The sequence below is a fragment of the Phocoena phocoena genome, chromosome 4, assembly GCF_963924675.1.
Source record: "Phocoena phocoena chromosome 4, mPhoPho1.1, whole genome shotgun sequence".
NCBI lineage: Eukaryota > Metazoa > Chordata > Mammalia > Artiodactyla > Phocoenidae > Phocoena > Phocoena phocoena.
In genome coordinates this window covers 30,866,491-30,938,579 of record NC_089222.1, presented here as the reverse complement: position 1 = coordinate 30,938,579, position 72,089 = coordinate 30,866,491, and the positions used below count along the sequence as shown (strand labels likewise).

Below are 72,089 nucleotides of genomic sequence, written 5' to 3'. Positions count from 1 at the left end.
TTCATCTTGTGTCTCTTTCAAATAATAAACGGAGTGCTGGGAGGCATCTGTGGTTATTGCTGCTCTCGCCAACAGGTAAGAACCTGTGTAAAAATGCACCATAGTTTTCATCCTAGAGAAAAAAGCCAACATCAAACCCTGCTCCAACTACCAGTGTTTATTCCATTTTTGTGGCATAGCATTTACAGCATTCAGTTTTGCACTCAATAGTAAGCTTCCTTGAGTGTCACAGTCACTGGGTTATCTTGGTTTTTTGTAGCTGGCCCTGTGAATATAAAACAATGTCACCCATAGACAGAGTGCCCCTTCAGGATCTAACCCACTGCCCCTGCTCTGGTTGCAGAGACACAAAAGAAGTGTCCTTTCATTGCTTGCTCTCACATTCCCAACTAGTATACACGAGTAACAGCCATCATCCATTGCCCTTAGCATTGTGCTAAACCCCTATTCCAGAAAAGCCTATCATGCAGAGATTGAGCAACATTTCTAAGATCACCTAGTAAGGAAGTAACAGCCTTCAAACCCTGGGTCATTTTGTGCCACAGCTCCTTCTCTTAACCTGTACGCAGCACTTGCTCTTCTGTTGGGTTTTCTACAGTTCCTTCCTAATAAGGAGTCACAATGATGCCCAAACAGCTAAGCCTAGAGAATCACTAGTAGCCTTTGAATAGCAGCTCATTAAAAGCCTTTCACTGTGAAAGAAAACCAGGAAGCACTTGTTTCCTGGGGATATGATTTTGAGGAGAAATACGCATTTGTTAGTAAGGAAAGGTTTTGTTTCTATATTTTCCTAAAAAACATATATTACTGAATTGATGGAAGTCCAGCTTTGGTCCAATTTTTTTTTTAATGTCTTATTCTGTAAAGCAGGATTAGATAAAGAAAAACTTACTTAATTTGTATTTTCCTAAGCATTCACTTCTCTGGTTCAAGGTCTCCTAACTTTCTTTGAAAATAAGACAAAACCTAATGAAAACGAAAAGCCCATTGCTACCGTGAAAAATTTTGCTGAACATAGATGGAAACTTTCTACGATTTTTGAGGGGAAGTTAAAATAAAATTCTAGATTTCCTTATCAGGCAAATAAAGCAAAACTAATAATTGCCTTGGGAGCCTGCCAAATTTCCAAGAAAACAGCGGAGTGGAAAGCCTTCAATTTGGAGTCGTTTCCAGGCAATATGGTTGCGGCGGGGGAGGCAAAGAATGCTCTTGGGATTACTATAAAATAACCTATCTTTAGCCTTGAATTTCCTACAAGGCAGAGTTTAAATGAGGTGAGAACCCACTGCACTTCAGCGCTGGTGCATCTGGGGGACAGGCATAAGTGTCAACGACCAAAATTGCAGTAGTGGTTTGGCAGAATGACGCTCTCCTCTAAGTGGGGGGAACCGAGTCTCACTGGGTTTCCCATCTGAGTCACTGTAGGGAGGCTTCTTCCCAGACACTGCAGGTCAGATCTGTTAAGTTTGTTTGTAAGACAAAAGGCAGTTTCAAAGAGCAAGGTTTTTAATGTAGATGAGTCAAATCTGTAACTCTGTAGCATTTAATTCAAAAGTTGCCTGCCTTGAGCCCCCATCAGTGTGACACTCCCAAGGCATTATCTCTTAAATCCCTGAGATTAAAAACCCACCCCAAGCACATTCAAAGCCAGCCAAGCATCGTAAACTGCAGTTTCCATGGCCTCTTTCTGCAGCTTTTACTGGGGAAGGACAACAGTCTGGTTTGTTTAGGAACCATTCTGTGAGCATTGTCAAAGCTCTCAGTATTGTTGACCCAACCTCTGCTGAAGCTGAGATCAGTCTGCTTTACGTTTGCTTAAAACAGGAATTTAAAGCACTGAAATGTCATCATTGTTTAGCCTGATCAGAACCTGATGCTTATTTCATTTTCTTTACAGCAATATGATTGCTAGAAGAACCACCCCAAGATAAAACTACAATCTTCCTCAATGTCACTGTAATTTATATAATTTACTTGTAATAATTTGTAAAACTTTGTACTAGTGTGTCATACAGCACATGTTCTTCTTTTATAAGTGTGTGTAAAGACTGGCATCTTCACGGGATGTCAGTGTTTGAACTTAGCAAAGAAATTCTTTTTTTTTTAGGAATAAGAAAATAAACCACACTCTGGAGGTAATTTACAAACGGAGTGACAGTTCTCAGCCTACCTGAGATAAACTCTGGCCGAGGTCATGTTTTTTCAGAAACATTACAAGGATAAATATCACATTCTGATTACTACTGTAAATATTTATATGTGCATGTGTTTATGAAATGAAAGATTTCTAGTTGCTTTTTTTTAAGACCGTTAAGGAGAAAATCCAACAACCTGAAAAGATGTATTTTTTCACTGTTTATATGGTGTTTCCCATTTGCATGCCTGCAAATATCTAACAAGGGGCCTTTTGAATTGATTCGTGTTATAAAAGAGACAGATACTTACCTGGCGTGGGAGGACAGGTTGAGAATGCGCGAAGCCAAATGAATGAGTCAAAATACACATGCAGCGAGTTGTTGCAAGGACTACCAGATCCTGAATTTTCCTAACACGTGGAAAGCTTTTCGTCCTTCAAAGACAAGACTGAGGATCATGGATTTAAAAAGAGAAAGGCCTGGATAATTGTACAAGAAGAAAGATGGGGAACGGAATAAAGCAGTTGATTAGCATCATGGGAACATGGGGGAGGAAGGGCGGGAGGACCATGAGGAAATACCACCACCACCCCAAATTTGCTTGTTTAAATACAACAAATAAAGTATTCACTACCATTTTGTTGTTTAGTTTCATCACCCTTTGCTTCAAGTTCCTCCTTTTTCCTTCCTATTTTTTTTTTTTTTTCCCCAGTCTGCAGGTTGTACGGTCTCCATTGCTAGGGGCTTTGTGTCTTCTGGTTTCTTTATCCCACTTTCTCTTCTTCATCTTCTCCCTCCTCTTCCACCTTCCTCTGCTATCCTTGCATTTGGGCCATCATCCTAGTTAGGCAACCTTCCTTTCCACTGGGTGCTCCAGACATCCAACTCCTGAGGAATGTAACAGACATTTTCTCTCGATATCTTACATCTGTTGTATCGTTAGGCTCTCTCCAGTGACAGGATCCCCTGACCTATTGGGAATTGTCTTCAGAAATTGTCAGCTTTTGGTGTTTATTGGCCTATGCAACAGACAAGCTAGTGAATAAAGAAGCTTCACTGGCTGTTAGACAGCAGAACTCCTCCTAAGAGCCAGGTCTCCTGCCTCTGTCTTTCTGGCAGTCTGGTGAAGCTTATGGACTCCTTTGAGGAATACTGTTTAAAATGCATAAAACAAAGGCGTAGGATGACAAAGTAAACCCAGATATCTGACTACTTTATCAAAATATTTTTAAAAATTTTAAGATAGTTGTCTTGATAGGCAGCTCCATCACACCAACATCTGTAGACTGGAAAACAATGATCACGTGTGATCTAGCAGTGGGCTAAGGAGGGGGGAGTCTAAGACCTACTGTACTTTTGAAATATGATTCCAATTGAATGATATTTTGAGATACGTGCAACAATTTTAATGTGATACTGAAAAGGTGTGTAATTTTGTATTGTTGTTCAAAGGACAATCAGTGCTGCTGATACTGCTGTGATTTGTTGCCTGCAGTCACAATAAAGGAAATACTACATTTTCATTAGACGTTAATAAAAACAGTGACAATTTTTTTTCCCATCCAAGTTTTAACACCTCCTCCCACCACAGATATCTATCCATGGGCCTCTTAGGCGCTCTTAGACACCGGGTTAAGAACCCGTGCATCCAAAAACGAGGCATAATGATCAGTCATAAGCATTTTCCCCTCCTAAATCTATCCTCAAAGGAAATGGAAATAATGATTATTAACCATGATAGTAATAATAGCAACTCAACTACTGAGTTCTGTGTCAATTACCGTACTTCATTTCTACACACATTATTTCACTGAACTCTCTCAACAGCCCAAGTAGGGGATACTTGTTTCCATTGTACAGAGTCTAAGACCAGAAAGGTTAAGTAGTCTACCCAAGGCCACATCTTTAGCAAGTGATAAAACTATGCTTAAATCCAGGTCAGTCTAACATGAAAACCCACTTCTTTCCTTGGCCCCCTCCACCTCCTCTGCTGCCCCTGCCCAGGTGCTGGAGTCTTGTCTCCTTCAATACTGGAACTCAGACTCTCCGCCCACCAAAGGGGGCTTTGACAGACCCCTGTGACCTCAGTCATCTCCATCAGAGCCCAGATTTGAGTGACTCAACGTTTCCTCTAGTTTGTAAATCCTTTCACAGTAGACATTGCCATTGTCCAGAGGAAATAGCTCGCACAAGTTCCCTTCTACCCTAGTTTATTTCTATTCATAGCTCACACTCTGGGTCTGTAATATTCTAAACCCCTCAATTCAGCTGGAAATTCCCTCAGGGATTGTACTGAAACAGCTTATCATCACCTGGCAACATAAAAACAAAGATTTCTGTAGAAACTGAATCACTTGAATAGCACACATGGCCTCAAGGTTAGATAGTTCCTTCTGAGGATCATTTTACCGTACTTACCAGATTTGCAAATAACCACCTGCATAAAGGAAATCTCTTGAATTGAAATCTAAGGAAATTGATGGAATGGTACCTTCACTACAATCTCTTTTTTGTACGTGTGTGAGATCTCTTTGATTACGTTTCCTCTGACACTTACCCTAGTATGAACGGGTATGGGATTTGGTGCAATTTTTCAGAAAAGCGACAATCTAGAAAGTCTGCCCATCCTTTTTAACCCAATATTTTTACCTTTAGACCTTTTTCCTTTTTTTTTTGCGGTACGCGGGACTCTCACTGCTGTGGCCTCTCCCATTGTGGAGCACAGGCTCCGGACGCGCAGGCTCAGCGGCCATGGCTCACGGGCCCAGCCGCTCCACGGCATGTGGTATCTTCCCGGACTGGGGCACGAACCCACGTCCCCTGCATCGGCAGGCGGACTCCCAACCACTGCGCCACCAGGGAAACCCTAGACCTTTATTTTAAGAGGATCATCAAGGATGTTCGGTTTCCAGGGATAATTTTGGGAGTATTGTTTATACCTAGAAAAATGACAAGAGCTTAAATGTCTGACAACAAGGAACTGGTTTGATAAAATGTAGTCAACACAGTAAAATATTATGCATATTTATATTTATAACATATGCATACACTAAAAAGTAATTTGGATCAGATTCTGGGTGATTTTTGTCTTGATTCATTTTGCTTATCTATACTTGCTGAAGTGTCTCCTATAAACATATACTACTTTGGGGAAGAAAACAAAAAAGAGAAAAGAAAGATTCAGCTCCTAAAATTCAGGGAACAGTCCACAGTCTTTAAAGGACACTTCCCAAGTGTACGAGAAAACCATTGTTGTTGTGGGTGAACAGAGGAATCCTTCCCTGGTAAACACTGGAGAATAATTGTGTCTGCAATTAGGTGGAGGGATGAGCCAGGTGAGATTGGCAGTGACTACAGGCTAAAAATATTATGGGGAAAACCATAATTCCCACTCTGTGTTTGGGAAACATAAGTACATGGTATCTACATCGTCTAGCTACTAAATGAGATGTTTTATAAATATCAAGTACGTATCTGTTTTTTCATTTTAAAAATGAAAGTAATGAAATACTTCTACTTTAAGCATTGGCCTTTTATCAGGACATTTTGTAGCACAGCCCGAATTTTCCTCATTTTACTTTTCTGAGATGAGAGGAGGGTTAACAACAGCGTGGGTTTATAGGACTTGGCTCAGCCTGGTTCGTGAAAATGATCCAACGCGTTTGAACAAGTAGAGGAACTGAGTCACCTACCCAAAAGTAGTACAAATTGTTCCTCCTTCCCTTTTCACATGAAATATTTCTGTGTGTGTGTGTGTGTGTGTGTGTGTGTGTATCTTTGTCAATTTAGATACTTATTTTGATTACTGCAGTTATAGAAGTCTGCTAGGCCTTTCTGGAGCTAGATTTCATGTTAATTCTTGGAACAGATCAAACAGATTCCCTTCCTTTCTCTCTCTCTCTCTCTCTCTCTCTCTCTCTCTGTCTCTCTCTCTCTCACACACAAACACACACACACACACTCACCACATATGTACACACATTTTCCTACTATATAGCAATTAAAAGGAACAGACTACTACAAACGAGACAACATGGGTGAATCCCTCAAATAATGAGAGCAGAACCCATCTACACTGTCTCTACCCCCAATTTTGTCAACACAATTCTGGATGTAATCTTAACTGATGTAGCCACATCCTTACAATAGAGGAAGGGGTGGTGAATCCCTTTATGCAATATCCCACACATTAGGTTTTTATAGGAGTAACACTGTAAGTCCCTAAGAAGGGCTGTTTCAAGATGTCTATATTCACAAGTTGCATCCTGTACGTGGAAGACTGTGTGTTCCAATTGCTAATTCTCACCACAACCTCCTTTGTTACATGTGTACAAATATCACCGATTCGTGTGCAGGGTTCAAGGCCAATGGCAGTGACCTTTCCTGTCTCAGGTGTACATGATGCCTAGAAGGGTTTGAAAGCAAAACCGAGGTCACCATGTTGGGATCTCTCACAATACCTGACTCCACGTCATTTAAGGCGACCCTTTGACTAAAGCAATAATTTAAAAACTACAGTCAGCTCTCCTCATAATCTCTGACACCTATTAAATTTTGAACTTTAACAAAAAAATTTTAATCTTTTATTAAATCCTCCTTTTTTTTACATGCAGTAAAATGCGCACAAAATGTACTTCTCAACGAACTTTTACATATGTTTATACTCATGTAACCACCATCTAGATCAAGATACAGGACATCTCCAGCATCCAGAAAACTCTCTCATGTCGTCTCCCAGGCAATACGTACCTCTCAAGTAGCTACAGTTCTGATTTCCATCAGCATAGATTATTTTTGCCTATTCTTGAACTCAATATAAATTGAAGCATAAAGCATGTTTTTTTGGTGTCTGGTTTTTCTCACTACACATTATGCTGTTGAATGCTGGCTCCTGGCATATCACCAGGACAATCTGTTCATAAGACAAAGCTGAGTGTATTGCCTACTGCCGTCAGGGAGAACACCACCTTGAAAGACCTTTGGTAGTGTGTTTGAGGGGGAAGGAAAAGTTGAATTTGAGATTTTAATTCTGGTTTAAGGTGAGTCTTTTGATGGGAAGGCTTGAATAGGATTAACAAGAATTATGATATCTTTTAGGATTGTTGGGAAGAGTAAGGTGAGAATTTTGAGGTGAGAGGTTCAAAGACTCTTGAGATGGAAACGGTTGATGTTTTCTATTGACGAGATGATAGGTCTTTCAGGAAGTTCCTATAATGAACAATAAAGTTGTTTGCCTGGGCAAGAGTGTCCTGGAATAGTAAAGCTATGCTAACAAAGACTATGGAATAATAAAATCCTAATAAACAGTAAGCCCTGGAGTGGTTTATGGTGTCAGTCCTCAGTATCTAAGCTCAGGGTGGGGAGTAGATGGTTTCAGTTTGCAACATTTTTGAGATTCATCTGTGTCACCTCATGTAGCAGTAGTTTGCTCGTTTCCTTTGCTGTATGGTGTTCCGTTGTTTGAATATACTACAGTTGATTTACCCATAATTCTATTAACAGATATTTGGGTTGTTTCCAGGAAATATGTCGCTATGATCATTCTTGTCCATGTTTTTTTTTTGTGGTGCATATAAGAACTTATTGATGTAGGTTGGTTTGTTTCTGCCTTGTCAAGGAATCAAACTGTCAATGGAGATTCTTTCATTGGGCTTTAGTTAGCATCTCAGGGGGCCCAGAGTTTCCCCTTGGCCCAGTGACACCAAAGCTTGGTTCATCTCTTCCTGCCAGGGGACTGTCAATCACTTACTGGTTCAATATTTCTGGGTTGTACATTGTGTGCCCTGCACTGCACAAGGTGCCGGAGACACAGCTTGGAGCTTCCCAAGTTCCAGCAGACAGAGTTCTTGACTATATTGCTTACTATTGTATCCCCAGCTCCTGAATCAGAGCCTAGCATGCAATAGATGCTCAATGATCAGGGGTCATCAAACTATGGCTCATGGGCCAAATCTGGTCTGCTGCCTGTTTTTGTAAATAGAGTCATGGGGACACAGCCATGCTTATTTGTTTACATATTGTCTATGGTTGCTTTCCTGCTACAATGGCAGAATTGAGTAGTTGTGACAGTGAACACATGACCCACAAGACCTAAGATAGGTCCCTATCTGGCCCTTCACAGAAAGAGTTTGCTGACCTCTAGCCTACTTGCCCATTTGCCTAGCTCAAAGTTGATATTCTATGACAGTGGAAGAGGAGAAAAATGAATATTTTTGTTAGTTTTAAGCTTATTATAAAAATTTTTAAAAAAGAAGTAGAGAGAGAAAAAATGAACCCAATTTGCCTACCATCTAACTAGAGGAATGGATATTAGGGGATGTATTAGTTTCCTAGGGCCACCATAATAACATAGCACAACTGGATAGCTTAGAACAACAGAAATATATTGTCTCACATTTCTGGAGGCCAGAAGTCTGATATCAAGGTGTCAGCAAGACCAAACTCCCTCTGAAGGTTCTGTTCCAGGCCTCTCTTAGCTTCTGGTAGCCTCAGGAATTTCTTGGCTTGTAGAAGGTCATCTTTTCCCCATGCCTCTTCACATCATCTTTCTTCTGTATATGTCTATCTCTGTGTCCAGATTCCCCTTTTTTACAAGGACACCAGTAGTATTGCATTAGGGCTCACCCTAATGACCTCGTTTTAACTTGATTGCTTCTATAAAGACCATATTTCCAAATAGAGTCACATTCTGAGGTGCTGGGTATTACAAATTCAGTGTGTCTTTTTTGAGGGAACACAATTCAACTCAGAACAGAGGAAGAGATAGCAGTCTCTATCTGAAACTTCATCAGCATCTTCTAAACTAAACAGATATCCTATGACATGTCCTTGAAAAAGTCTAGGAAAAAAAAAAGAAAAAAAGCCTGGAAAAGAGTGCATTCAATACAAATCTTCCTGAAAATTCATCACACGCATTTCCTAAGCTCTAAGAATTCTTGTTGTAAAAGCCTCGTTAACTCAAAACTTCCCAAATTATTTAACTATCAGACCCTAGGGTTGCTGCTTTGGAAAGAAAGTGAACAGCAGATGAAAAGGAAAGCACAGAGCTGGAAACATGATAAACTCATTAAAGAACCATAGAGGTTAGAGGTCAGAGGAATCCTTCAATGACAATGGGGAGCTTAGGATGAAAAGAAAAATTTTAGTATAATTAGCTGCTGCCTGTTTAATGGACAGGATCTCTGATATGTACTCTGTTCATTTCTTCTGCTCTTGAATAGGTTTGCAGGGTACCACCTTTGTACATCTTGCTCCAGTTCTATAGGAAAATATTATGTACCCTTTAAGCAATCCAGCTCCCTAGGTTTTGGGGGAGTCCTAACTTCCAATGTCACAATTTTGGAGAAAAAATTTCTATTGTAGCTGCCTTAGTCTCCAAGTGGGGGACCTCTCTGAGTAGGAGAGACAGGAGAATTTCAGAGATATAAATAACCCAATCATAAGATATTTCATCCCTCCATAATTTAGGGTCAAGCCAGTTCTCCCACCAACTCCATTTCTGAGTCCAAATGTGTATATCACGAGGTGGGCTTGTATGTAAGTATGGGCAGTGGTATATGAAACCTACAAAGCCCTGCAAAGGTTGAAAAACAACTTCCATCTGCATTTGCCAATACTTCCCCTTGTGCATGGGTGCAGAGGTACTAGGGGAAAGGACATGCCATGGTTGTATGACAGGCAAAGCTGGAGGCTGGAAAGAGACAGAAATGAAATGACATATTAGTAACTAGTTCCTGCAAAGGCAAGCTCGGTGAATCAGTCTTCAGCGCCCATGGCCAGAGGGTCAGGGAGCCCTTTGAGTCAGGTAAACTGTGAACTACTGGGTGTTTCTTTGGCCCAGGGAAGTGTCACCCTAGAGGCAATGGTGAGTCTCATCTTGTATAATGAGAGAAATATTCATGTCCACATCCTCAGGGCTCCCTATGCAGGAGAGAACATCAGAGTTTGATGGTTTGTGGAGATGTCCCAGATGGGAGAATGGTGCTCAAGTATAGAATGTGTAACACCAAGGGTGAATTCTAATGTAAACAATGCACTTTGGGTGATTATGATGTGTCTTGTAGGTTCATCAGTTGTAACAAATGTACCACTCTGGTGGAGGATGCTGATAATGGAGGAGGCTGTATCTGCATGGGGACAGAGGGTATATGTGAGTCAAACTCTCTGTACTTTCTGTTCAATTTTGCTAAAATTAAACTTAAAACTGCTCTAAAAAAATTGTCTATAAAAAAAAATTGCTGTGCTTTTGAAATTCCCAGTGTCTAGACCACCCCCCAGATCAATTAAATCAGGACATACAGGCTAGCAATCTAGACATCAATAAATTTTTAATACAATCCATGTAATCCCAATGTACAGTCAAGGCTGAGAAATACTGCCCTAGAAAGTGATAATCTCACTTCAGTGGATCTCAGACCTGGATGTCAATTAGAATCACCTGGCACTTAAAAAATATCAATATACAGATATCCAGGCGTCACTCCCTGAAATTGATTCATTTGGTCTAGGATGAGGCCTGGGTACCAGTATTTTTTTAAAAAGCCCTTCAGCGGATTCTAATATGCAGCCCAGGTTGATCTGTAGCAAGAAGGGCAACTTCCTGGAACATATGCTTTAAACTCTCCAGTCCTGTCCCCATGGCAGACATCACCAATCATTCCCAATGAGCCCAGACAGGGCCTTAGAATCCTTCCATACTCAGCTTATCAGGCAATCGCTAATAACTGATCAGAGCTGCCAACGGAATCCCCTTTGGCAGCTCTGCTTAATAGATCTACTCCCTCTCCAAACCACAGATGGCTTTGTTGGCTCTGCCTCCCCCAATTCTGCCCCTATGTCCCCCAATTCTGCCTCTATCTCATCCAATTCTGCCTCTATCTCCATCTCTTGGAAAGTCTGACATTTTCATAGAAGAGGTCTCCAAAGCTGTGACTCCACGACAGCTTTTCAGGCTTTAGAACAATGTTGTACCTTCATGCTGTGCCTATAGTCTTCAAATCTCAAGGACTTTTCTGCAAACATTAACTCATTTGTTTGAAAAGGTCTGGTGCTGTGAAGACTAATGAGATAACATTTACGAAACACTCTGTGTTCCCAAGATGAAAGACAGCATGCTATTCATGTAAAAGGCACATTCAGAGACCACTGAAAACTCTCACAGGAATTGGCAGCCCTCTGTGCTTTGCTGTGAATATCATTTAAGGTCAGGAGAGAGGCCACACCACTGCTCTTTGGAGAAGGCCTAGTGACGTGGGAGACGTAGCAGTAAGAACAGCTTCCTAGAACCCCAGCCTTTGTCGCTTTCTAGTTTTGTTACCTTAAGCAAGTTTCTTAATGTATGTGTCTTCCCTCATACGTCCAGTGGGAGTGATAATGTCTGGCTCAGATAAAGTAAGCGAGAATGCTGGTGTGGACCCTCACGTCAGCTCTTCCAAGGAGCTGGGAGCTGCCTCCAGCTGGTGTTAAAGGGCCACATATGCAGTACATTTGCACATCACAAAGAGGAAATGTACGGGACAGCGTTGATTAAGAATCCAGAAAGGAACCTGAGAAAGGAACCTAACATGAGAATTAGGAGAACTTATGTCTTTTAGAATTTTCCCATGTAGATCTATAATTAAGAACAAGATCTGTGCTGAGTCCAGCTTTGCCCTAGAGGTCATGTTGACCTTTTTAGTAAAAACAAAACCTCTTAACGGATGTATACTAAGTAGCTACTCCACAGAAAGCTAAATAATGGGGATGAAGAGAAAGCTCTCATTTCCCCAGTGCATGAGAAGAAATTCCTGCCTTAAAAAGCAGATAATATGTGAGATGTAAAAATAAATAAGTAAATAAATCTGAAAGTAGGTAAAACATAAATTAAAGAAAAAGCAGATAACATTGTCAATTCTGAGATGCACATTTTTGTTACACATACCTGAAATTGGAGCACATCTTACAAGTGAAGGCATGTCATAGTCTAACAGCATTTCTTTCCTTTCTTAATGGTTCATTGAATAAATGAGGCATCTTTTTTCTTTTTTTTAAAGGAACGTTTATTTATTGGCTGCGTTGGGTCTTTGTTGCTGCTCGCGGGCCTTCTCTAGTTGCAGCGAGCAGGGGCTACTCTTCGTTGCAGTGTACAGACTTCTCTTTGCAGTGGCTTCTCTTGTTGCGGAGCGTCGGCTCTAGGCGCACGGGCTTCAGTAGTTGTGGCACGCAGGCTCAGTAGCTGTGACTCACAGCCTCTAGAGCACAGGCTCAGTAGTGATACATGGGCTTTGTTGCTCCGCGGCATGTGGGACCTTCCCAGACCAGGGCTTGAACCCGTGTCCCCTGTATTAGCAGGCGGATTCTTAACCACTGCACCACCAGGGAAGTCCTCAATGGCATCTTAGATTCAGTGAAATATGACAATAACAATCCCTCAGGGTTGTTAGAGGCTTAAGTGGGGTATCATTGGAAAAGCACCTGCATTTATTATTAACTGTTGCATAGCAGATTACCCCTAAACTTAGCAGCTTAAAGCCATAAACATTTTCTTTCCCTCACGGGGCCAGGAATCCAGGAGCAGGTTAGCTCAGGTTCTTGCTAAGGATGGCTCAAGAGGCTGTAGTTACAGTGTCATCGGGGTCTGCTGTCATCCGAGGCTTGACTGGGGGGAGGAGGATCCACTTTCGAGATCACTCATGTGACTCTCAGCAGGAAGCTTCAGTCCCTTGCAATGTGGCGCTTTCCACGGAGCTGCTTGCTACAAGGCAGCTGGCTCCTCCTAGAATGAGTCATGAGAGAGAGAAAGAGAGAGAGAGAGAGCATGCCCAGGATGGAGGATGGAAGCTGCAGGCTTTTATACCTAATCTCGGAAGTTACATGCCATCTCTTCTGCTGTATTCTATTGGTCACACGGGCCAGCCCTGGTATAAGATAGGAGGGGACAACACAGGTGGCAGGGATCACTGGAGCCATCTTGGAGACTGGCTACCACAACACCCAACACGTGGAGCAATAAAAAGAAAGTAAGGAAAAAATGTTAGATTTTCCCCCTTCTGTAGCACTTTCCTTTTTACCTCATATGAATTTTGTTGGAAGAGATTGAGTCTGCACTTATGTTTGTACCACCATCAAACTCATAGTTTCAGTTTATTCATCGGTATCGCTGGAGTGGCAAATAGAATGAAGGTGAAAGGATGTTGCAAAGAACATTTTGTGTTTGACTATTTGGTGTGGTTGGAAACGAGAATCTTTCTTTCTGGCTTCTGTGAGCAAAATGGAGAATCTTAGGATTTCAGTAATCTCTCTTTTGAAAGAAATGCATCCAAACTCTAGGGGCCAGTCACCCAAGAGAACTTGGCCACCCTAGTTCTTCTGGCCTTTGAAGAGTAGTTGTTTGGCACCAGATGGGAGCTCTACATACAGCAAGAGCTCGCAGGATCTCAGACCTAGGCTCTTCTGATCGGGCACAAGGGGTTAAGCAAATCATCATCATTCAGCATAGTGGAAAGAATAAACAGGTGCGTTATAAAATTCTGGAGCCATCAAATCCAGATTTTCACAGTATTATTGGAAATAGAAGCCTGCTTATTATAAGATGAATTTATGGCATCCCTGGATAGAACCCCGCATATCCTGAGTATATGATTCTCAAAGTGTGGTCCTGACCCAGCATCATTAGCATCACTTGGGAACTGGTGTTTGAAATGCAAATTCTCAGTCCTCACTCCAGATGTAGTAAATCAGCCCACATGGGAGTGGAGCCCAGTGAACCATCTGTGTTTTTTTTTTTTTGCATTTTTATTTATTTATTTTTTTTACATCTTTATTGGGGTATAATTGCTTTACAATGGTGTGTTAGTTTCTGCTTTATAACAAAATGAATCAGCTATACGTATACATATGTTCCCATATCTCTTCCCTCTTGCGTCTCCCTCCCTCTCACCCTCCCTATCCCACCCCTCCAGGTGGTCACAAAGCACGGAGCTGATCTCCCTGTGCTATGCAGCTGCTTCCCACTAGCTAGCTATCTACCTTATGTTTGGTAGTGTATATATGTCCATGCCTCTCTCTCACTTTGTCACAGCTCACCCTTCCCCCTCCCCATATCCTCAAGTCCGTTCTCTAGTAGGTCTGTGTCTTTATTCCTGTCTTACTGAGCCTAGGGGTAAGACCATCTGTGTTTTAATGAACGCTCTAGGTGATTCTGATGCTTATTCAAGCTTGAGAACCACTGCCCTGAAAAGCTTGAGAACCACTGCCCGCTGTAAAACCCTCTTCCTTGGTATAACACATAGTCTTTCTCCAATACCCAACCCCGACCCCCAAACACACACAAAGGCAAAAATAAATTTTAGTATTTGGAGATGCACTTGGGTGATAAAGCTGTAAAGAAAAGTAAAAAAATGATTACTCTAAAGTCAGGATGATGGTTATTTTTAGGGAAGAGGGAAGGAGATGTGGACTGTGCAGGAAGGGGCACACAGAGGACTTCTGGGATGGCTTCTGGGATGGGGGTGTTACCCATCTGAAGGAGTGTGGGAGCACCCATGGATGGGTTTCAGGAAGACACAGTGGAAATATGGTGGCTAGGGATTTGACACACTCACACCTCTATTCCCAGCACAGAGTAGCTATGCAGCTCTCTTCATAAAATTAGAGTCTCGAACAAAGGAAACCTAGTATATGTATATTTGACAAAATATGGGGTATTCTCCAACACCAACAGTTTTGCAATTCTTTGGACACCAATCAGGTGTCAAATAATTAAATTCAATTCTGATACTAAGTCCCTGGAGTTAGTGTCAGATTCTACAGATTTAAGAGTTCAATCCCCCAAGACTGCCCCTATTTGAGATACCAGTTGCAAATCCTGGTCACTCATACTTCTGACCAAATGGCTATAAGTTGCAGGTTCTCACCATCCCCTTCTTAGGCATGATAATTTGCTAGAATGACTCACAGAACTCGGGGAAAGAATTTACTCAGTGTTTGCTAGTTTACTCTTAAGATATAACTCAGGAACAGCCAGATGGGAGAAGTGCTTAGGGCAAGGTCCAGGGGATGGGCACAGCTTCCACTCCGTCTCTGGCTGGACCGCCCTTCCGGTACCTTGATGTGCTCACCAACTGAGATGCTCATCAAATCTTGTTATTCAAGAGTTTTTATAAAGCTTAATGTCCAGCCTTCCTCCTACTTCCTGGAGGTCAATGGGTGGGGCTAAATCTTCTAACCTTTGAATTGCTTCGTCTTTCTGGTGACCAGCTCTATCCCGAGGCTCTCTAGGGGCCTCACCCTAAGTCATTGCATCAGCACAAGCTCAGGTGTGACCAAAAGGGGTTCATTGTGAATAACAAAAACATTCCTATCACTCAGGAAATTCCAAGCGTTTTAGGAGCCCAGAAATCAGGGACAAAGACCAAATATATTTCTTATTATACCACACAGAGGAAAAATCTGAAAGGGGAAATATGTTAAATGTAATAGAGACTCGACTGGCATGACAATCAGTTCAAGGGACTCTGAACTGGCCTCCCCCAAGGCTGTCTATACATTTTGTTCTCTTCCTTTCTTCCGTCTCCTATCTCTGCATCACCTGGCGTGTTGACCTCATTTATTACAGATGACAGTGTGTGGGCAGAATGCATAGTGTCAAATAATCCCTCAATTAAATGATTTATCATCCCAGCTTAGTGATCCCAGAGGAAAGACTCATCTCTCCTAGTGTCCATAAATAAAATCCCAGGGAAGGGCCATATTGCCTTGCTTGGGTCAAAAGACCAACTTGCTGTGGCCCTGGAGTTAGGGTATTTTGACAGTCTGGTGTGGAAGGAAAATAGAAATGGAGTCAATATTGCCAAGAGAACTCTCTAAAATGGAGCCAGGAAGCCATTGAAAAAGTATGACTCGTGCATGTCTCAACCTGTATGGAATTTGACCTTTTGACCATGCACTGTCCTACTCCAGATCCTTATCGGACACTTACTCTAAAATAACTCATGATGGCCTATCTACTTATCGAACCCCTACCCTAAAATTAGTTGTGATTCCTTTAGGACAAATACGTCCTGACTTGCATCAGAGTTGATCACAATCCTCTCTGGGCAACTTTAACCACCTTGTGCTTTATGTCTTTATAAGCCCTTGACTTTTTCTCTTCCCTAGAACACTCTCAGTTTTATTTGAATCTGTGTCTTCTGAATTATAATTCTTAAGACCTCAGATGAGGCTGGTTGTTCTTTTCGGCCTTGATACTGGGCGTGGGTCATGTGTTTACACAAGGGGTGGTTGGGACTACCCAAACCCACCAGAATCCCATGGAATGCTAGAGGGTAGTTCCCCAAGCAGAGAGAAGGGGAATTCCAGGTGGCTAAGACAATCATACATGTTTGCTAGAAGTTTTGATGGAAACCCCACATGGCGGTACTATGTGCCTGGGATAGAGAGAGAGATATAGAAAGTAGACAGCAGGGTGAGGCTTCTCCAAAGGTCAGCTGCAGTTGGAACTCATTGGTCCCTGGAAAAAGACATGTGTGTTCAGTGGAAGGATGCAGAAAACTAGAACAGATGCTGAGGGGTCTGCCTTGACCATCAACCTTGACTCATTTCCATCTCTCATCCAGCCTCTAGGAAAATCCTTGACCATCCCAGCCTGGGAGTATTCTCCAGAGGCAGAGATGCAAAGCTGTGTGGCAGAAAGAGCACTGGACTAGAAGTCAGGACCTTGAGTCCCAGGTTTGCCCCTGACTTGATCAAGTTCACTCCTTTCTCAATAAACACGGCGTTAGACCAGACCATAGTTAAGCAGAATATGGTAAAAAGCAAGGACAGGGCTGGGGCTGGGGAGAAACAGAAGGAAAAACACCTTCAAGGAGTTGGATACATTTACTATCACAAAGTTATTGTACTATAAATCTATAACTTCATTGAAAAGTAAAAAGGATAGAATGGAAATATATTTCATGTTATTTTATCTTAACCCTGTAAAAGGAGAATAATCTTCTCTTGTATCTCTTCATTTCTTTAGTGAAAAAAGTACAAGCTACTTTCCCTTATGGACCAGGATGGAAAATAGCTTTGTGGACTCCTGGAGGGAGTTTTCCTTTAAGAGGATACATATCATTTAAGCCACACCAGACATGTAAGTAAGGGGTGAGTAGCCTAGACTGCCTAGGGAAAGGCAATATAAAGAGACCTTTTAGGGGCTTCCCTGGTGGCGCAGTGGTTGAGAGTCCGCCTGCTGATGCAGGGGACACGGGTTCGTGTCCCGGTCCGGGAGGATCCCACATGCCGCGGAGCGGCTGAGCCCGTGAGGCATGGCCGCTGAACCTGCGCATCCGGAGCCTGTGCTCCGCAACGGGAGAGGCCACAACAGTGAGAGGCCCGCGTACAGCAAAAAAAAAAAAAAGAGACCCTTTATGTTTGGGAAGTTGGGGGGCACCTTGCCCTTTGGCCATCACTAGAGAGAAAGGATGGGAGGGAGTTCTGTGAACAGTAGAGTCCATTCTGATTCAGAGCTTCAGGAACCAGCTCTGGGTATACAGAAACTAAAAAAGCTTAGTTGAAAGGGCAGCCACGTTGGGGGCCCTGGCAAAACGGAGGGCTGAGGGAGGGCACTGTCCTCCGTGAAGAGCCCTTGTGGCTCCTTCAGGGACTGGCATCCTGAGGGCTCCTCAAAGAAAGCATTTTAAGGTGAACCAACTGGTCTTCGACAGTGACACCATGTGGTCGAGAGAAGGAAGGACAGCATTGGACCAATCGCCTTGCCCCTGGGGTTGAGGATGCCTGGTGAACCTGTGTCCAAACTTGAACGACTGGAGAGAGTGTGCACTTCAAAAGGGAGACACTGACGCTCTTGTTCTAGGCCAGGTGGGGCTACAGCGATTTTTTTCAGTATTGATACTTTGAGTTGTTGGAGCAATTCATACTGGTTACATACATTCAAAAACAAAGGTTATAAATAGACTTTACTTACATTTCTGAAAATCTATAACCATGTCAGTTTGACTTTTGCAGGTTTTGCTGGAGCCCTGAGCATCGCACTCCAGGCCACTGAACACAAGCTTTGTTTCGTTTCCTCTTTCATCGCATGATGTGCCAACTTGTTTTCTGAAAAGGGGGAAGAGGGAAGAGTGGAAGGACCCAATTTTTGACTTTCAAACGGGACTCCTCTGGGGTCATTACATTTTCCTTTAAGGTAACTTTAGTGCAAGTGTCTACATTTTTCTATGGAACTGTTTAATGTTTTAAGAATCTCCTGGGAAAGTTATTCATGCTACTCACTACAGGCTTCTAGTTAAGAAATGTTTCATTTGATTTCTAGCTGAACACCACAGTATCGATTTCTCAAAGCATTTATAGATTTATTAGGAATATGACTGTGTAAACTAGTCAAATGGGTATAGACCATGTAGCTTGGAATGTCATACATTCAAACAATAGGGAGCATGTGAGCCCCACCATGTGTCAGGTGGGGCTGGGCATGGAAGTCCCACCATGTTTGGGGGCTTGGAAGGTAGATTGATACAGAGCAAAACATAGGCCCTCCATCAAGGAGCCTGCTTGGCAGGAAGCAAGCACAGGAAGGGCAGAGAGGAGGAAGATCCGAGCCAGTGTCAGTTGCCACCGCTGATATTGAGAGGCATAGATAGACAGATGCTAACAACCAAACATAGAACTAGCCCTTGAAATCAGTCATTCGCACGGGAGACAGTGTTGCTCTGAAGTTAGGTGTGTCAAGTACTGGATTTGAATCTCAGTTCCACCCCTTAGCAGCTGTGTGATCTCGGGCATGTCACTGAGCCCCAAGTGCCTCAGCTTCCTGTGAATCGGAGAGAATACCCACCTCCAGGGAGGTTTTAATCAGAGAATACTGGCAAAGTGTAATGAAGAGTAAAACTGCTCTATAAATTGAGCTTTACTGTAATAATGATAGTGAGTCAAAAATTTGTAGACCAATCAGATCTTCGACGTATTTTCGTTATGTTCAAATCAAGAGTTGATCCATTTAATAAAGAGTTGTGGTTTTAGACCAGATTAGATTCATCGTATTTCTCTAACTCTTTGGATCTCAACCTTGGCTACATATTAGACTCACCTGGGGGGTTTTTAACCTACTGATGCTCAGACTTCAACCCCACAGAGTCTGACGCAGTTGGTCTGGAGTGTGCCTCGGGCTTCAGGATTTTCAGTCATGAACGGATGTGCAGCCAGGGTTGCGACCCGCTGGTCTAACTGAATATGAAGAGTGAGCAGATCTGTCCTTGGGTCACAGGCAACCAGGGAAGTTGCTGATGTCTTTCTCCTTATATATCCACATTCTGAGCTAGGAGTTGTCTTGGAAACAAGCAGTGGGAGAGGGTGCTAAAAAACTGGCACTAAAAATTGACTGAAGTACCAAATAATTCTATCCCCATGAGGCTTTTGTGAGTCCTTTTGGTACCAGGGCACGTTCCTCAGCCAGCAGCTCTGGGATGCGTGGAACAGCTGAAGTTAGAAAGATGGATTCTGGGGGCAGCTCTGCCATAGCCCAGCCAAGAGAGTATGGGCAAGTCAGTATGCCTGTGCCATCTTGGCTTGGTTATCTGTGTGTTTACGAGATGAAAATGTTCTTCTGCAAACCCCACAGAGCTGTTCTTAGGTCACTGAGATGATGTCGAGAAAATACTTTGTAAATCATAAAATACTATGGGAATGAAATCAAATACCCAGTAGAGATTAGACATTGCATTTTATGAGACTGTAAAAAAAATTGTATATTATGGTTTCTGCTGTCCTGAGCTAAGTTTTCCACCACACTGTAGCAAAGTTGTGATAATTGAGACCATTTTACAAAGCAATTCTTTATGCAGGATTTCACAAAAGCAATACTGCAGTGCACTCTATTTTCTATCCTAATCAGTAACTTATCATGATAAACTTTTTGCAAAGCACTGTCTAGGGGGTGGGTCTGCTTGGTAAAATGACTCCTTTTTGTGCAGAAAAATAATTACTGTAATGAGTTTCTGTTATGCAAATATAAAGGGTCCATGCAATTTTACTGAGGATGAAAAGTAATCAGCATTCAAATTAAGGGGTCTAATTTGTTATGTAAATCGAGTGGGTTTTTTGTTTTGTTTTGGTTTTGGGTTTTTAGGGTTTTTTTTAGCAGAATTATTTCCTTCCAGTTTATGGTGACTTTAGAAAACATTTCTTTTGTTAAAGAACAACATGTAACTGACTACATTTTAAAGATCTTATTGGCTTTTTTTCAGCGATTCATGAATCTGGCAGTACCCTATCTAGCAGATAGAAAGGAGCTCCAATTAGTTGTACAGTTCAAGGGGGTTTTATAGACCAATGTGAGCAGGAACAAGGAGGTTACAGTGGGCAAAAGCAGATTGGTTATTGCAAGGCTATTTCCTTACAGAGAGCAAAGGGAAGCCTCAGAGCAGGGCCAGGTACCTTGTGCAGAGCAGGTGAGCAGTGATTGGTTGATGTAGACCTTCCTTTTCTGGGAGAGCCCAGCATAGAAACTTAGCTAAAGTTTTGGTTTGCTGACATGGAAGCAAACTCCATCTTGGGCCCAGTCTGGCTACTTTAACACTTTCCTAAGTCTGATTGGGACTGTCTAGCGTTTGCGTGTTATTGTGTGTTCTTATGGGGTTACGTGTGTTGTGCTGAACAGCTGGATGCAGAGGTGCAGTTTGTTGTTAGGGACCATAGGGGAAACCTGCAGGCTGATCTCCATCTCACGCTGCAGGAAAAAGGTTATATGAAAAAGGCAGCTGCCCATCTGAGGAAAGGTCAAAGATATATTGAGAGGCAGGCTAGAGCACAGACTCCTTCTAGAGTCACATTGCCTTGTTTGAATCCCGGTTTCAATTCTTACCTGCTGTGTGACTTCGGGCAAGTAATTTAACCTCTCTGTGCCTCAGTCTCCTCTTCCATCAAATAGAGATAATAAAAGTACATAAAACTCATTAAATTTTTATGAGAATTAAATGAGTTAATATTGATAAAATGCTTAAAACATCTGGAACATTGTAAGCATCTTATAAGTGCTAACCAAAATATACTTTTTAACCCACTATTATATCATCTGTAATTTATTTTAAGATGCCTCAGTATAGGCAGACTCTATGAGTTAACTTAACTTTAACTGACAGCTTAGTGGTGAGAAATGAACAATGAAATATCCAATTTGAGAGTCCACACTCCAAGGGAGGTTAGAGCAGAGCTTCATCATGTAAATCAGTACCAGGAGGTAAGCTGTTTGATTTAGTGTTAAGAAGAAAAAAATAGCAAATGATGACAACAGCAAACAAGCAACTTATTGAATAATGTGCTTTGTACAATGTCATTTACTTAATGCATTCATTCATTCAAAAAATATTTATTAAGAATCAACTATGTGGCAAGTACAGTGAAAGGCACTGGATATACAACGTTTGTCTAAGATGGATGGGAAGCCTGCACAGTGGGCTCTAAGATGAGACCCGAAGGATGAGATGGTGCCCATGAGCCAGGACAGGTGAGGACGGAGTTCCAGGAAGTAGGAACAGCAAGGACAGGACCTGGGGGCAGGACACACTCTGCAGTTTGGGGCAACTGGAAGGCAGTTTGGGTGGTTGGATAGTGGAAGGCAAGAGGATGGCCAGCAAAGGATGCTCCTCTGGGCACGTTTCACTTGACCTGTCCAAGGCACTGGACCTACTGAACCTTGAAATTATCTCCTCTTGATTTCCATGTTGCGCCTACTCCTTGGTTTTCTCCCAGCTTAGGTGGACTGAATAGTGTCCCCCCTACCACCCCAAATTCATGTTTACCTAGAACCTCAGAATGTGACCTTATTTGGAAATAGGGTATTTGCAGATGTAATTATTTAAGATGGTTAGTTAGATGGGTTAGGATAGGCCCTTATCCAATGATTAATATTCTTATAAGAAGTCGGTGTGAAGACGCACAGAGAGACGAAGGCCATGTGATGACAGAAGCAGGGATTAGAGTGATGCAGCTGAAACCAAGGGTTGCCAACGATTGGCAGCAACCACCAAAGCTGGGAGATCAGCATGGAACAGATTCTGCCTCAGAAACGCCAAAGAACCAAACCTGCTGACACTTTGATTTTGGACCTCCAGTCTCCTGAACTGTAAGACAATACATTTCTGTTGATTTAAGCCACCCAGTGTGTGGTAATTTGTTATGGCGGCCTTAGGAAACTAATATGCATCTCTTCAACTGTACATTCTCAGTCCTCTTCCTGGTTTCCTCTTCCTGGGCATACTCTTGGTGTGATCCAGGGTTTCCATCCTTTGTTGATATGCTCTTCTTACACCCTCTCCCTGGCACCTACTGACGAAAGGCTTTATTCCCCACTCAAGGCAAATAGGAAAGAAGTCTGGGACTTAGCCTGGACACTTTCCTCTATTCCAACTTCCACATTCAATTAGTCACCAAGTCCATGGACATTGCACTTTTATAAAAAAAATTATTTTCAAGAAGAATGAGGAGTAACATTTGCATATGATTTTTAAAAACATAGTATGAATAGCTTGTATCTGTTAATCTCATACCCCTAATTTGTCCCTTCCTCCTTCCGTCTCCCCTTTGGTAACCAGAAGTTTGCTTTCCATCCATTAATACTGTAAATCAACTAAACCTCAATTAAAAAAAATATGGTATGAATAGATAGATATACAGACCAATGGGATAGACTATACATTCAAAAATAAACCCAAATATATATGGAAATTTAGTAAATGATTGAGATAGTCACTAGTGAAAATATTAACTCTTTAAAAAATGGTGTAGGGACAACTGGATAGCCATTTCAAAAATGGTCAAATTAGATCCCTATCTCATGCCACCAGAATAAATTTCAAATGGATCAGTAATGTAAATGTAAAAAAGACAAGGCATAAGTACTAAAAGAAAACATAATTGGGTTTCGAAAGAATGTCTCAAAGCTATAAAACAAGATCCAAAAGCAACAATAGAAAATCTTGATAAGTTTGATTACATAAAAACAAAGGTTGTTTTGTTTTGTTTCATCATAAGCAAAGTCAAAAAGCAAATTACAAATTAGTGGAAAATATTTGCAACTTATATTGTAGAAAAAGGACTGATCTCTTTAATATATAAAGAATGCCTAAAAATAAAAGAGAATAAAATCCAAAACATGATAGAAAAATCATCAAAAACATAAACAGACAATTCACAGAAGGAAAGACATAGATGAATCTCTTAAATTTTTAAATACTTTTTAATTTTTTAATTTAATTTATTTTTTTATACAGCAGGTTCTATTAGTCATCAGTTTTATATACATCAGTGTATACATGTCAATTCCAATCACCCAATTCATCACACCACCACCCCATGCCCATCCGCTTTCCCCCGCTTGGTGTCCATACGTTTGTTCTCTACATCTGTGTCTCAATTTCTGCCCTGCAAGCCGGTTCATGTGTACCATTTTTCTAGGTTCCACATATATGCAATAATATACAATATTTGTTTTTCTCTTTCTGTTACTTCACTCTGTATGACAGTCTCTATGTCCATCCACATCTCAACAAATGACCCAATTTCGTTCCTTTCTATGGCTAATATTCCATTGTATATATGTACCACATCTTTATCCATTCATCTGTCGATGGGCCTTTAGGTTGCTTCCATGACCTGCCTATTGTAAGTAATGTTGTAATGAACATTGGGGTACATGTGTCTTTTTTTTTTTTTTTTTTTTTAAACATCTTTATTGGGGTATAATTGCTTTACAATGGTGTGTTAGTTTCTGCTTTATAACAAAGTGAATCAGCTATACATATACATATGTTCCCATATGTCTTCCCTCTTGCGTCTCCCTCCCTCCCACTCTCCCCATCCCACACTTCCAGGCTGTCACAAAGCACCGAGCTAATATCCCTGTGCCTTGCGGCTGCTTCCCCCCAGCTATCTACCTTACTACGTTTGTTAGTGTGTATATGTCCATGACTCTCTACATGTGTCTTTTTGAATTATGGTTTTCTCTGGGTATAGGCCCAATAGTGGGATTGCTAGATTATATGGTAATTCTATTTTTAGTTTTTTAAGGAAGCTCCGTACTGTTCTCCATAGTGGCTGTGTCAATTTACATTCCCACCAACAGTGCGAGAGGGTTCCCTTTTCTCCACACCCTCTCCAGCATTTGTTGTTTGTAGATTTTCTGATGATGCCCATTCTAACTGGTGTGAGGTGATACCTCACTGTAGTTTTGATTTTCATTTCTCTAATAATTAGTGCTGGCGAGCAGCTTTTCATGTGCTTCTTGGCCATGTGTATGTCTTCTTTGGAGAAATGTCTATTTAGGTCTTCTGCCCATTTTTGGATTGGGTTGTTTGTTTTTTTAATATTGAGCTGTTTATATATTTTGGAGATTAATCCATTGATTCGTTTGCAAATATTTTCTGCCATTCTGACAATTGTCTTTTCATCTTGTTTATGGTTTCCTTTTCTGTGCAAAAGCTTTGAAATTTCGTTAGGTCCCGTTTGTTTATTTATTTTTTTTATTTCCATTACTCTAGGAGGTGGATCAAAAACGATCTTGCTGTGATTTATGTCAAAGAATGTTCTTCCTATGTTTTCCTCTAAAAGTTTTATAGTGTCCGGTCTTACATTTAGGTCTCGAATCCATTTTGAGTTTATTTTTGTGTATGCTGTTAGGGAGTGTTCTAATTTCATTCTTTCACATGTAGCTGTCCAGTTTTCCCAGCACCACTTATTGAAGAGACTGTCTTTTCTCCATTGTATATCCTTACATGCTTTGTCATAGATTAGTTGACCATAGGTGCATGGGTTTATCTCTGGGCTTTCTATCTTGTTCCATTGATTTATGTTTCTATTTTTGTGCCAGTACCATATTGTCTTGATTACAGTAACTTTATATTATAGTCTGAAGTCAGGGCATCTGATTCTTCCAGCTGTTTTTTTCCCTCAAGACTGCTTTGGCTCTTCGGGGTCTTTTGTGTCTCCATACAAATTTTAAGACTTTTTGTTCTAGTTCCGTAAAAAATGCCATTGGTAATTTGATAGGGGTTGCATTGAACCTGTAGATTACTTTGGGTAGTATACTCATTTTCACAATATTGATTCTTCCAATCCAAGAACATGGTATATCTCTCCATCTGTTTGTATCATCTTTAATTTTTTCATCAGTGTCTTATTGTTTTCTGCATACAGGTCTTTTGTTTTCCTAGGTAGGTTTATTCCTAGGTATTTTATTCTTTTTGTTGCAATGGTAAATGGAAGTGTTTCCTTAATTTCTCTTTCAGATTTTTCATCATTAGTGTACAGGAATGTAAGAGATTTCTGTGCATTAATTTTGTATCCTGCAACTTTACCAAATTCATTGATTAGCTCTAGTAGTTTTCTGGTGGCATCTTTAAGATTCTCTATGTATAGTATCATGTCATCTGCAAACAGTGACCGTTTTACTTCTTCTTTTCCAATTTGTACTCCTTTCCTATCTTTTTCTTCTCTGATTGCCGTGGCTAGGATTTCCAAAACTATGTTGAATAATAGTGGTGAGAGTGGACATCCTTGTCTTGCTCCTGATCTTAGAGGAAATGCTTTCAGTTTTTCACCGTTGAGAATGATGTTTGCTGTGGGTTTGTCGTATATGGCTTTTATTATGTTGAGGTAGGTTCCCTCTATGCCCACTTTCTGTAGAGTTTTTATCATAAATTGGTGTCGAATTTTGTCAAAAGCTTTTTCTGCATCTATTGAGATGATCATATGGTTTTTCTCCTTCAGTTTGTTAATATGGTGTATCACATTGATTGATTTGTGTATGTTGAAGAATCCTTGCATCCCTGGGATAAATGTCACTTGATCATGGTGTATGATCCTTTTTTTGTGTTGTTGGATTCTGTTTGCTAGTATTTTTGGGGGGACTTTTGCATCTATATTCATCAGTGATATTGGTCTGTAACTTTCTTTTTTTGTAGTATCTTTGTCTGGTTTTGGTATCAGGGTGATGGTGGCCTCATAGAATGAGTTTGGGAGTGTTCCTTCCTCCACAATTTTTTGAAAGAGTTTGAGAGGGATGGGTGTTCGCTCTTCTCTAAGCGAAGAAGAGAAGAAACCAAAATTACAAAACTACCAAAACTACAGTGAGGTATCACCTCACACCAGTTAGAATGGGCATCATCAGAAAATCTGCAAACAACAAATGCTGGAGAGGGTTTGGAGAAAAGGGAACCCTCTCGCACTGTTGGTGGGAATGTAAATTGATACAGCCACTATGGAGAACAGTACGGAGCTTCCTTAAAAACTAAAAATAGAATTACCATATAATCTAGCAATCCCACTACTGGAAGATTTTTAATCACAGTTCCAATTTCATTACTTGTGATTGGTCTGTTCATATTTTCTATTTCTTCCTGGTTCAGTCTTGGAAGGTCATACCTTCCTAAGAATTTGTCCATTTCTTCCAGGTTGTCCATTTTATTGGCATAGAGTAGCTTGTAGTAGTCTCTTAGGATGCTTTGAATTTCTGCAATGTCTGTTGGCTCTTCTCCTTTTTCATTTCTAATTTTATTGATTTGAGTCCTCTCCCTCTTTTTCTTGATGAGTCTGGCTAATGGTTTATCAATTTTGTTTGTCTTCTCAAAGAACCAGCTTTTAATTGTATTGATCTTTGCTACTGTTTTCTTTGTTTCTATTTCATTTATTTCTGCTCTGATCTTTATGATTTCTTTCCTTCTGCTAACTTTGGGTTTTGTTTGTTCTTCCTTCTCTAGTTCCTTTAGATGTGAGATTAGATCATTTATTTGAGATTTTTCTTGCTTCCTGAGGTAGGCTTGTATAGCTATAAACTTCCCTCTTAGAACTGCTTTTGATGCATCCCATAGGTTTTGGATCATCGTGTTTTCATTGTCATTTGTCTCTAGGTATTTTTGATTTCCTCTTTGATTTCTTCAGTGATCTCTTGGTTATTTAGTAACATATTGTTTAGCCTCCATGTGTTTGTGTTTTTTATGTTTTTTCCCCTGTAATTAATTTCTAATCTCATAGCGTTGTGGTCAGAAAAGATGCTTGATATGATTTCAATTTTCTTAAATTAACTGAGGCTTGATTTGTGACCCAAGATGTGATCTATCCTGGAGAATGTTCCATGCACACTTGAGAAGATAGTGTAATCTGCTGTTTTTGGATGGAATGTCCTATAAATATCAGTTAAATCTATCTGGTCTATTGTGTCATTTAAAGCTTCCGTTTCCTTATTTATTTTCATTTTGGATGATCTGTCCATTGGTGTAAGTGAGGTGATAAAGTCCCCCACTATTACTGTGTTACTGTCGATTTCCTCTTTTAGAGCTGTTAGCAGTTGCCTTATGTATTGAGGTGCTCCTGTGTTGGGTGCATATATATTTATAATTGTTATATCTTCTTTCTGGATTGATCCCTTGATCGTTATGTAGTGTCCTTCCTTGTCTCTTGTAGCATTCTTTATTTTAAAGTCTATTTTATCTGATATGAGTATTGCTACTCCAGCTTTCTTTTGTTTTCCATTTGCATGGAATATATTTTTCCATCCCCATGGAATATCTTTTTCCATCCCCTAACTTTCAGTCTGAATGTGTCCCTAGGTCTGAAGTGGGTCTGTTGCAGACAGCATATATATGGGTCTTCTTTTTGTATCCATTCAGCAAGCCTGTGTCTTTTGGTTGTAGCCTTTAATCCCTTCACGTTTAAGGTAATTATCGACATGTATGTTCCTATTACCATTTCTTAATTATTTTGGGTTTGTTTTTGTAGGTCCTTTTCTTCTCTTGTGTTTCCCACTTAGAGAAGTTCCTTTAGCGTTTGTTGTTGAGCTGGTTTGGTGGTGCTGAATTCTCTTAGCTTTTGCTTGCCTGTAAAGCTTTTGGCTCCTCATCGAATCTGAATGAGATCCTTGCTGGGTAGAGTAATCTTGGTTGTAGGTTCTTCCCTTTCCTCACTTTACGTATATCATGCCACACCCTTCTGGCTTGTAGAGTTTCTGCTGAGAAATCAGTTGTTAATCTTATGCGAGTTCCCTTGTATGTTATTTGTCATTTTTCCCTTGCTGCTTTCAATAATTTTCTTTGTATTTAATTTTTGCCAATTTGATTACTATGTGTCTCAGTGTGTTTCTCCTTAGGTTTATCCTGTATGGGACTCTCTGTGTTTCCTGGACTTGGGTGGCTATTTCCTTCCCCATGTTAGGGAAGCTTTCCAACTATAATCTCTTAATCTCTTCAAATATCTTCTCTGGTGCTTTCTCTCTCTCTTCTCCTTCTGGAACCCCTATAATGCGAGTGTTGTTGTGTTTAATGTTGTCCTAGAGGTCTCTTAGGCTGTCTTCATTTCTTTTCATTCTTTTTTCTTTATTCTGTTTTGCAGCTGTGAATTCCACCATTCTGTCTTCCAGGTCACTTATCCGTTCTTCTGCCTCAGTTATTCTGTTATTGATTCCTTCCAGTGTAGTTTCATTTCAGTTATTGTATTGTTTATCTCTGTTTTTTCTTTAGTTCTTCTAGGTCTTTGTTAAACATTTCTTGCATCTTCTCGGTATTTGCCTCCATTCTTTTTCCGAGGTCCTGGATCATCTTCACTATCATTATTCTGAATTTTTTTTCTGGAAGGTTGCCTATCTCCACTTCATTTAGTTGTTTTTCCGGGATTTTATCTTGTTCCTTCATCTGGTACATAGCCGTCTGCCTTTTCATCTTGTCTATCTTTCTGTGAATGTGGTTTTTGTTCCACAGGCTGCAGGATTGTAGTTCTTCTTGCTTCTGCTGTCTGCCATCTGGTGGATTGGGCTGTCTAAGAGGCTTATGCAAGTTTCCTGATGGGAAGGACTCGTGGTGGGTAGAGCTGGGTGTTGCTCTGGTGGGCAGAGCTCAGTAGAACTTTAATCCACTTGACTGCTGATAGGTGGGGCTGGGTTCCCTCCATGTTGGTTGTTTGGCCTGAGGCAAACCAACACTGGAGCCTACCTGGGCTCTTTGGTGGCACTAATGGTGGACTCTGGGAGGGCTCACGTCAATGAGTACTTCCCAGAACTTCTGCTGCCAGTGCCCTTGTCCCATCAGTGAGCCATGGCCACCGCCCGCCTCTGCAGGCGACCCTCCAACACTAGTAGGTAGGTCTGGTTCAGTCTGCCCTTGGGTCACTGCTCCTTCCCCTGGGTCCCAATGCGCACACTACTTTGTGTGTGCCCTTCAAGAGTGGAGTCTCTGTTTCCCCCAGTTCTGTCGAAGTTCTGCAACCAAATCCCAGTAGCCTTCAAAGTCTGATTCTCTAGCAATTCCTCCTCCCGTTGCTGGACCCCCAGGTTGGGAAGCCTGACGTGAGGCTCAGAACCTTCACTCTAGTGGGTGGGCTTCTGTGGTATAATTGTTCTCCAGTCTGTGAGTCACCCACCGAGCAGTTATGGGATTTGATTTTACTGTGATTGCGCCCCTCCTACCATCTCATTGTGGCTTCTCCTTTGTCTTTGGATGTGGGGTATCTTTTTTGGTGAGTTCCAGTGTCTTCCTGTCGATGATTGTCCTGCAGCTAGTTCTGATTCTGGTGTTCTCGCAAGAGGGAGTGAGAGCACGTCCTTCTACCTCGCCGTCTTGGTTCCAATTCTCCCAATGGCATCAGCAAGATGAGTAGTCTGAAGTAATGTCGCCTGTCTTTAAACAGTCAAGTTAGTTCTGCACGAACCCAGCTGCTGACATGGAGCACAGAGAAAACTCTTAAATTGAAGTATAGTTGATTTAAAATATTGAATTAGTTTCAGGTGTATCATAGATGACTCAAACATATAAAAAGCTGCTGAAATTTACTCATCATAAGATAAATGCAAATTAAAACTATACAGAGATATTATTTCTCACCTGCCGGGTTGATAATAATTCAAAAATTTGGCAATGCACTCTGCCGGCAAGGCTGTGGGGAAACAAGCACTGTCAGACAGTGCGAGTAATAATGCAAAATGGTAAAACCCCTGGTGAAGGGAATTGGGCAATATCTAACAATAATTATGTATTTACCCAGAAAAACCCCTTCTAGGAAACTATCTTGATAGTAAACCTCGACAATTATGAAAGAATGCACGTACAATGTTCTTCATTACAATATTGTCTGTAATAGTAAGATATTGAAAACAATCCAAGCAGCCACTAATAAATCAAACTGTGGTACAGCTACATGATGGAGCCTTATGCAGTCATAACAAAAAAATTTAAAAGATTTCTATAAACTGATATGGAGTGATTTCCAGGATGTATTGTTAAGCGAAAAGAAAATGAGGTGCATATGGTATATTACCATGTAAAAACTAAGGGAACATAAGGATATGAATATATATTTGCTCGTTTTTTCAAAAAGAAAGAAAGAAAGGAACACAGGAAGGATAAAACAGAGACTAAGGAAAATATCTGTTTATGAAGCTGGAGAGGTCAGAGTGGAGGAAGGATGAGAGTAACACTTCTCTGAGTATACTTTTTTATATTGCTCTGACTTTGGAACCAAGTAAAAGTTGTTCATTAAAAAAATGTAATAAAAAGATTTTAAAAAGCAAACCCTAAAATTGACTATAAAAAGAAGCAAATGAACCTCTGTACCAAATTATTATCAAGATTTTTTTTTGCAGTCCCTTTTTACCGCAGAACATGTCTCACTAAGGATTTACAGAAGACTGTGTTCAAAGTTACTTGAATTACTCTGCTCTGTACTAAACACAGTACCTCAATTACACATCCTTGAGGGCCTTATATTCTAAAGAAAAGAAGGATTGCAAAATATTTAAACTCTACCTCATAGATTTATGTTTGGTAGTAATATCAGAATTGTAATTCTAAAGTTGTTTTTTATATATTGTAGAATAAAGCAAAAAAGTAAGTATGCTAATGCTGTTAGGAACTAAGATTTTCAGTGCAGCCACGTAGAATGTTTTTGGTCTTAGAAGATGCCTGTGGAAGTTTTTCCAATGAAGCTTCATGATGTCTGCAACTTTCTTTTAAATGATTGAGAGAGAGGAAAAAAAGAAGTACAGTGATAAACATAAAGCAAAGGGAGCAAACCATAAGCAACTGTGAATCTAGTTGAAGGATAACCAGTGACCTTTGTATAATTCTAATGTCTTCAATTTTTCTAAGTTCAAAATATTTCAAGATAAAAATGTTTAGGATAAGTAATATATCTTATTTGGCATTTTATAAAACACAGTTTGCTATTTAACTCTAATCAGAAACACATCATTTATATCAGTAAAAATAAGCTAGATTTTGCTTCAGTGAGAAGCAGCATCAAAGTATCAAGGGCTTAGAAAATCAAAAGTTTATTTCTTGCTCATGTTCTCTAACCATTACAGTTTACACAGAGGGTCTGTGCAAAAGGAGAATGGGAGTTACTGGGGCTCCCTCACAAATCATGAAATGAACACACACAACTCATTAATCACGTGACCCACCTCACCCCTAAGGGGAGTCAGAGATGGGAGGTAGGGGAATATCTGATGAGTAGTATAAGGGACTCATAACTCGTTCATTATGTTTTATGCCAAAGTAAACACTGACAGACGTAGGACTTAGTCATTAAGAGCACAGATTCTGCAGCGAGATTATCAATCACAGTTCAATCGCTCGCCAGCTAATCTTGGGCAAATTATTTAATCTCTTTTTTGCCTCAGTTTCTTCCAGTATAAAAATTAGGTCTAATAAGAGTAACTGCTTCGGGGAAAGATTAGGTGATTTAATACAGTAAAAGCATTTGAAATAATGACTGGCATACTACCATCATCAACAGCATTCTTATTTTACGGTATGAAATTCAGCATAATGCATTAAAGAAAATTTGTGATGTCCCTCCCGCAAATCAAACAGGAGAAAGATTTGCAATGAAAAGTAAATTTCTCTCACATCTGAGCCTAATCAACCAGTTTTTCTCAACAGATACAATTGTCACCAGCCGTGGCATTTATGAATTTATTGCCTTTTAGACCCAAATCCCCCCTTCATTTCTCTGCTGGTGATAATGACACATCTTTCCTTTTCCAGCTGACACGATGTTAAAGTTGGCCAGTAGGGGACGCTGAAGGGACTGTGGAGGAAAAATGGGATTTAGTGGGCTTCCTGGATTTAGTGGGCTTTCCGTTCTTCTTGCTCCTGTGCTGCTGCGCTGGTGTGTGGGAGACACAACGATGGATCTCACCCCAGCAAGTTCCGTGGGTGCCCCCGCCGGTTCCCCAGGGTCAGCTCAGCGACAAGCCTGTGAAGCAGCTTCCTGGCAGCTTTCCAGTGAGTCCAGTCATGGCCCAGCCAGCTTCCCACAAGTTCCACTGCCATGAGGCAGTTTCCCGTTGAGTTTCATCAGCACCCCCAGCTAGTGATTTCTTTCCCAGCAGCCTCAGCCTACAGTTTCCCCAGTAGAGGAATTTTCAGCTTGTCAGCCTGCCCTGTGACTTATAGTTTGTCAACTGTGGGCCAGCTGCGACCTGAGGCAACCCAGCAAAATACTACACCATCAGAGGGGCTGCCCCCTCTCCAAGGAGGTCTGTGTCCAACCTTGAGGATCTCACTCTTCCAGGTTCTTTCCTTTATTGGGTACCCTTTCTCAGACCTAGTGTATTCTTTTTTATTATTATCATTATTTTTTATTGGAGTATATAGTTGATTTACAATGTTATATTAGTTTCAGGTGTACAACACAGTTGACTCCATATTTTTATAGATTATACTCCATTTAAAGTTATTATGAAATATTGTTTATATTCCCTGTGCTGTACTTTCATCCTTGTATCTTATTTATTTTATACATAGTAGTTTGTACCTCTTAATCCCTTCTCCCTATCTTGCCCCCCGACACTGGTAACCACTAGTTTGTTCTCTATACCTATGAGTCTGTTTATTATTTGTTATATTCATTCGTTTTATTTTTTTAGATGCCACGTGTAAGTGAAATATAAAATATCTGTCTTTCTCTGACTTACTTCCCTAGGCATAATACACTCCAGTCCCATCCACATTGCTGCAAAGAGCAAAATTGCATTCTTTTTTATGACAGTAATATTTCATATATATATATACACATATATATATCTTTATTCATCTGTTGACGGAAACTTAGTTTGCTTCCATAACTTGGCTGTTGTGTATAATACTGCTATGAACATTGGGGTACATACATCTTTTTAAATTAGTGTTTTCATTTTCTTTGGATATATACCCAGGAATGGAATTCCTGGGTCAAATGGTAGTTCTGTTTTTAATATTTTGAGAAATTTCTATACTGCTCTCCATAGTGGCTGCACCACTTTACATTCCCACCAACAGTAAACAAGGGTTCCCTTTTCTCCACACCCTCTCCAGCATTTGTTGTTTTGTGGTCTTTGTGATGATAGCCATTACGTCAGGTGTGAGGTGATATCTCATTGTGGATTTTATTTGCATTTCTCTGATAATTAGTGATGTTGAGCATCCTTTCATGTGCCTATTGGCCATCTGTATGTCTTCTTTAGAAAAATGTCTACTCAGGTCTTCTGCCCATTTTTTAATTGGGTTATTCGGTTTTTTGAGTTGTATGAGCTGTTTATATATTTTGGATATTAACCCCTTATCAGACATAACATTTGCAAATATCTTCTCCCATTTGGTAGGTTGTCTTTTGATTTTGTTGGTAGTTTCCTTCACTCTGCAAAAGCTTTTAAATTTAATTAAGTCCCATTTGCTTATTTTTTCTTTTGTTTCCCTTGCCTGATGTGACAGATCCAAAAAAAAACATTGCTGGGGTGATCCTGGCAAGCCAAGCCTGATCACCAGGCAGTTTTCTGTCTGCTGCCTCCATGCTGTGAGCACAGTTTTCAAGAGTGGACTCTTGGTTTCTCACAGCCCTAAGGTAAACTCCACTGCTTTTCAAACCAGCTAAGTGTTCTCAGTGTCGGAAGCCCTAGGGTATTATTCAGAATTCTCTTATTCCCATTTAGTAAATTATTAATCATTTTCCATATTAAACCTTCACTATTCAAATTATTGTGTAATTTCTGTCTCCTGAATGGATCCTGACAGATAAAACAGCTCCTTGTAGTAGAGACATTCTATGCCTATATAATGTGTGTGTAAAGATAGATGATAGATAGATAGATAGATCATACCTTTTTGTTATATAAATAGCAATATTATATACAGTGTTTTTCTAACTCAGCCATCATTGCATATAGATTTATCTCATTTTTAACAGTTGTATAGTATTCCATTATTATAGACTGCCATTATATGGCATAAATTATGCCATAATTTATTTAACCAGTTTCCTATTAATAGAGAGTGAGATTATTTCCAGTCTTTTTCTTCACAAATAATATAGTAGTATTCTTACTTGATAGGTCCATATCCCTATGTGCAAACATACCTTATCTGAAAAAATCACTTCCTGGAAAAATTCTACCTTCTTAAATTCTCTCCAAACTATTTCCATGTCCACTTCTGCCACTGTATTATAGGCATTTTTCTTTTTAAAAAATTAATATTTAGTATTTTTCATTAATTAGAACTAAGAAAGCATTTTGTATACATTTTAATTGTTTAAAGAACATGTAAAATCCGTGAAAAACATATTCCAAGGAAGAGTATCATCAGATGCTTTGAGACAGGCATGGGCATGCATATATATACACACACAGCAACTTTATGTGTTCCCAGGGCATCAATTTCTTCTCGAGAATCCATTACATGCTTTTAAAAGTTAGTAACATTTTCCTTGCACTTGTGCCAAATTGGCCGCTAAAGTCATATAAAAATGGCTGAAAATGTTTTAATATATTCTGAAATACTCCTCAATGTAACTTTATTCAGCATCTCATTCTTGCAGCAGTTAAATGACTGTATCAGGTACCACTTCTTTTATTAATACGTCTGTTTTCTAGACCATTGAAACATATTTTGCTCTTCCTCCCCCTATTGTCTCTCCAGTCAGTCCTCAGGTCATATTATTCTTTTTCTTTTCCTTTTTTGAAAGTGAGGCATATTGAGATATAATTTCTATATAATGAAGTTCACACTTTATAGGTATACGATTTTGATAAACGTATATGACTGTGTCAAGTCCACCACAATAAAAATACTATATAAAGTATTTCCATCACCCCAGAAAGTTCTATGTGCCTCTTTATAGTCAACTCCTCCCCGCAGCCCAGCCCCTGGTAACCACTGATCTTATTTCTATGCCAATAGCTTTGTCTTTTTCAGAGTCATACGGTATGTAGTCTGGCTTCTCTCACCTAACACAATGCTTTTGAGATTCATCCGTGATGCTGTAGTATCAGTACTTCGCTCCATTCTCATTGCATAGTATTCATTCATGAAGGTAAAATTTAGTTACCCATTTACAAGTTGAGGCTTCCAGGTTTTCGTGATTATGAAAAAGCTGCTCTAAACATTCCTATACATGTTTTCACTTTTCTTGGGTAAATATCTCAGAGCGAGATTGTTGGGTTGTACGGTATGTGTATACTTAAGTTTGTAAGACACTGCCAAACTGTTTTCCAAAGTGGCTGTACCATTTTGCATTCCCACCAGCAAGAGATGAGAATTTCTGTTGCTCTGCCTTTGGCCTTCTTTAATTCTGATGGAATTACTGCAGTAGTCTCTGGAATGACCTCTTCGTTCCATGCCTTCCAAACTCTGATCCATCCTTCAAACTGAAACCAGAACAAGCCTCTAAAATGCCCTCCATTCTTAAGTGGCTCTGACTTCCTCAGGATAAGATCCAGGCTCTCCGGCTTGACATACAGCTCAGACTCTTCGAGCTCTGAGCTCCTTCTCACGCACCCTCCCAACAGCATCCATCCATTGTGTCCCACTCGGGCAGCTGGACAGAGCCGAGCTCTACTTGCTCCGAGTTGCAGAGTGGACCACTCTGTGTCCTGCCTCAGTGCTTCTGTGCAGCCTAAGGCACTTGTTTGGGCAGAGCATTTATTTTCTACTTTGTATTCCCAAGATGAAAGCACCCTCTGAATTTTGGGTAGTGTTGGCATTTATGCAACTATCTACCAGGGAACTTTTTTTTTTCTTCAACCATGTTTTATTAACATTTTCAAAAATTCAGGAAAGTTGAAAAACGAGTGCAATGAACATCCAAATTCAGTTCAACAATTGTTAACGTTTTGTTACATTTGCTTCATTTATCTACCATATATCCATCCTTCACCTCCTCCGCCCCCTTCTTCTGCAAAGCTATTTCAAATTTCATATTTCTGCTAAACCACTTGCTAAATCCATCTCAGGTGTATCTATCTCCTAAAAATGACAACAACCTGCTTCATAACGACACCACTTCTACACCCAAAATAAAACAACTTCTAATATAGTCTAACACTATCTATACGGGTATTTTTCCAACTGTCCCCAAAATGTATTTCATCGTGTTGTCTTCCAGACCAAGATCCAATGAGCTTTATACACTGCATTTATCCCCCAGTGTATATTTATCTTTGACTGAGTCTCAGCTTGCTCAGTTACATGCTTCTGTTAAGCTAGATGACTCAGTTCTGTCCCTGCCCTTCCTAGGAATCTCCCGTGAAACCCCAGCTCCATTCAAAGTTCCTGGGACTTTTTGTACTTCCCAGAAGCCTATGCTTAAATCTATTGGAGATTCAATATTTTGTACTCCAAAGCTCTTGAACTTTTGAATTTCCCCTATCAGACTCTGAGCAGAGCATCTTGAGGGCAAGGACGGGTGTCCTTCGCCTCAGAAGTCTCCCCACTACATAGTAATTGCTCAATACCTATTTAAAGAATAAATGGTGGAATATGGTTTCTCTTCACTGTGAAGAGCTGGAATAAATAAATGGACTCTAGAGGGCTGGGAGTCAGGGAGAAGAGGGTAAAGGGCAGGTACGACAAGAGTCTGAGAGGTCATTCCAAATGTAGAATATTGCTCAGGGAACTTTGGGTATGAATCGTATATGACTTCCCGTCTCTCAGGAGGCAATATGCTAGATGTTTACTGTTAGTTGGAAACAAATCTAGAATCTAGCCACACTATACACATTTTGGGCCAGATAATTCTAGAGAAAGAATTATAAACACAAAAACGAAGGAGACTGCATCCCAATGGTCCATTTTTGTTTACGTAGCTATTCTACTGCTGCTTTCCTACCGTGTTTTGAAGGAAACATCCACTCCCAGTGGGTCCCTAGGTTGGACCGGGATCAGAGCTTTGTGCCCACGGTGAATGGGGGAAATCACAATGCATCCACTCTGAACTCCCAGGATGAACTCTCTTTCTGAATATTAGCCTTTTCTGCAGTTCAGCTTTTATCTTTGCGGCAAATCTTTTTCTTTGATAAACTTCTTTCAGTTACCTCCTTCTTCTCCACTTCCAACCACCTATGGAATTAATTCCGGGATGATATATTAATTCTGATTCCAGAGTGACTCTGAGACTGTACACAAGGACTATTTTAGGTGGAGTGTTTCCTCTTGAGTCACCTTGTCCCTTGGTAGCAGGCATCCTGCGGATTTCCTCAGCTCTGCTGTTGAGAACAGGAAGCCAAGGCCAAAAGCAGCCAATAAGCACAGCAGCCCAGTGACTCTTCCCGGTTCCTGGAGGACCAGCACGAAAATCCTGATTTAGGAAGAATTCCTTGACAAGAAAATCGGGAGTTCACTGGAGACAAATGGCTTCAGGAAGGTTTTTTGTTTTTTTTTTTTAATGAGTACACCTCTTTTTTTTTTTTTTTTTCCCAAGAGGCAGGTTAAGAAAGAGTTTTCTTAAGAGAGAAATTAAGTAATTTTTAAAATTGTCCAGGGAGACTTCATTAGATGCTCTGATTAATGGGATAACCATAGATAAGGAAATTGCTTACGGCCCCTTTTCACAATTTTATCAAGTTTTTCAGCCAGTCATATCCTCTTCATTCACTTCTGTCACCCTTGCTGAACAGTCTTCCAAATGGTGTTTGGTACTGCACCACGCCCCTCCAAATCTTCATAACTATCTGTGACATGAAAGCATCATTAGAGACATCTTTTGGGGCTTGACCAAGACTGGGATATACTAGTCATGCATGTTTCCCTTCCCTGACCCCGTCTCCACAGCAGACATCAGTAATTTATCTGGCCTGTATATTTCTCCCACTGAAACCAGTGTGTCTTCAAAATAGCAATGTAGGCAGCCACTACCAAAGAATCCAAATATCTAAACTTGAAACCTATTTGCAGTGAAGAAGAGGGAGTTAACGCCTAGAAGTGTGTCAGGCCAGGGTGAACATGGTGGAAGAGTTCAAAGAATATGTCTTAAGTCTTGGGCTTAACTTCTAGCTCCTGGAAGATTAAAAAGTTTTCTTAGATCCATTGTTTTACATGCAAAATGGAGTTAATGCCTTCAGTTTAGTGTCATTGTGAAATTTTATTTTTTGTTTGTTTTTAATGTATGTGAAAGCTTCTAGCACAGTGCCTAGCACAAAGATACTCAAGAGATGTCAACTTACCATGATTATTTTGTGGGGGGCCCTGATTTGGAACTCACGTCACTGACACTGAAAATTCCTGGAAGCCACAGCACTGATAGGTGGGAACTGCTCAAGGATTCTACCCTCCATAAATTTTAACAAAAGCTATTCTTTTTTTTTTTTTTTGTATCTTATTTATTTATTTATGGCTGTGTTGGGTCTTCGTTGCTGTGCACGGGCTTTCTCTAGTTGCAGCGAATAGGGGTTACTCTTCATTGCAGTGTGCGGGCCTCTCATTGCGGTGGCTTCTCTTGTTGCGGAGCATGGGCTCTAGGTGTGTGGGCTTCAGTAGTTGTGGCACGTGGGCTCAGTAGCTGTGTCTTATGGGCTGTAGAGTGCAGGCTCAGTAGTTGTGGCGCATGGGCTTAGTTTCTCCTCGGCATGTGGGATCTTCCCAGACCAGGGCTCGAACCCGTGTCCCCTGCACTGGCAGGCGGATTCTTAACCACTGTGCCACCAGGGAAGTCCCATTAACAAAAGGTATTCCTAATCACTCCTCTCCAAAGTACAAAATATTGGCAATAAAAACTTATGAAGTCTCAACTAAACCCTCTTAGAACCTTGCAAATAAGTCGGTAAAACACTGTTCTTTCTGGGTTTCTTGGTAGCCAGTTACCCTCTTCAGAGATTATCCTGTTCTCCCCCTTCCTTTTTACCTTATTTCATTGCCTGTTAGAATCTCTATGACTGATGTCTCAAGGTGAGAAATATTTAAAGCCAAATTAAACAGTTTCAGTTTTTTTAACATCTTTGCTTAAAAGTTGATGGGAGAGGGGTGGTTAAATATTGACTGGAGAGACTGTAAATTTCAATGCTGGATGATACTGTGATCATTTCCCACCCTCAGTTCATTCTCCCTCAAGGTTGCTTTCTTTGGTTCCTTGAAGAGTTTAGCAGCTGGCTCTCCAAATGCAGTCATTCTCTCCCAAACTACCATTGTTATAATAGTTGATTTTAATATTCATTGCAAGGAACCATTCCAATATTCAGCCGTCTCAGTTGCTTTCTTCCAATCCTCCTGCTTTCCACCCTACTTAGGCCACTCACTCCCATGGTCACACCTACTAGTCTGCTAGGGATGACATGACAAAATACCACAGAATAGGTGACTTAATCAACAGAAATGTGTTTTCTCACATCGATGGAAGCTAGAAGTCCAAGATCAAGATGTTGGCAGGTTTGGTTTCTCCTGAGAACTCTCTCCTTGGCTTGCAGATGGCTGTCCTCTTGCTGTGTCCTCCTATGTCTCTGTGCACAGGCACCTCTGGTATCTCTCTGTGTGTTCAAATTTCTTCTTCTTACAAGAACATCAGTCAGACTGGATTAGGGCCCACTCTACCAGCCTTGTTCTAGCTAAGGCCCTCTCGCTAAATATAGTCACATTCTGAGGTTATGTGGCATCAACATATGAATTTCAAGGGAGCAAAATTCAGCCCAAAATATACCTCTAGACTGTCTCCACCAATTACTGAAACATCTTAACCTCTAATTCCAGCATCCCTTCTTCCCAATCACTGCCTTCTATCTTTCCAGATCTCTTTTGATTCCATTTTTTAATTGAAGTATAGTTGATTTACAATGTTGTGTTAATTTCTGCTTATAGCAAAGTGATTCAGTTTTATATATATATATATATATATATATATATATATATATATATATATATATTCTTTTTTTATACTCTTTTCCATTATGGTTTATCACAGGATGCTGAATATGGTTCTCTGTGCTATACAGTAGGACCTTGTAGCTTATCCATTCCATATGCAATAGTTTACATCTGCATCTTTCCAGCTCTTTATCTCTCTGCTATTCAAAACCAGTAATTCTTCAACCACACTGGGACACACAATCTACAAATCCAACCCCTTTTTTTACTGTCCCTCATATTCTTTTGTCCTTACTTCCCTCCTTCTTCCTTCCACAGTCCATCACTATAATCACTCTCTTATATATATTCTTGATTCCTTTGTCCCCTTCCCTCTCTTTATGATACTTGCCTGGCAAACTCCCAATCCTGGTTGATTCCAGCTTTCTTACTACTCTCTGCCCACACCTCTGCAGTTGAACTTCACGGGGAAAAGCACTTGACCATGCTGCCTAGTCTCACTATAAATTCATGACCTCAAGAGGGCCCTCAGTGCCTGCCAGCATCTGCCCCATCTCTCTAGACCGTTCACCATCCTGCTTTCCTAGGCAACTGTTTCACACCTTCTCCTCTCCCTCGGAACCTGTAACATCCTCTCTCTGTCTTCATTCTCAGCTGATAAGCCTGCTTCTGGTTTTAACTGAGAAAGCAGAAGCAATCCCACACCTCCTATTCCTTATGCTCTGTCTTCCTTCTGTTCCTAAGACAGAGCTGCCCAGGCTGCTAGCTCAGGCCAGCTCCTCCATCTGTGCACACACTCCCACTGCTTCCCATTTACTCAAGAACACAGCTCTAGCAATTCTCCCCAGTTTCTCTCTTCCACTCCCCTCCCCTTCCCAACCCTCAACAAGAATATTCCCATCAGTATAGGAATGTGCTATAATTTTTTCCTTTAAGCTTTTTCCCTGGACTCCCACTTTCCCTCCAGCTAAACTCTCCAAAAGTGTTACCTCTTCTCTCTGTTTCCAATTCCTCTTTTCTCATTCTCTCATGAACACATTCCAGTTAGACTCATGTCTGTCCCACCACTAAAGGTCCTCCTATCAAGCTCATTGATGACCTCCACATGGCTAAGTCCAATAGCCATTTCTCAGTCCTCCCACATTACTTGCTCTATAGGCAGCCTTAACTCTAATTGATCACTTCTTTCTCAACTAGGAACTCGACTTCCAGGATAAGCTCTTCGTTCTTCTAACTCACTGGCCACTTCTCAGTCTCCTTTGCTGACTCCCCCTCTTGTCCCCAAACTCGATTCACTGGACTTCCCAGGACCTAGTCCTTGGGTCTCTTTCCTAACTACACTCATTCGTGCATAGTGTTTCATGTCTTTAAATACCATGTATACACTGACAACTCTCACATACTCCATCCCAGACCTCTTCCCTGAACTTCATATTTGTGTATCCAACAGCCTAATTGGCATCTCCTCTTGGATTTCTAATAAGTGTCTCAGAACTTGGTATGTCTGAAACTGACCACCTCATCTTCCCCTTCCAACCTGCTCAACCTGCTGTTTTGCTCATTTCAGTAAATGACAACTTCCTTCTTCCCGTTGCCCAGGCCCCAAACCACGTGGCCATCTTTGACTCCTCTCTTTCTCTTCCATTCAAGCTGTCACCACATACTGTTGGCTCTATCTTCAAAATATAGACAGAATCCAGCCTTTTCTCACCATCTCTGCTACTACTATCAAGGTCTGAGCCACTATCCCCCATGGGAAGCCTGGATTGGTGAAATGGCTTCATCTCCTTTCTTTCACCCATACCCTTCACAGCCTAATCACAACACCGCAGCCAGAGTGAGCCTTTTAACGTGTCATTTTTCTACTCAAAACTAATCTCAGATATTACTGCTCTTCCCCTCCCTCTCTTGGCTGCAGCGACAGTAGTCTCCTCACTGGGGATCATTCTACCTCAGTGCTTTTGCACACTTGCTATTTTCTCTGCCTACAGTGCTTTGCCCCAAGTTCTCTACAGGGCTCACACCCTCTGCTTCCTTCAGCTCTTTGCTCATGTCACCTTCTCAGCAAGATCTTCCCTGACCACCCCAACAGAAATGACATCCCCAGCCCCATTCTCTGGCACTCTTGCTTGTCCTTCCTTGACTTATTTTAGCCACACTTACCACTACCTGATAAGTTATATGTGTTACTTATACATATTTTTTATTGTTAGTCTCCACTATGGTAGAATGTAAGCTGCATGAGGGCAAGGATTTTGGACTTTCTTGTTCACTGATCTCTCTCCCCAACTCTTAGAACTGTGCCTGACACATAGCAGGTGCTCAATAAATATTCAACCAAAGACGTTGTTGCTCTCCCCATCATCCCCAAAGCTCTAGTAAATGTGATTTTAGGTTGCTTCTATGTCCCTGGGGAGAGGGGGTATGGAATCTAGTGACCAGACTTTGTTGATGCACTTTGCTAAAAACACTACAGGAAGAAAAAAAAATCACATCCATTAGGGGGTGCCACGAAACCTCTTTGGAACCCACCATAGTTTGACTACTAGTTTCTAGTTTGTTTTATTTGAATCCCAATGTGGCTCCAAGTAGCTCCATTTTTTTAAAAAATATAATACAATTTTAAAGTATTCATGTAAAAATAAATTTTTATTCTCTTGAATTAAAAGCAGTTATGTTATGGAGTGTTAATACTTTCTGGAGGATAATACAAATTAAATAAAAATACTTCCGGGGCTTCCCTGGTGGCGCAGTGGTTGAGAATCTGCCTGCCAATGCGGGGACACGGGTTCGAGCCCTGGTCTGGGAAGATCCCACATGCCGCGGAGCAACTAGGCCCGTGAGCCACAACTACTGAGCCTGAGCGTCTGGAGCCTGTGCTCCTCAACAAGAGAGGCCGCGACAGTGAGAGGCCCGCGCACCGCGATGAAGAGTGGCCCCCGCTTGCCGCAACTAGAGAAAGCCCTCGCACAGAAACGATGACTCAACACAGTCAAAATAAATAAATAAATTTATTAAAAAAAAATACTTCTAGGGTTAAGATTTTCAGGGTTCATGATACAAAACTCTTTGGGTATTGAGAGGAATAAATAAGCAGACTTTACTTCTGATCTCTGTACCATTTTGACCATGATGTTCCTATAACTGCTTTTTTATTATTAATGACGGCTCCCATTTACTGCCTGCTCCTTCTCTATCACCTGATACTGTGTTTTGCACACATAATCCTGTTAACCCACACATTATCTTTGTGGGGAAGGTACTGTTTTTTAATCCCCATTTCACAACTTAGGAAGTTGAGACTTGAGAAAGTTAAGTTAAGCAGGGTTCTGAGGTTGCCAGCAGAAAGTGGCAATGAGGTCAGGCAACCCTTGAATCCTTTTGTTTTGTTTTGTTTCGTTTTTGGCTGTGGCACGCAGCTTGTGGGATCTTAGTTCCCAACCAGGGACTGAACCCGGGCCCTCGGTAGTGAAATCACAGAGTCCTAACCACTGGAACGCTGGGGAATTCCCAACCCTTGAATTCTTTTTTTTTTTTTTAAATTAATTTTCATTGGAGTATAGTTGCTTTCCAACCCTTGAATTCTTTACACCACTGTCTACATTATCTTTAACATATTAGTGCCAAGATTCCTTCCCATAATCTTCTCCTTATGTCATCAGAACTACAGGGATCTGTAGCTCTTTAAATTTAGGGCAATAACTTGGAAGGGAGTAGAGAATGGACTTGAGGACACGGGGAGGGGGAAGCTGGGACGAAGTGAGAGAGTGGCATGGACTTATATACACTACCAAACGTAAACTAGATAGCTAGTGGGAAGCAGCCACATAGCACAGGGAGATCAGCTCGGTGCTTTGTGACCACCTAGAGGGGTGGGATAGGGAGGGTGGGAGGGAGGGAGACGCAAGAGGGAAGAGATATGGGGATATATGTATACTTATAGCTGATTCACTTTGTTATAAAGCAGAAACTAACACACCATTGTAAAGCAATTATACTCCAATAAAGATGTTTAAAAAATAATAATAATTTGGAAGGGAGAATTCCTAAATTCACTTCAAACTTATTACTCATAAAGTCTTAATCAAATTACCCAAATTCTTTTACCTCTTTTTCCTAGGCAGTAAGAGATATGAATTTATTCCTGTTATTATTTTATTGCGAGGTAGAGATAATAGATGTGAACTCTTTAGAGGAAAGCAGTACCAGTCTTATAACAATAAACTCATCAGCTGTGATGTCTTGTTTTCCTAACTCACCAGTCTTTCCCTTTCTTTGTCCTTTTTGTGCCCCCTGCAGTTTAAACAGTGCTTGGTGAATAGTGAGCATACAATAAAGAACACTGAATAAAAAACAGATACATAAAGTCAGAATATTTGAGCAAAACGCACATCCGGTGCCAATATAAGATCCCTTGGTAGTTTTCTCTTTAACCCCCCTGTCCACTGTGGGGTGAAATTTGCCAGACTCCATTCCAGCCGCCCCCCTCCAACTTCCTTCTGCAAACATGCCCAGGATTCAGTCTTGAGTGCTCTAATCCAGAGGAAAATGACTTATTTTAAAAAGCAGTAAAAACACCACATTCCTTTGGCACAGGATGAAGACCAGCTCAGCTTTTCAGCCGTTGATCTTTGTCTATTGTTCTCCAAACAGTAAACCACTATTTCCACACCGACAGATTGCAGGCTGCAGTTCTGTCCGAGTCCTGGACTCCTCATGAATATGAACTGAAGGGCTCTGACCCAGAAAGTGGTAGGTAATCTCGGGGAGGGGGCAGGGGGGAGACAGGTAAGGAAGAAAAACAGGCTTGATGTAATTCTACACTCTTGAAATCTCCTGCAGGTTCTGAGCAGGGTAACATGGGGTCTTGGAAATGTGGAAGCTGCCTGAGTAGTCTGCTGATTCCTCTTGCACTTTGGAGTATAATTGTAAACATATTATTGTATTTCCCCAATGGGCAAGCTTCCTATGCATCCAGCAATAAACTCACCAACTACGTCTGGTATTTTGAAGGAATCTGTTTCTCAGGTATTATGGTAAGTGTGACTTTGGAGACTTGGGATTGCAGAAGGGGGAGTTTTTACTAAGCATGAACTTGTTCCTGGTGAAAATGATGAATCATGGAAAAATCATTCTTCTAATCCTTGGTTTGGGTTTGGAAGATGGATGGGGGTGAAAAGGCAGGTAGTCCATAAGGACTTGGAGGGTAGCTTTGTTTCCAGTAAGCTGCTCACTTATGTAGCTCCAGCAATGCGGGAAATTAGTCCTAATGAAAGTTGGTGGGACACTGGCCTATAGAAATAGCATATCCTCGTGAAAGCTGTGTGTCCACTTATGCTATTTAATCTCCAGTGGCATTGCTCTTTCCTAGAAAGGATTTTCTGTCTGTACTCAGGATTTCTCTAGCTTGGAGTGGTATTAAGACAGTGGGAAAAGCAGAGATTTGAAGATTCAGACAAACTTGAGTTCCAGTCTAAGCTCTGTCATTTGTGTCATGAGACCTTAAAGCAAGTTACTCAATGTCTTTGGGTGGGTGTTGATGAAAACTAAATCAAAGTATCCACAGTAAGAATCCACGGATGTTTTTCTGACGACTTTGTGCTCTTTAAAAACAAACTGATAGTAAATCATGTGGGCAACTCAGAGGAAAAGAAGTTTTTCCTGATCATATCATTTCTAAAAAAAAAAAACACACTGTGTACTGTAAGCTTTCTATACCAACAAGAATGCAAAAAAAAAAAAAGAAAATCCATTATAATCTATCTCTACATCTCTGTGGGTGTTTAATTATTATAATATTTGAATAAATACGTTGGAAAGCAGTTTCATTTATTTGTCATTTTGCACGTTAAATTAATAAACTTTGAAATATGAATACACAGTGCTGCTGAAGGTGCTATGTGCTAGGTACATAATGACTGTTGGTGGTGGTACTATAAATAAATGCAAGCCTTTGGGAGACATTTTTCATATGATATATTAAGATCCATGAAAATGCTTATGTCTTTTGACTTGGTAATCTTAAACCTGAGCATACATTCTGAGGAAATAATCCAGAATAAGGAAAGAAATGTATCCATAGATGTTTGTGGCAGCATTATTTATAATAGCAAAAAACTAGAAGCATCCTAGCATAGACATGGCAAAATAGATTATGGTCCATTCACTTTATAAAGGATGAAAATTGTAGTTATGAACATGTTGCAACATGGAAAACACATGTTATTTTATATTAAGTGATAAAAGATATTACAAAATTGTGAATACATTATGATTGAAATTATGTAAAATATACACATGTGGGAGTACATACTTAAAAACATGTGAGAGTAGTGGTATTTGGGGTAATTTTCCTCCATTATTCTTGAGCCCTCTGTATTGCAGCTATATTTTACAACAAAAAGGGAGAGAAATTTCTCTTTAAACACGGGCTATGCCTGTGTTTCTCCTTTGGCACAGGACTCTAGGATCTAGGTCTAATTATTTCTAACAATATTGTAATGAGGCTGGTTACTGCACCTGGTTTATTGTGGCTTATCTTGTCATTGTTTCTCTCAATATATAATTGTAATAAGTGGAAGATTTGCAAGACATTACTAAAGTTAAACCAGAATCTCTTTAAAATTGTGTTAATTAATGGTGTTGAAAGGAGGAGAATGTAAGACTGTTTGCTTATATTCCATGTAAAATTTAAAACTGTAAGAAGAACCTATTCTCTAGTTTTCACTGTCTAGGAATTCTTGAAAAATATTCTTTCAAGGTCAAATCCTTTTTGGAGAAAGGAGAGGAATATAGATAAATAATTAAATGGATAGATAAATAAATGATGGCTGAAGGAATTTGGAAAGTGGAAATATTCACTACAAGGAGTAAAATAACAATGAACTCAACTACAAGATTCAGTACTGAACAGTGGAAGGAAAGGATAGGTGGAGAATTTGCCAGAAGCAATTCACAGTCCATACCTGCCCAAACCAAGGACTATAATCTTGGGTTGACCAAAAAGATAGTTCGGATTTTTCTGTACCTGAACAAACTTTTTGGCCAACCCAATAGTAAAGAAATCCATGTTCTTTCCGGAACTTGAGCCCTTTCTCTCAGATACCAAGAAAGGGAAGTAGAATACACTGAATTCTCCCAGTTTGTTGGCTTCATACAGACAAAACCCACTGGAAAATCTGAATCTAAGATGATCTGAATACTCGGGGACAAGACAAAACCCACTGGAAAATCTGAATCTAAGATGATCTGAATACTCGGGGACATTGAATTTACTTTATTTTGGATTAAGAGATTTAGTTTCAGAGTAACCATACCTTTCACCTGAATTCCCAGAGGGCAGTAAATAGAAAGAGGCTGGCAAATGGCAAAGTCTGGTGAATGGTTTTCCTTTGTCCTCCACAACTGAGTCAGTGAGAAGTGCGTGCTTGCTGCAGAGGGTGCTATTCTCATGTCCGTACCATTTGCCCCTCCTCAATCATTAGCTCTTGATAACTGATAACTATGATAACAGCTAACATTTATCAATCACATGTTATGAATCAAGCACACTATTCAAAATTTTACGTACAATAGCTCATAACAACCCCAAGAGGTGAGTTCTCAGCATCGTTTTGTAGGAAAGGACTCTGGAGTGCATACAGATATTAAGTGGCAGAAGTGGGATTTGAACCCAGAGCTACCTGATCCCAGAGTCTACGCTCTGAAACACTGTGCTCTGATTATGAGCATGACTGCAAACTAGTATTCCATTTCTGATATCTTTTCTCTTCCCTACTGTAGATGCTTATAGTAGCAGCAATTCTTCTTGTACTGGAGAATGATAACAACTATAAGTGTTGCCAGAGTGAAAACTGCAGCAAAAAATACATGGTAAGAACAATAGTGTTTTGAGGATGGTTGAGTGTGCTCTGGCTTTCTTTCCTCTCACTTGGGGACGTGAAAATATTGACACTATTGTACCCTCTCCATCATCCTTTCAGTTCAGAGCCCAAGAGTTTCCTCCAAATATTATCTATTTTGTCTACCGTTTTCCTCCACTTTTGTTCTACTGATATTCTTCTAGCAATTCAATATTTAAAGATACATGAAATTAGAAAATAAGATTACCTTTTCCGAACTGGGTTTCTGTGAGTCTATTTTTTCCCTTATCAACTTTATTGAAGACTAATTTACATATAATAAATGCCATCCATTAAAAGTGTAAAATTCCATGAGTTTTGACAGTTGACTCTACCCATGAAACTAGCATCATAGTCAAGATATGGAACATTTTCATCACCCCCAAAAGATAATTGTTGATCTCTTTTTGTCATTATAGATTAGTTTGTATTTTATATAAATAGAATCCTACAGTATTTGTCTTCTGTATCTGGCTTCTTTCACACAGCATTAGATTTATCTCAGAGTTGGGTATATACGATGTACATTTTTAAAGCTAGAACTTTAAAGATAATTACAATAGAGTCAAGAGAGAACAATACAACCACATTTGCTAAACCTATGCTCAACACACAGGCACTGGGTTCCTGTATTTCCACCATCATCCACCTCCCCCTCCTCCTGTCATCATCATTTATTCATATTTGCATAGCACTTCATAGTTTGTTCACATTTACCCAATGAATTATATCATTGCTACTCCTGTTTTATAGATGAGTCACCTGTGACTCAAAGAGAATATGATTCATTAACCAGGAGGAGCTTTGCCAGAGGTCTGGGAGGCATTCTTTGCAGCAGTGGTTCCACATGTTATCTGCACATTGCAATGATCTGGGAGCTTGGCCTTAGAATCCCACGCCCAGAGACTCTGACTTAGTTGGTCCGAGGTGCAATTACATTTAAATATGTGGCCAAGATGGTATGGCTTACTTTATTTGACTGCTGCTTTTGGAAGATTAAATTTGTTGTTTAATTCACCATTGTGCCCATAGTGGGGAAGAATTAGAAGACCAAAATACTCTCCCTGTGTGTGTGTGTGTGTGTGTGTGTGTGTGTGTGTGTGTGAGTCTACTTTCTTAACCAGTTGAATCAAACATCCCCCAGTAACTGTTGGTATTATACTACAGAAAAGCTTTCAAAATGGTCTAGGTGAAGCAATGGATTCAGGTAAATTTTAACCTATGTACTCAGGGAATTTCTAGAAAAGAAATGTTTGTACCGTTAAGTATCTAATAAAAATCCACGTGTTCAATTTGCCTTAACTTATTATTAGCATCTCCAGCACAAATGGATGCTAGAAATAGCGTAGAGTCTGGACACTGTCATAGTCAACATTGGATGAGATGACTGGCATCTCAGTGGAAAGAGCAGGAGGAAGGGAGAGAGGATTCCCTGGATTTTCTGCTTGGTTCTTTCAAAGTATGCTCTAGGATAGGGGTCCTAACTGATATGCCCCCAGATGCCAAATAGCTGATGGCAGTGAAATATGTAGACATTAGAGCAAATTTTCTATTTAAGGAAGAGAGGGAGCTGCTACTCAGGTCCAGCCAATTGCTACCACTACGATATTGGGCAATAATTCTCAATTTTCAATAGGAAGTAGAAATATGGAGTTTTAAATAAAACTTCACAACTATAAAATGTTGGCAATTAATTCTCATTGAAACTAAATAAAACACATCTTGCAGGCCAGATTTGAGTCTGCACCAGTTTGTAACTTCTGAAGCTCTGGAATGGAAATTTAGGTCATCTAAGATTCATTTTGTAGAGGAGAAAAAAAGTTTCCTCAACCCTCTTTGGGTCCCTGGTTGGGTCTGAAAATTAATCTGATGACAGGTTAACATGAGAAAAGCATACAAATTTTATTGAATTTTTACATGTACATGTGTGATTTCACAAGAGAATGAAGACCCTGAAGATGTGACTAGAGCAGGAAGCACCTAAACTTTTTAGATAAAGAAATAAGAACTTTGTGAAGAATTGACAAGACAGATTTGGGTTAGGGATAGAAAAAGGTGAAGAAGTAACTAGGAAAATAAGGTTTAGTTAAACAATACTTATTTATACAGAGTTCTTGGCCCCAAATTTTAGTCTCTGGTAATAAGAATGTTTTCCTTCCTCCAGGTGCAGGGAGGGTATCTTTCACCTGGGCGTTTTATGACCTGTTTCAGGGAAGAAGGGTGAGAAGGTCGGGGAGGTTAGAGTGAACTTCCCTCTTCTGCCATTTCCACAAACTCCTTCGGCTTAAGATATTAGTATGCCAAGATGCCATGTTTTGGAGCAGCACGACCTGAACCCCATTCCTTTGTGGTGTTGCATCTTCTGCCAACATTCTGTGGGTTGTTATCACTGGAAAACAAATACTGGCCAAATAAGGGCACTTGAAATAATAGATAATATTTTGATTATGCTTTTCACTTTTCAAATAATTTTTATATGCATTGTATCCTTTAATTTTTGAAACAGCCCTATTATGTAGGCGCTGTAACCATCTACATCATCTACGTTTTACGGACAATGACACTGTGACTCAGAGAGACTCTTATTCCCACTTTATTTTGAGGCTTACTTCGATTGTGCAATTGTATCCACTCATTAGATTGTAATTTATACATGTATACATACATATATATATTATGCTATGGCTGTAAATTCACCAAATGGAGAAATTCTTCACTGATCTTTCCAGCAAACTGCTTAAGGCCATTTGGTAAATAAGGAGCTCAATCTTTTGAAAACGTCCTTCTTCCTTTTTCAAAGATGACACTGGCAAATAGGTAAATACTTTTTTACAAAGTATAACTAACAGAAATCTACTGTAAAAAAAACCTATTTATCTCATCCCATGACAAGGCAAAACTCTATTAACAATCAATATGAAAACATAACTTGAAAGAGCTTTCCATCATATGTGAAGTTGCCAATGAGATTACTAGTATCAAATAGGAAAAAAGCATAATTGTTCTTTCCTTCTTTGTGTTTTAAAAATACTTTTTTTCTGATTTTCCATAATGATCATGTATTGATGTTACATTTATAAAATAACTCCAAGCAAAGAAATATAATTTGATATAAACTTTGTTCCAAAACTTGCAGGTTTTTTGTTCTTTTTCTGGTCTCAGCTTTTGAATTTATCAACTGACCACTGCATGTTTCTGTTTGGCCATCCTACTCTCACTCGAAATCGACATTTTTTAAACTAAATTAAATTTTCTCCCAAACAATACTGCTTTTCTCGGCATCCCTATTTCTGTCTCCTTTTCACTCAAGTCCCAAACTCTGGAATTTTTTTCAGCCCATCTCCAGCTACTCATTTCCTCCTCAATGTCTTTTTGTCCAGTGTGTGTCTTTGTTGCCACAACTTGATGTTTTCTCCACATGGAATTCTTATCTGGGGGCTCTCTCACTTCTGGCTGGTGTGCCACCACTGCCGGAGTAATTTTCCAAAATCATTTATTGGTTCATGTCACTTCCTTGCTCAAAAACTAATTCCACGGCTTGTTAGAAAAAGAGCTATTCCAGGTCTAAGGCAGCATAAATTCAAACTGATCTTGGGACATCTTGTGCCAGGAAGCAAGGAAGTGTTCAAAGAATGATAGGAGTATGTTGAAGGGTACAGGAATTGACTTGAAGGGATGTTCCTTGTTCAAGGATGTTCAAGGGTTCCCTTGAACCATTTGAGCATCGAAAGGAATAATAACAATTATGAGTTATAACATAATGAATTAGAAAATCCATGCGTCCACAATATTACAGAAAGAGAGGGGCAGAGGAGAGAAATGGGAAATAGAAGTTCTTCTGTATAGAAAAATGATAACTTACAAATGCAGGAGAAATGAAAAATTAGAAAAGCAGTACATTACAATCGCTTATTGTGATAATCGGTGATCAGTGAACATGAGGGTCATCAGTAGATGCTAAATCCACCTGTTGACATGTCTTTAGGGAACAAGATATGACACAGTCTCGAAGTATTACCTCACAAATGCCTTCCTAATAGCAAAGTAGAAAATGGACATTTATAGATCTGAAGGACACCACTTTAACCAAGAGATCAAATTTAGCATCATCAGTAGAAGTGAGAGGCCCATAATGTACCCACGCCAATCACATGTTCTTTTTTTTTTTTTTTTTTTTTTTTTGCGGTACACGGGCCTCTCACTGTTGTGGCCTCTCTGGTTGCAGAGCACAGGCTCCGGACGCGCAGGCTCAGCGGCCATGGCTCACGGGCCCAGCCGCTCCACGGCATGTGGGATCTTCCTGGACCGGGGCACGAACCCGTGTCCCCTGCATCGGCAGGCGGACTCTCAACCACTGCGCCACCAGGGAAGCCCCACATGTTCTCGTCAAAGTGTTTAATCCAAGTCCAATTGTGAGGAAACAATCAGAAAAGCCCTGAACGTGGGACTTTCTACAAGACAACTGGCTGGGATTCTTTAAAAACAATTTAATATCCTGAAAGAAAAAAGGCAGCAAGACTAGTGTAGATTAAAGGAAACCAAAGAGATGTAAACTTGTGCCTAAACCTTCGTTGGATCCTGTACAAAAAAGGAATAACAATTGCAGAATAATAGAATATCTTTATTCTTGGGACATAAGTGCTGGTGCGTTTAGGGGTGAGATATCCCAATGTCCGCAACCTACTTTCAAATGGTTAAGCGACAAAAATGTAAATAAATATATGTGTTTGTCGATGTACATATACATACAGAGAGAGAGCAAGCAAAAATGGTAGCATAGTCACAAAAGTTGAGTCTAAGAAAAAGGTACTATACTTTCAACTTTTTTGTAGATTTGAAAAAAAATTTTAATCCAAGGCTGTGGGAGAAAAATCCACTTACTCTGAAGGATGAAGTCCAGTCTCCTTGATCCAGCATCCAAGGCCACCTTCTGCCTGGATCTCCCAAGTTACACTCATGTTATAAGTGATATAAGGGCTGGATTGTGTCTTATCAGCCCTGCTTTCTCAGTTTTAGCACCATGCCAAGCTTCTCCCCTGTACTCATCTGTAGGAATCCCTTTTAGATCAGATCAATCTCCTTAGTCTCACAACTTAGCTTGTACGGATCTGGCGGTGAACATTGCTCATTCTTTCTACTCAAATGAAAATACCCACCTCCCCTTCAATCCCATGCTCACTTGAGTATAAACATGACCATCTAGGCTAACACATGATATTTCCCCACATATTCCTGCATGAGAACATATTCAAATATCATCTTCATAAGAGAAAAACAAGGATCATAGATTTTGATTCTTAGAGAACCCACCCTACCTAGAAAATAACCTGTCTTCAATAAAGAAGTATAGATTGATTGATCACATCCTTTCATTGCATTTATGTATGAGTTGATCATTATTTCAATATCAAAGCTCCAGAAAAAAAGGGGAGAAATTTAGTAAATCAACTAATTTTCTCTATGGAATGCCAAAGAAAAATATCATTTAAAAACTTATTTTTAAGATCAAGTGGGTTTGGATTAAATGTTTCCTTTTTTTCTGTGGGCATTTGTTATTACACAGGCTGCAGTAGGCTTGGATGACTGGGGAAGTTACCTATCTGATCACGTATTCACAATATCCCCTTGTCTCATTCTATGGCACTAACCTCCTTCTATGTTTAATTTAGACACTGCTGTCGATGATCTTTTCTGCCCTTGGAATTGCTTTCTCTGGATACTGCCTGGTCATATCTGTTTTGGGCCTTCTTCAGGGCCCTTACTGCCGCACCCCTGATGGCTGGGAGTATGCCTTTGAAGGCACTGCAGGACGGTAAGGAATAATTCCCTGATTTGGGAGGAGGTCTGAAAGTCAGAAACACCTGGCTGCATGCCTATACTTATTTTCCATGATCACTTAGCGGTTCTGTGTCTACCTTAGTCCAGAATGTTCCTAATAGTTTACTAATGTCCAGACCAGTTTGTTCCTACACTGAACTCTGTTTAGATCTTTTTTTTCTCCAGTCTTTTAATGTCACATGCATTCACTATTTTAAGGCTGTCGTGGACATTTCCGAATGAAAGGCGTGTTTCTGCCGTACTGCAGAACAGGGCTTCGTCGTTATTGGGGTCTGGTAATTGCTGGAGCTTGGGGCTTGGGTGGCTCTGGGAAGTCAGTCTTGTTTTGTGGCCAGGCTGGACATGGAGTCTGTTACAGATGTGAAAGGGCTTGGCTGGGAGAGAACCACAATGCCGTTGGATGGTGCCATCCGGAGCTATACAATTAGGGGTCACGCGGAGGTAGAACCAGGCAAGGTGGGCAGCCAAGTGAGATCCAGGGACATGAGTAGGTGCAGGATTTTGTGGAAGGAGCCAAGAGCTTATGGAGCATGTACTGAACAAGAGTCCTAGGGGTAGCCTTGCTCCGAAGGCTGGTAGTTCAGTCAAGCGTTGAGGGACCCAGTCTTGGATCACAGAATGCCTCACACTGGCATTGTGCTGGCTCATGGCCCTACCAGCTTGGGAGGGAGCAGGGCCCAGACAGAGATACAGGAAGATCTACTCAATCTCTCCCTGTCTTGTACTGCACAGACAATTCCAATGGAATAAAATGAAGGAGTGTCGGTACCATTCCCTGGGGAAGTTACACTTTCTTCTCAAATCCCCATGGCTGGCTCTATTGTTCAAAGCCCACATCCATTTGGAGTTTTACCTGCTCACCTCAGCCTGCACAGCACAACTGCTTCTGTGCCCATAGCTGCCTTTATTCTAAAGTGTCCACGAGGTACCCCATGCTGTGAGCAGAGCTCTCCCTCAGGTCAGGAGAACCTAGAAAATTAATTCAGGTCTTTCTGAACACTTGAAGGAGACACTCCTTTGGGATTGAAAGGGCTCAGGAAAGGGGACCCTAATGTAGAAAGTCCCACTGTGTACAAAGAGTCGTTCTTTATGCCACCAGCCCCTGAACTTTTCCCCACCCCCAAAACAAGTAAGCCTCCAATTTCAATGCAGGAATCTCAGGCTGCCCACATGCCTCTTCATTCCTCCTTTAAAGTTGCCCTAGATATTTGTATTCACCTGATTCCAGCTCTATAAAAGTGTTTAGAGGTGAAAAATTGGAGGCCATGAAGGGAAGCTAAGTTTCTGGGCCCCTAAAGAAGTTTCCAAGGCTTGGTGAATGCAAGGTGGAACAGCTGTTAATGTTGAACAAATCAGCTGAAAATTGCCCAAATCACCTCTTCATGTGTACATTTATTCAACAAATATTTATTAAGCGCCTACTATGTCCCTGACTTGGATTAGGTGCTAGACAATCAAAGATAAATTACACAGGTTCACTTCCCTCTAGAAACTCACACAGATTTGACAGAACATTCTGCTGAGATGGAAGCCTTAGAATGAACATTGCCCTTAGAGCACAGAGCTTCAGTGCTTGTAGATCTGGGCTGAAGTCTCCCGTCTCCGACTTACAAACTGTATGGCCTTAGACAAATATCTGGATATCTCTGAGCCTCTGTAAACTGGAGATAATAATCATTCCTACCTCACAGAACTGAAAATTAAACAGAAGTAAAGCACAGCTTAGATTTAATAAATTCTCGACATGCCAGATTTTATTATTAAAATCATTACTTTGCATAACCTTCTATACCACACGATGGTCTTCCATCTGCCAAGTTGACAGCAAGTTCAGCCATTAAGTTCAGCCACTGGCATGGTGACCAGCGAGGATCCTGCATCAGTTTCATTCAACCAGCATTTGTTGATCTTTGCAATGCCCCAGGCACTGCCTTAGGCCTTAGACATGGCCATTTAGAGATGCATAAATCACAACAGAGTTCTCACAGTACACTGTGTAGTGAGGAACCAGATATACAGATATAGCTATAGATAGAATTACAACATAACGAAGTATATGTTTTGTTAGAACGATGTACAGAAATTGTGGAGAGAATGAGTATCAGGGCAAATTTCTCTATTCCTTCCAGACCCTGATAGTGCATTTATGACTCATTCCGTTGATACAAGAAGAATAAATAGGACCGTATCCTAGGAGAAAAAGAGAAATCCTGCAAGGCATCTTGCTTTAAAGTGTTGGATGATCTGTGCAGAGTATATACTGGGAACAGTCTAGAGTAAGGATCTGAGACTAAGTTAGGAGTAGGAGGGTGTATGAAGTGGGTCTAAGGAAATGATAACAGGAAATTACATCTGTATTGTGCTTTATAGGTTCCAAAGCATTTTTACATACGTCTCATCAAATATTCACAATAACCCTAGGGTTAGATATTTTATACCCATTGCCCAGATCAAAGAGGTAAAATCCCTGGCCCCAGATCCTACAGATCCAGGAGTTCTGACTCCATATTCAGTGCTGTTTATCCCTTGAGACCTAAGGTCCGTTAACAATACCAAGAAATTCTCAGAGTGCCTCTGAATGTCCCAGAGCATAGAGAATAAGAAATAAAGAAAGGGAGGAAAGAGAGAGTTAAGGACCACTTGGCTGGCACCAAGGTTGCTTGAATTTCTGTTTTGTAAAAAGACATCTTGCTATCAACAAGATATTTACAAACAGCTCTGCCCTGTAACTGGGCTTGATTGTTTTTGTGGGGGGGGATTTTTTTTTTTTTTTTTTTTTTTGAGGAGACCAGTTTTTAATTTCCATTTAGTTCAACAAAGAGAGTGTCACTCTTGGAGAAATGTTAAGGGCCATAGCTGACCTGGAAGTGGGCAAAAGACAGGATAATTCAGCATGGTTTTAAGACTATCTTAAACGTGGAGGTGGTTTAATTCTCAAAATCCTGTGCTACGCTAGACTGATTAAACCATTCAGTCTTTTGCTTTTCCACCTCATAATCTCAATCTTTTTAAGAGCTGCAGAACACACAGTGGACCCCAGACCAGCAGCATCAACATCACCTGGGAACATAGAAACACAAAGTCTCCACCCCATCCAGACCTTCTGAATCTGAAACTCTAGGCTGGGACCCAGCAATCTGCATTTTCACAAGCTTTCCAGATAATCTTGATGTATGCTCAAATTTGAGAACCATTGTTCTAAAAGGCTTTGGGACAGAGTCTAAGAATAATAGCATCATTTCTCTTTGCTCTTTTACCACCTGTGTGATTTTATATCCAGTGCTAGCTCAGCCCTGTCCCTGATAGCCTAGGCTAACTTTGGACTCCTGGGAAATGGGCAATCTCTACCTCTCTTGGTATTGACATGTGAGGCCTTTCATTGCTGTTGAACTCTTCAGTATGCATCTCGCCTCCTAAGTGAATTAGAATTGTCTGAGGCAGGCACCATGTTCCTAATAAGCATAGCCCTGTGCTGTGCATACTACGTGTTCAATTGTGTACCTGAATAATTTTATATATTCATTCACATTTAATAATATTGTTTTTTAATCATATATCAGTATCTTAATTTCCCAAACATATGAAAACTTGTAGCCTTCTTCCTTGGACCAAGTCTTTAGGCTTGGCCATACATCATGTTGACCATTTCCTTCCTCTCTCTCAGTTTCCTTACAGATTCTAGCGTATGGATTCAGTGCCTGGAACCAGCACATGTAGTGGAGTGGAACATCATCTTATTTTCTATTCTCATAGCTCTCAGTGGTCTTCAAGTGATTGTCTGCCTCGTCAGAGTAGTCATTCAGTTGTCCAAGATACTGTGTGGAACCTATTCAGTCATCATCCAGGTAACAGAACCCCACTGGCACCTGTACCTCCTCCATTTTACCCCCACTGTCCAGGACTCAATGGATCTTGTTGGAAGGATTATAGAATTCCATCATTTTCTTTCTATTCCTACTGCCCTCATGTTTACTCAACCTCTAATACCTCAATTTTTTCTAATATTCCGATGTGTCTGTTGGCTTATCTAAGTGGATTGAATCGATGGAATAACTATAAAATCACGTTCCATGTTGTATGGTGAAAACACCACAGGTGTTTTAAATGAGCAATGTTTCTATGTAGAAATAACTCAAAGCTCAAAGAAATCTTACCATTTATTGAGAATGTCCCTGTTCATAAAATAGTCGAAGGCTCACAACCTAATCCCAGTGATATAATTTCTCTTTTGAATGCTGCTACATTCAAATAATCCTTTTTTATATTGAGTCGTTAGTGAGTGGTTTTGAAGAAGAGAAATATGTCTTTACCCTATTGAAATTACTTCTGCTTCATCTGCTAAAATATTAACGTTAATTTAATTATGGTGGGAACTGCTAAACCTATCCAGCCAGTCCAGAGTAAAGAGAAATCACGAATGAGACATCTTATACCTTGTTTAACAACATATAATGTATAAGACCTTTCCTGGTAGTTTCAAGTAGATATTTTCCTATTCTATCATGTTTTGCATATAAACTATAAGTTTAAGTTGCTACTTGGATTATGGATTATTAATCAAGTCAAGTTTACTCACCTTGTTTCTCTTTCTTTCTTTTTTTTTTTTTTTATAGCCTGGAATCATTTGAATAAGAACAAGAATGTTTTTCTTTATCAAGATATGGTCATCTACCTTGTGTCTATTGTTTGGACTTGAGGGCCATATTCAGATGATGGCTTTTTTCTCCAGTTGGTATTTATTGTCCTCACTGGAAGTGCCTTCCATTTAGAATTTTTTTCTAAAGCTATATGTGTCAGGATCTTCAGAAATGTTCATACCCTTTGATCAAATAAATCCAATTTCTATAACCTATCCTATGAAAATAAATAAGAATATGAGATAAAACTTTATGCAACTACATATATTTGAAAATTATTTAATATTCTGGAAAATTAGAAATACCCAGAAAGTCTAACTTTAGGGGAAAGATTAAATAAAACATGGTACTTTGGTTGTAATATTATGTAAAATGATGATTTAAAGATTATGAGTAGTACTATGTGAAAAAGCAGATTACAAATTTATGTTTACAGTATAAGCGTAACTATCCAAAACAAACAAAACAAAACCAAATAACCAAAATACAGAATAAAAACTAAATCTAGATGGATTTACACAAAAATGTCAGCTGTGGTTGATTTTGGTCATAAGTGACCCTTCCTACTTGTCTATATTTTCCAAGTTTTCTTTATTATGTTTTATTATTAAAATACTTTTTTAAAAAAACATATTTTTACTATTAAAAGGTTTGCTATTTTTCCAACTTTTAAAGGAATACACTTTTTCCAAATGTTTTCCAAAATTGACTATCTGTAAACATCACAGAATAACACTTCAATCAATGTTCAGTGGGGAAAGCAGTGAGATAGATAAGCTACAAAATGTTGTACACAAATTTATATAATCTAATTGAGCTCTTGGCATTATTTTTTTAAATTTTTTTTAACATCTTTATTGGAGTATAATTGCTTTACAATGGTATGTTAGTTTCTGCTCTATAACAAAGTGAATCAGTTATACATATACGTACGTTCCCATATCTCTTCCCTCTTGCAAATCCCTCCCTCCCACCCTCCCTATCCCACCCCTCTAGGTGGTCACAAACCACCAAGCTGATCTCCCTGTGCTAATTGACATTATTTTTTTACTCCTGGTGGTGAGTATGATGAGCTACAAGAAGTAGACTTGAAATGAATGAGCAGTTGAGGACATGCTCAGTGGATTATAGAAAGTGACCACTGACCAGTTGATACCTGTTTCATGGAGAGTTACCACTAAATATTTATTTTAAAAAAGTTTTTAAAGTAAAACATTTATGAACTTTCTACTTATACTTGGCATGACCTTCTGGAGGACAGCTGTCATGTTTTATATTTTTCCATCATCCGTAGGGCCTAGCCCAAAGCAGACATAGGAGACACTCAATGTTGGACATTCATGCCAGGCTCTTCTGCTCCTCATGGCTGCTCTGCTGAGTACCGGTCTCCATCATGGACCCATTGGGCCTTAACACTTCCACCACTTCCCCATTGCCCTCCTCCATGGACACTGTCAACATTGCTCTACCAACGCCTGCCTGGCAGTTGTAGCCAGTAGTGTGGAGAATGCCTCTCTCCTTGGTGCCTGCTCAACCTATAGCCTCCTTTAAGATAGCTGCCCTGTTCACAGCCTTTGCTGAAGTGAGCATCTTGAAAGCAAGCCATGTTGGGTACCACATGACCCCCATGACCTGGACTTAGCTGACAGAACTGAGAACGGCACCCAAGCCATGGGCAGCCTATTGTCACTCTAGTGGCCAATGATTTAGCCTAAAGTGAAACACTGTCCAAATGAGATTGGTGGTTATTCTTGCTTGAAAATTTGAATTATGAAACCAAAAATGAAGCCACGCAGACATTGCTGCCAGGAAAACAAAGGATGAGGAAGAAAGCCAGCCAGAGAGTATCTTATTACTCTATCAAGCCCACAAGCTTGTCATATGCAGCATCCTCTTTCTCCAAAAGGCTCCTCAGTCCTCTTGTAAATGAACTTCTGGCAGGTCAACCCCACCAGTTTGTCACTAAGACTGTCTCCATTGTGTTTAGATTCATTATGGTACCATACATTGAGTGGACCATGAACAGATGTCATCTGAATGACTCTACCACGGAACTGGAAACAATGTCTAACAACAGGGGCACAGTCAAATTCAGTACAGTATATCTATCAGTAAATCAAATATTAACACAGCCACCCAAATTTTGTATTTAAAGAGTATATGCTGATGATGCAATTTTAAGTAAAAACTGTATATAAATCTTTGTGCGCAGTGTGAACCCAAATTTTAAAAGAAGCCTACAATTACATGTAGACGTGTATAAACGTTCAGATACGTAGAAAAATGACTGGAAAATACCTAAATGTTAATAATTATCACCAAAGGATGAGATCATGAGTTATATTTCTTGTCTTTACATTGTTCTATATTTTCGAATTTTCCTTGCATTACTTGAAGAACTAGAAAAAAATGTCATTTAAAAAGCAAGTATCCTCTAATCTTTTCTGTAAAATCCATTTGAGGACCTTAAAATAGGAAAGAACTGGACATGAAGCTATGTGTGTGATAGCCCTTTTCCTTACCTTTTTTAGAAGATACTCTTTCCATTTTTTAAGTCTCATATTGAATATTGCCAACTAATCCTAATTAAGAATGATTTCCATTTTGTTCATTTATGGTCCTATAGTTATTATCTCTCTCTTATTTTCCTTGCTTCTTTCTCATTGTACTTTTCCTGACTTCTTTTTTTGTTGTTGTTAGTTTCTGCTTTATAACAAAGTGAATCAGTTATACATATACATATGTTCCCATATCTCTTCCCTCTTGTGTCTCCCTCCCTCCCACCCTCCCTATCCCACCCCTCCAGGCGGTCACAAAGCACCAAGCCGATATCCCTGTGCCATGCGGCTGCTTCCCACTAGCTATCTACCTTACGTTTGGTAGTGTGTATATGTCCATGACTCTCTCTCGCCCTGTGACTTCTTAAATTGAAAGCCTAGCTTATTAATTTTTAACCTTTCTTCTTTTCTTAAAATAAGCATTTACGACTATAGTGGTTCCCTTTTACCTGCTGGAGATACGGTCCAAGGCTCCCATTGAATGCCTGAAACCACCAGTAGTACTGAACTCTATACATACTATTTTTTTCCCTATACCTATAAACCTATGATAAAGTTTAATTTACAAATTAGGTACAGTAAGAGAATAACAACCATATTTAATAATAAAATAGAACAATTATAACAATATATTGCAATAAAGTTTGTGAATATGATCTCTCTCTCAAAATATCTTATTGTTCTGTACACACCCTTCTTCTGCTGCTGCTTATGATAACATGAGATAATAAAATGTCATGATGCAATGAGATGAATGATGAAGGAATTGTGATGTAGAGGTAGGCTACTATTGACCTTCTGACCCTATGTCAGAAGAAGGATCATCTGCTTCCGGTTCTCATGGATCATTGGGCCATGACGATATTGATGATGATTGGATGTCAGGAGTGGACGATGTCAATGGCTGGGGATCCCAGGCAGGACAGAGCAGGTCAGCATAAGATTTCATCACACTGCTCAGAAGGCATGCAATGTAAAACTTATTTAATTGAATCTTGAATTTTCCACTTAATATTTTCCATTTAATATTTTCAGACCTCAGTTGAAATCACAGAAGGTGAAACCACAGACAAGGTGGGGACTAGTCTAGACATTTTTCTTTAAGTACTGCTTTGGCTGCATCTCACAAGTTTTGAAATGTTGTATTTAACTTCTTATCCAGTTATGAATATTTTCTACTTTATGATTTATTTTTCAAGCTATGAATATGCTTTAAAATTCCCAAATATATGAGTTTTTAAAAATTTTTTTAGCTTTCCACTTTATATGTATTTTGATCACAGAATATGGTATATATGATTCGGATACTATGAACATTTTTAAGACTTGTTTCATGGCCAATATTTATAAGTGTTCTATGTACTTACAAATTATGTTTTCTTCAAATATTGGGTGTAGGATTCTACATGTGTCCATTACTTCAAGCTGTTAATTTTGTTGTTCATATGTTCAGTATCTTTTCTTTTTGGTTGTTTGCTTGATCTAGGGTTTCATGAGGATTAAATGATTATATTTATGTACACTAACTTATAATATCTATTATATATGTATGTTTACATAACATATAATATACATTTCTATATTTTATATATATAAAGCAGTGTTTGGCATGGATAAGATATATAAGTGGCCTAAACATAGTGGTTTAAAATGTACTCTGGAGTCAGATTGCTCAGATTCACATCTGGGCTCTGACTGATTAGCTGGTTGACCCTGGTCAAGTTTACTTAACCTCTCTGTGCCTCAGCTTCTGAATCTGTAAAACAGGAATAATAATAGAGTTGCTGTGGAGATTAAGTGAGTTAGTACATACATATAAAGCTCTTAGAACCATGGTGACTTAAATATGAATCCAAGTGCAGCTGGGGCAGATTTGAAATGGCTGGACTTGGAAATGCCACAAATACCTCAGAAGGGAAAGAGGGTGGAAGAAAGTCACAGGGTCAGAGGGACAGCACAGGCTCAGGAATCTGGGGAGAGAAAACAGGCAAAGGTAAGAGGTTGCTAGGCTAGATAGAGTGAAGGAGAAACCAGCACTTCCTTTTATCACACGCTCCGAGACTGTGAACATAATCGCCATCATACTCAGGTTCCTAAAACCCCTGCCTCTGGTCAATACACTTCCATCCCACTGAAAAGCTACAAGAAATAGAGGCAATTCAAGGTTACTATTATGAAAAACACTACGTGTATTCAGAAAGACTCCTGCCAGTTCTGCTTCCTGCTTTGTGAGATGAAAATGGGAATTAGGGATAAGATTCCAGTACTTGCAGGAAACCAAGGCAAGGAGTCACGCTTGAGGGTGCATAATGGGGCAGGTGTGGAGGATTCGCAAACCTGTTCACTCAAGTAAGAGCCAATCCATGCCTGACCCAAGGAACACAAGCAATACAAATTAAATGATTTTTCTGGGTTAATATAAAAACACACACATGCATGCAAGTACGCACACGTGCACACACACTTCCAATTTCATTCCTGCCTAAAATCACATTAAATTTACAATAAAGTGTTCTGGTTTTTTAAAGACATAAACTTACAAATATGGGGAAATTAGGGGAGGAGACAACAGCAATAAAAGTTTGGAAGCTACAAAGCATATTGATGATATGTAACTGACAAAAACAACTCAAGAAACATGAAAATCCCAAGTTATCACTGGAGGAAACTGAGAAAACCTGATTTACACCTTGGAATCTTCAAAAAACTCCCAAATGGATAACACCAGATTCCTCTGGAACTGGGAGTAAAGGAAGACCTCTAAAATGAGAGGGATTGGGTGCATCCCTGTATCCCCTCTCCTCTCCATGCCACCGGGAAGGGGCAGACATCTGAAAGTTTATTCTCTGGAAAAGGTAAAATAGAGGGTCTCTGAATTTGAGAGACCCAGATTCACCAAAGATAGATCTACTACACCAGAACCAAAGAGATTAAGTAACTGGTATATCCTGAATGATGAATGCTAAGGCACACCCACCTCCAAGCCCTCTTAACCCACTCAGCTCTCAGAATGCCAGCAGCCAGAATTTTACTTTCCAACTTGGAGCCTCTTTCTAAGGAGTCTGACCAGTGCAAGAGGAAAAATGTAGATTCTTACTGTGATAGGCTGAATTATACCCCTCCCCAAAGGCCCATGTCCTAATCCTTATGCCTGTGAATATGTTACCTCGAAATGGACTTTGCAGATGTGATTAAATTAAGAATATTAAAATGGGGAGATTATCCTGGATTATGCACATGCGTCCAGTGTAGTCACAAGGGAGGCAAGGGTATCAGATTCAGAGAGAAGATGTAAGAACAGAAATGGAAATTGGAGAGAAGAGGAGCTGCTACAGTGGTGGCTTTGAGGATGGAGGGAGGGGATCAATCAAGGAATGCAGGCAGCCTGTAGAAGCTGAAAGAGTCAAGGACACGGATTCTTATCTAGAGCTCCCTGAAGGAATCCGGGACTGCTGAAACCTTGATTTTAGTCCAGCGCCACTGATTTCGGACTTCTGCTCTCCAAAACCCTAAGACAGGAAATTTGTGTTTTATGTCTCTAAGTTTGTGGTAATTTGTCACAGTAGTAATAGGAAGCTATTATAAATAATTTGAAATTCCTCAATGATATTTAAATTCCTCAATAAATGGTTCACCCAGCTCACCACGCGGCAGTGAAGTTCAGAGCCAATAAGCCCTACACACACACACACACACACACACACACACACACACACACACACATTCAATTCCAATCAACTCTTTCTTCCATTCATTGCCATCACCAGATAGACAGGGATCCCCAAATGCCTGATGAAAGCCTCCTACAGGGAAGTTAGAGACCAAAACAAATTTAAATAAAGATCAATTTGGAGGAAACCAACTTGGAGAAAAAGCTTAAAATATATATATATATATATATATATATATATATATATATATATATATAATTCATTCCTCAGAAAGATAAGAGAAGATTCTGTGTTCATGAAAAAAGAAGAGAATGCTATTTAAAAAGGAACATTCAGGGCTTCCCTGGTGGCGCAGTGGTTGAGAGTCCGCCTGCCGATGCAGGGGACACGGGTTCGTGCCCCGGTCCGGGAAGATCCCACATGCCGCGGAGCGGCTGGGCCCGTGAGCCATGGCCGCTGAGCCTGCGCGTCCGGAGCCTGTGCTCCGCAACGGGAGAGGCCACAACAGTGAGAGTCCCCCGTACCGCAATAAATAAATAAATAAATAAAAATAATAAAAAGGAACATTCATAGAACAGAAGTAGAACTCTTGGGAATTAAAAAGATAGCATAAACAAAAAAGTCAGTAGAAGATTTGGAAAATGAAGTCAAGGTGTTACTCAGACACTAGAGCAGAGAGAGTAAAATATATTTTTTTAATGGTGCTAAAACTGAGAAAAATAAAGAACCTGTCAGTCTGAGGAGTCCAATACTAAATAACAGGAATTTCTATAACAGAGAAAATGGAGGACAGAAATCATTATAATTCAAGAAAATTTCATGAAACTGAAGAGCATGAGAATCTGGATGGGAAGCTTATACCAAATGATGTTTAAAAACCTCCAGCTGAAAGAGGGTCGTCTATGTGCTTCCAGAGAAGAAAGAACAGGTCACATATAAAGTATAGGGAATCGTATATTGGCTTTAAGCTTCCGAACAGCTAAATTGGACAAAGACTATGGAGCAATGCCTTTTAAATTCTGAAGGAAATTATTTCTATGATACATGATACTTTCTCATGAGTCAGTTCTCAAAAAAATCCCCCTTCCAAGAAGCTTCTGGAAAATGCACTCCACCAATGAAAGAATTCCTCTTCCTTCAAGAAGGGGAAGAAATAGAATTCAGGAAACAGAATGTAGAACACAGGAGAGAGGTTAGCGGAATCCACGGAAAGAAGGGAAGACTGTTCCAGAGCAACACCTGTTTGCCAGGTGTAGAGCAACCAGCTCACTGGAGCAGTGTGACTTGACAGACAGAAATGCCCAGGGCAGTCTTCAGCAAGGGCCCTGCTGCCAACGTACCATCCTTTGAATGTCAGGACAGCAAGCCTGGCTGCGATGTTTATCTGTATTTGGTTTGGCTTAACCATGTGCTGAAGCTGTTCCTGCCCTCCTTTCTGTTCTCCACTGTTTGGATCTCCTAAGGGCACTCCACTCCTGAGAGCTGGAGGGGGGCTGTGGAGCCAGACTGTGACCCGGAGACTTTCAGCTTATCTTCTCCCAGGAACATTCATCCAAGAGTGGCACAGTCGCCTCTCTGAATACAAACTGGTTTATGCTCACTATTATTTTTTCTTCAAAAATAAACAACAGGGGGGACTTGACATTCCAGTGGTTAAGACTTCGCCTTCCAACGCAGGGGGTATGGGTTCAATCCCTGGTCAGGGAGCTAAGATCCCACAAGGCTTGTAGCCAAAAAACCAAAACATAAAACAGAAGCAATACTGTAACAAATTCAATAAAGATTTTTAAAATGGTCCACATCAAAAAAATATCTTTAAAAAAAATAAATAAACAACAGGGACTTCCCTGATGGTCCAGTGGTTAAGACTTCCTCTTCTAATGCAGGGGCTGCAGGTTCGATCCCTGGTTGGGGAGCGAAGATCCCACATGCCTTGCGGCCACAAATCCAAAACATAAAACAGAAGTAATATTGTAACAAATTCAATAAAGGCTTTAAAAATGGTCCACATCAAAAAAAATCTTAAAAAAATTTTTTAAAAAACCAGCATATGTTTTAGGGATAGATACTCAGGTAAAATCTTTAAATGATACAGAATAAAATAATTTACTTTCCAGGGGATGAGCTGTGTTCACCAAGGTAGATTCTAGTGTCACCCTGGCGGTTGGTTCCTGGATCTTTAACAATCAGTCGTGGATTTCACACAAAATGTTTTATTGAAAGTCTTGGGAAATTCAAGCTCAAGAAAACCCCCAAGCACAGCAACCCAGAGACTCACATTAATATTGAGGTCTTTATCTCATTCTCCAAAATTTCTCAGCCAGTTTCTGTGTAACCCAGATCTGGTCCTGCAGTTCCCTCCATGTGGCTTCGGATGTTTGAGCTCTGGTGGTGGTAAAGTTCATAACTTGTCACTCTAGGCACTAAGGTTAATATATCTGAGCAATGCTAAAAATGTTTAGAGAAATTTATTTTTATCTGTAGACCATCTTGGGGGCAAGCAACTTCTGGACTCCCCCTCCACCCTTTTTATCTTCAACAAGACTCTGGCTCTCTACTTGCTGAACCACTGCATCTAATGTAGGGATACAGCAGAAGGCACTGAATGGAAGTTGGAGCTCCGTTAGGCTGCGAGCTGGGGATTCCTTTGTAGATGAAGAACACAGAACCCTGCTGATTGAGTACCACTGAGCTCTCTTGGCATCAGGACATGAGGCCTCAAGGATCCTAAAGTTATTACTGGCAAACCAGAAAAAAGGCCCTAGAAATAAGCCTGGGAAATGAGCAAGATGTGGGATTCTCTGCCTCAGGGAACAGGATGAGGTACACCGGCTGACCCTGCAGCCCTAGGGAATCCATCAGGTCTACCATGGTAGGAATCTCTAGAAGTACAGATGCTGCCTGTCATCGAGGGGTCTTTCATCAGCCTCTCTGAACTGGAAAATGAGGTTCCTTTTGGTGTTCTTGGATATGACAGAGCAAGTTTCTGCTCTGCCTCTGAGCTCTGGGCTTCCTCTTCACCTACTCTAGCAGAGGCAGATAGACTCAGCCCTAAGAGTAAGGGCAGAGAGATTGACAGGAAACATTTGCAAGAATCCTAGAGGCAGTTCCTGGTGTCTTGGGTCAGCTTCTGCAATACCATAAAAAACCCTAAGGATGAGTTCTTTTTGACCGGATGTCTAAGAAGATAGCCAAGGGGAAGGACTGAGACAGACTAAAAGAGTCCAGGGGTCCAGATGAGGTTAACTGTCACTACTTATAGGTTTTTGGAGTTCAGTGATCAGAAATAGGGTTTGATCCCTTATTTTAATGAATGATGAGTAAATAATACTAAATTCATCTAGTGAAAGTATGTTTGGGGAATAAGATATGTATTCAATCTCAAAGCATCACCTTTGAAATTACTAATTAAAAAGGGGAAAGGTACCTTTCTAATGGAGAGATCTGGCAGGCATCACCTTCTTCAAGTGACCAAATTGAGTAGAGCAGACACATCAGTGCCTCCTGCATTTCCCCTTGGTTCACCCAGTAGGGCTTCTGCAGACAGTTCCAGGGCAGGCAGATGACTTTCTGCATCTCTCTACCGGAAGGTGTTCTCCAGGTGAAGGAGCACACTTGCACAGCGCACAGGGCAGGCCAGAAGTACTTGGGGGTTAACACCCCGTAATGACCTTCAACCAGTGAGCGTTGGTAGATAAATTCCATAACTTCCTTGCCTTTCATTAGGATAATTCTGAGGGGGAGTATTGTTCAGTCTCTCAAAAATCCGCAGCCAGAATGAGCCCCAGTTGCCTAGAGCATTAACTCACTCACTTATTGGCTTTTCCTCCCTTCCCTGTCTCACTTCCTTACTCTCTCATTGTGCTTCCTGGGGTCACATCTCAAATAAACTACTTGTACCCAAATTCTTACCTCAGGGTCTACTTTTAGGAGAGCCCAAACTAAGGTGTGTAACATTACCAATAACAGTGCACACTGACACAACGGTAAGTACGTGATATTACACTATGTTCTTGCCAAAAAAAGTTAAAAAATAAATTATGTTTAAATAATTGTAAGTTATTAATTTTAAGTTGAAAAAAATTTTAATGGTGTTTTAAAAAAAACAAGAAATGGTTAGCCTGAATCCAATAATGAGGAAACAATCGGACAAATCCAGATTGTGGAACATTCCACAAAACAGCTGCCTAGTGATCTTCAAAAATGTAAATATAATAAAGGGCCAAAAAAAGTCAAGAAATTGTTCTAGAATAGTGAAGACTTAAGAGGCCTGACAACCAATTGCAAATATATTCCTTGATTGGCTCCTGGGTCAGGAAAAGGAAGAAAAAAGAAGCTTATAAGGGACATTATTGAAATAGTTGGGGAAATTTGATTATGGACTGTATATGAGTCAAGTTTTTGGTATCAATGTTAAATTGGGTGTGATAATGACATTGTGGTGATATATGAGAATTCCTTGTTCTTAGGAGATGCATGCTGAAGTATTAGGAGTGATAAATTACTTTTAAAGGATTCAGAGAAAAAATAAATATATAGAAAGAGATAAAGCAAATGTAGCAAAAGGTTAACTATTGTTGAATCCAGGTAAAGGGAGTACACGTGTTCATTGCATTAATTACTCCTTCAACTTTTCTGTAGTTTGAAATTTCAAACTAAAAATTAGGAGGGGTCAAACAAAGAGTCTGTAAAACACAAAAATGAATAGAATACATGTGTATCAAAGGGCTTGAAAATGTGACTGTTAAAAGTGCCAGAACAGCTATTATTATGGTTTATATGTTTTAACTATCGTGAAAGATGAATTCCAAGGAGAATAAATCCATGTTTTTCAAACGAATCATTTATAAAAAATTGATTCTGTTAACCCCTGAAGTCAGATAGCCAGCTTGTATATAAAGTCCTTGAAAGGGCTCTTTCAGAATCATTATTTCTTTTTCTCTAATTAAACTTTTTCATAAAAGAGCCAACATTGTCTTCTACCATTTTTATTGTATGAACCTAGTGATTGTTTAAAGTGACCTTTTATGATATCAGTTTCTATTTAAACATTTCTTCCCATATGACACAAATATCTTTCCGAATCCATTGTGTCAGTACATCTGTTACTCCCTGCTATAAATAGAATGCCATTCAAATGTAAATAATGCAGGATTTGAAAGTCACTAAAAGTAATGGGGAACTACCCAAATCACACACAATGTTCTGACAAATAAGGATCTGGCAGAGTTATGATAGGAAACATTTAAAGAAAAAGTCAAAAAGTATGATAACAGGTTATGATATCTAAAGAATGATTTGACTATTATAGATTAAGAGATTCCCTTAGGATGCCCTCTAATATTTAGGCAAAATCACCCTACTTGTGAAAGTGCTGCAAAAATCAAAAGTGAAATGAAGGACTCCATATTGTGCTCTCTTAAAATTTTGTCAATAAAAATGACAGCATTTGGATCTAAACAACATCTTGATTTATTTTTGGTTGATTCTAAGATTTGGTGCAGACTTACAAGACAAATTAAAATTGTGTTAAATATTAGATTGAACCATGTGGAACTGTCATTTTTATAAATCAAAAAAGGAGGGTTTAGGGCTTCCCTGGTGGTGCAGTGGTTGAGAGTCCGCCTGCCCATTCAGTGGATGCGAGTTCGTGCCCCGGTCTAGGATGATTCCACATGCCACAGAGCGGCTGGGCCCGTGCGCCATGGCCGCTGGGCCTGCGCGTCCAGAGCCTGTGCTCTGCAACAGGAGAGGCCACAACAGTGACAGGCCCGCGTACCAAAAAAAAAAAAAAAAAAAAAGTAGGGTTTAAACTAATATAAGATAAAATAAGCTTATTAATTGGTTTGCATTTCTAACAATAAAATCCTAGTAAAATATTTTGTTTCCAGTTCCAAATGAATTCACTTTAAGCGGCTAATTTTTGGTAACAATTATCGTTGGTTATTTATCTACATTTGGGGTTACAGTGGCATTTGGAGGGCAGAGGTAGAATCCACCCACTGCTTGGAACATTGTTTCAGTGGGAGAAAAGTCATCCTGGAGTCCAAATAATGAATTAAAAACTAATTTTTGCAATCAACCCATTTTTTAACTGATAACATGCTGAAGAATTATGAATGTGACTTTGTTTTAATAAGATACACATCCAAATGTGCAAATCCAAGTGAGTGTTGATATTTTCAAAGCCATCACCATGGGAGCTTCCACAGACATTTTCATGATAGGGTCAAGGTTACAAACAGTTCTGTGGTCTTATCCTCTGGAATCACCCTGAAATTCTGTGGCAATAATTCCTTTTACTGTCTTTCAAGATGGTGAATAGTCATCCACTGAAGATGGGTTGGTTTTTTAGTAATGCAATAAGTAAACAAACTGGGCAATCTATTTGAGGGCACACATAAGAAATGATGTTTACGTTCTTGTCTGGCCATACTTTACTTGTGGCTGTACCGTCACCCACAGGACCTCTTCAGTCATTATACTGCCCGATTTTATAATGCCATAACTCCCTGAGCAACTGGAAAAGGCAAGGCATGTAGAAACTCTCCATAACTATTTGCTGAATGTTGAATACATGAATGAAGCTATGACTTCTTATATATGAGTGTCATTCACATACATAGTGAAGTAGGAATGGCTCACAGTTGGTCAATAAAGAAGACAAAAAACTTTTTTTCCAGTACAGTTTTCTTTATTGATCTTGCTGTTTTATATCTCAGTATGTCTGGGCAGTTGAGTACCTCTGAGCTGTATCAAGCTCCCCCAGTTCCCCTCCCACAAGAGTCCTGATCCACTTCTAACAGCAGGAGTTAAGGCTCTGCTAGTTTAGATTCATCTAGTGGTTTAAAATTGTTCTGTTTTCTTTGAAGTACATTGATTTGCAAAATCACTGTTTGCTCATCCTTAAAGGTACAGGGAACCTGGATAGGCAGGACTAGTCAGCACCGTATTGTGAGGGGAAAAAAAAGATTTCTCATGCTGAGTTGTGCATATTTGTATTTGAAAATCGGAAGTAGGAACATTAGGAAGGATCTGCAAAATGATGTCCACAGAGCCACTGGGTCCTGGTTCCACCAAGTCATCGACTGATAACTTAATCTGAAACCCATCAGCAAAGTTAGTAAAATAGTGAAGCAGAGTGACAATTTTGTGGATGCAAAAGGATCCTTAAAAGTAATCCAGCCCAAAAGAACAAATGCTGGAGAGGGTGTGGAGAAAAGGGAACCCTCTTGCACTGTTGGTGGGAATGTAAATTGATGCAGCCACTATGGAGGACAGTA

At 40.1% G+C, this 72,089-nt stretch overlaps 2 protein-coding genes across 2 annotated transcripts in view; both read left to right on the top strand.

The window, feature by feature from the left end:
- The window catches only part of TM4SF1 (transmembrane 4 L six family member 1), a 7,361-nt gene extending 4,590 nt beyond the window's left edge, over window positions 1-2,771 (top strand). The window contains exons 4-5 of the mRNA XM_065876381.1: window positions 1-75; window positions 1,898-2,771. The exon at window positions 1-75 is cut by the window's left edge and continues 106 nt beyond it. Coding sequence (XP_065732453.1) covers window positions 1-75; window positions 1,898-1,912 — 90 coding nt within the window. The 3' untranslated portion in view covers window positions 1,913-2,771. The remainder of the gene's footprint in view (window positions 76-1,897) is intronic.
- A 42,016-nt stretch (window positions 2,772-44,787) lies between these two features.
- Window positions 44,788-58,938, top strand: TM4SF18 (transmembrane 4 L six family member 18). The gene is made up of 6 exons (XM_065876751.1): window positions 44,788-44,953; window positions 45,044-45,237; window positions 47,984-48,073; window positions 53,772-53,914; window positions 57,605-57,785; window positions 58,554-58,938. Exons 2-6 carry the CDS (start codon window positions 45,061-45,063, stop codon window positions 58,566-58,568), a joined length of 606 nt encoding a protein of 201 aa, XP_065732823.1. The 5' UTR covers window positions 44,788-44,953; window positions 45,044-45,060; the 3' UTR covers window positions 58,569-58,938.
- The last annotated feature ends 13,151 nt before the right edge of the window (window positions 58,939-72,089 follow it).

What these genes read in the sequence shown, in the direction of transcription:
- TM4SF18 (XM_065876751.1), top strand. Translation starts at nt 45,061, where the DNA reads ATGGGGTCTTGGAAATGTGGAAGCTGCCTGAGTAGTCTGCTGATTCCT. An exon ending in TCTGTTTCTCAGGTATTATG is followed by an intron (nt 45,238 to 47,983) that starts GTAAGTGTGACT and finishes TCCCTACTGTAG; the next exon opens with ATGCTTATAGTAGCAGCAAT. An exon ending in TTTGAAGGCACTGCAGGACG is followed by an intron (nt 53,915 to 57,604) that starts GTAAGGAATAAT and finishes CCTCTCTCTCAG; the next exon opens with TTTCCTTACAGATTCTAGCG.